This window comes from Eubalaena glacialis, chromosome 4, assembly GCF_028564815.1.
Source record: "Eubalaena glacialis isolate mEubGla1 chromosome 4, mEubGla1.1.hap2.+ XY, whole genome shotgun sequence".
Lineage (NCBI taxonomy): Eukaryota > Metazoa > Chordata > Mammalia > Artiodactyla > Balaenidae > Eubalaena > Eubalaena glacialis.
In genome coordinates this window covers 78,662,624-78,723,571 of record NC_083719.1, presented here as the reverse complement: position 1 = coordinate 78,723,571, position 60,948 = coordinate 78,662,624, and the positions used below count along the sequence as shown (strand labels likewise).

The 60,948-nt window shown below is 38.1% G+C and overlaps 1 protein-coding gene across 2 annotated transcripts; it reads right to left on the bottom strand.

Annotated features, from left to right (window-relative positions):
- Positions 1-2,762: 2,762 nt before the first annotated feature.
- ERAP2 (endoplasmic reticulum aminopeptidase 2) lies at positions 2,763-41,046 on the bottom strand. Of its 2 annotated transcripts, XM_061189476.1 has the most exons (19): positions 41,008-41,046; positions 38,347-39,039; positions 34,713-34,851; positions 31,097-31,231; positions 29,168-29,288; positions 26,894-27,048; positions 23,920-24,033; positions 22,445-22,576; positions 22,079-22,210; positions 19,676-19,744; positions 18,486-18,661; positions 16,321-16,400; positions 15,142-15,325; positions 10,833-10,989; positions 9,980-10,164; positions 7,292-7,453; positions 6,610-6,750; positions 4,455-4,536; positions 2,763-3,759 (listed from the first exon to the last, which is right to left on the bottom strand). In XM_061189476.1, exons 2-19 carry the CDS (start codon positions 38,895-38,897, stop codon positions 3,616-3,618), a joined length of 2,859 nt encoding a protein of 952 aa, XP_061045459.1. In that variant the 5' UTR covers positions 38,898-39,039; positions 41,008-41,046; the 3' UTR covers positions 2,763-3,615. The 2 variants fall into 2 exon arrangements, with proteins under 2 accessions (XP_061045459.1, XP_061045460.1); XM_061189477.1 differs by lacking the exons at positions 4,455-4,536; positions 41,008-41,046 and having other exon boundaries at positions 3,674-3,759.
- Between the last annotated feature and the right edge of the window lie 19,902 nt (positions 41,047-60,948).

Here is a 60,948-nt window from a genome sequence, read left to right as displayed (position 1 = left end):
CTGGTCCAGGAAGATTCCATACGCTGCGGAGCAACTAAGCCCATGCCCACAACTACTGAGCCTGTGCCCTAGAGCCCACGAGCCGCAACTACTGAGCCTGCGTGCCACAACTACTGAAGCCCGCGCACCTAGAGCCCGAGCTCCGCAGCAAAAGAAGCCACTGTAATGAGAAGCCAGCGCACCGCAAAGAAGAGTAGCCCCCGCTCGGGGCCACTACAGAAAGCCCGCGCGCAGCAACGAAGACCCAATGTGGCCAAATATAAATAAATAAACAAATAAATAAAATTTTTTTAAAAACTTAAAAACAATAAAAATAAAAGAAAGAAAATGAAATTACCTATCAGCAGCCTTATACCATGGAGACAACTGTTTCTCTTTTAGAAAAAGTTCCCCCACCCCCTTCCCCACCTCTTTCCATATTTAAGTTTTTAGAATGTTCTATTTATCCTTATTCCAACTCCAACTCAAAATATTAGAAATGAGTTCGGATTTCCAAACTTACTAGTTTATTAGAAAACAGTTTTTAAAGGAGAGTACAGTTCTAAAACTTAGAAATAATGTCCTTTGTATCTTTTAAGTCTTTTCACAGACAATTTGCTCTGCCTACTTTAAAATGAGGTTTGTAATTATAACAGAGGTATTGTTTGGATGACTAGAGGAACATGCCAGGTGGTATTAACATGGGAACTCCTTACAGAGGCATGAACCTGAAATATTGTATTGAAAGAAAGAAATATGGTATAATTCAACAGCGGAAGGCATGAACTTTGAAGTGTGGGAAATCGTGTGTAAATACCTAAAGATGAGAATTAATGAGTCATAGGCTGAGAATAGAAAACTGTTTACCGGACCTTATCTGGGAGTATGGTAGAAGATGAGGACTTTGGGGGAAAGGAGAATAAATTAGCAAAAGATCTTGAAGTTATGGTTGAAGTTAAGTTTGAAGAAGTGATTGAGACATAGAAAGGTTTTTCTATCTTGTTAGGTCTGCATTTCTCGGACTTTCTAACCATTTCTCTTTATGAATATTGGAAAAATTTTCCTGATTTAAATCCTGAACAAATGGTCTGTTTATACTGCTAACTTCTTAAGTATGATACAGTATTAGGCACCCACAACTTTATTTCTGAGAAATCAATACTGCACAGTCAATACCACCAACCAGTTTCCATACTAAGGAGCCTCTATGTAAAAGTGTTCAGCATTTGCATATTGGAAAATAAATTATTATGGTTTCTGGAAATATGCTAGAGTAGGTACCCTGACTAACCTTCTTGCTAAAAATAACTGAAAATGTAGAATGAAATATATTTTTTAATTATTTTAATGCATTCGTGACCTGAAAAGTTAGTAAGGAATAGTCATGCATAAAAAACTAAGTGAAAGCAGGAAACCTGAGGGGTCAGCAGAAGGCTGAAGTCAATGTTCTCCTTGAGGGCATCTGAAGTTTCAGTTTTTAAGCCTTTGAGAGCGTAGGGGACAGAGGACAAAGCCTGGGCCTGCCTGAGGTGGGGAACATAATAGAAAACAAAATTCAGGTATAGTCTGTTTATAAACGACTCATATGAAACTAAAGGATACAGAAAAATTCAAAGTAACAGGGTACAAAAAGATGTATCAAGCAAATACCGAATCAAAAGAAAGCAGTGGCATAACTTTGTAAGTATCTGGAGAAACTGTACCTTACTATGAAAAAGGATTACTAGCTACAAGAGATTAATATTTGATACTGACAAGTAAGAATATAGGGGTAAGAAGAAAGTGAATTAACACCCCTTTTCAGAAAAATAATCTGGCACTAACTATTAAAATATTAGATTATGTAAAATACACATACGCTTCAACCCAGCAAACCCACTTCTTTCATAATCCTTTTCACCCTTTCTTCCTTATGATTTGGAAACATGACTTTGATGAGATTAAGGTTTTAGGAAGCAGACAATATAATAAATGGTTGATTTAAAGTCTGTAAATATAATTATGTGTTGAATGAAAAATAGTGACATAGTTAAATGGAAATAAGGTCATAATGAATTTAGGTAAAGAGGTATTTGTTGCAGAGTAAAAATGTGGCCATTATAAACAACCTGTGTTTGGTAGACATTAATGTTTAAGTAGAAAACTAGATCCCGTGACTATTTAGAGGCCTTCCTTGCCATCTGGAATGGAATAAACCCCTCCTCCTCCCAAAAAAATTCCCAAAAAAAACCCCCAAAAAACCCTAGGAACTTCCCTCAGAAAATTAGGATCTCTCCTAGTAGTTCCTTGCCAGGCTTGCTTCTCTGGAACCTCAAATAGACCCAGTGACATAGCAAAGAATGAAATGCAGAAGTATGAACGTGAAGTAGGACAAGAAATTCCTGTCACCGTAGTAAGTTGGACTCTTGAGGGCTGAAGGGCCTATTCTCCCTAACACAAACCCTAAAAGGGCACAAGTCATTGCTCTGGGCTCCCCTGATCTGGAAGATTTCTCATTCTGAGTGGGCTCTGGAAACCACAATATTTTCCCTGTGCCTCTGTGGGGAATCAGGGAAGCATGGAGAAGTTGTACCTGCTCACTCCATCATTATTCATGATATTGTATATAACCTTTTTACAACTTGTTTATTCATTCAAGGTAAAAGAAAGTAAAACTAACTTTAGCCAAACCCTAGTTTGTTTTGGGGGTCTGGCATCCACTATAAGGGTTTTGAAATGCCACACTAAAAAGTACAATACATTTCTTTTTAAAAAACTCTTTATTCGTTAAAACGTTATTGGCACAGTACTTCTCATGTTCATTCTCATCAAATAATAAAATTTCCACTTTCTGTACTCAATTCTTAAGAATCTGAGAGGTTAAAAATGTACTTAAATAAAGAACTAAAAGGAAGAGAATTAAAAACTTGGAAATTTATGGTAGATAAATTACTACACAAGAGAAAGTACTTTTCTTATTCATGGAAATGTTAATGGCACAATTCTACTGAAACTCATACATATTTTACTGCTTAATTTACATATTATCTTGGTGGAAAAATAGTATTCTTTACTCTTTCAGTTTCCTTATGCTATAGTACATATAATTCTAGAGTGATATCACTTAGGTGTTATACAAACCTTGGTAGGGCCATGAACAGGTCAAATCTAGAGTCAAAGGTGCTATTAAACTATTCAGGCTGAGTTGAGGGAGCTGGAGAGTAAGAAGATGGAAGGATGCAAAAGAAAGATTTTTTTGCAGATTGGCTGTGTTTCCTTGACGGTAACCTGGTTGGGCTAATTCCAGGATTCTATGCAAGGTTTAAAAAAAAATCAAAGAAGCAAAGTAGTAGTCGCATAATGTCGGGCATTGTAGACAGTCTGTGTTGCAGCTAAACTATTACAGCTATATTTATCAATACATCTCCACATATCTCCATTATTCACAAAGTTTACTTTAAAATAGGCTACTGAACTGGCCTTCCCTCACCCCAGCATCATACGTCTGCCAGCTAGAGATGATAGCTGAGCACAGGTAGCTGTGCTGGCTGATTTCTTGAGGCTTCTTACTGGTTAAACCATCTGGGACTTTGACTTGAGCTTTGCCCACTTCATGTAGACACAGCCTGCATCTGATGTGCTGTTTCTATTGACCATTTAAATACTAATCAGTAGCCAATTCCTCAGGGTCGGAAGATTCTTCTCCAGCCACTTAATATTTTTGGATATGGTTTCCAGAACAATTTGAAAAATTTCCAGATGTGATCCTTGGGCCTTAAGAGATTCAAAGAACAGTTTCACCTGAAAAATAAGCAAGAAAAGGATAACTGACATGGTTCATAAAACACTTTCTCTTCCAGAGTGTTTCAAAACAGCTTATAAATTACACAAACACAGGCGCAAGCATTTCTTTGCCAATCTCTGAAAGGTTATTTTCTTCTTCTCTTTTTTGGGCATAATTATTATTTCACTTTACCTTCAAACAATAGATAAAATAAGACAGGAATGACAAATCTTACAAGTGAGCACACTGTGGGTAAAGAAGAGATTGAGCCAAGTCATAGAGTAAGCAGTGATCTGAGATTTAAGTACTAGAATTCTGAATTTGCTTGTAAAGTAAATAAATTTAAGATTTATTGTGGAAAGAAGATGTAAAACACTAGAATGCTTTTTTTAAAAAAAGTAGAATTACCAAAAAGAGTAACTTTGTTAAAAAGACCTTTATGAACTCTTCCAAACTTCAGTATAATCACTCGAGTGATGATTCAATATGAATGAAATAATACAAAAGGACTCATCCCTCAAGTATAATTTCCATTTTGAATGCTATGAACATTAGTCCTGTCCCTTCCATTTACTTGCTATGTGACATTGGACAAACAGCTTATTTTCTTTTAATAAAATAACAACTTCAAACCAGATTGCATCTAAGTTTACTTTCAGTTCTACAGCTTGAACATTTATTTTTAAATTGTTAGCAATAGAGAGTCACAAACCTCTTGCAACTCATCCTTGGAAGAAAAGTGAGATGTTGTGCCAGAGATGATCATTCTTATGGGAAATGAGCCCAACTCAAATCTGAAAATAAAAGGAACCTCATAGATTTAAGTAATAGAAATAATGACCTTATGTTTATAACATGCTATATATTTAAAATATATAACATTAATAACTATATGATAAATTTGTGCCTTGCAATGGATACTATTAATTACCACAGAATAACTCATATTCATCCAGTAAAATCTGAAAGCTATGAAATTTATCAAATTTGACCATAAGATTAAAATGTAAATAAAGTTTTTTTTAAGAAATATGACCAATGTTTTTGTTTAAATTTAAGTTTATATTTAAAGCAGCATTCTCTACATTTATTTTTTTTTAATTAATAGCTACTTTATTTATTTATTTATTTTTAGCTGTGTTGGGTCTTCGTTTCGTGCGAGGGCTTTCTCTAGTTGCGGCAAGCGGGGGCCACTCTTCATCGCGGTGCGCGGGCCTCTCACTATCGCGGCCCCTCCCGTTGCGGGGCACAGGCTCCAGATGCGCAGGCTCAGCAGTTGTGGCTCACGGGCCCAGTTGCTGCGCGGCATGTGGGATCTTCCCAGACCAGGGCTCGAACCCGTGTCCCCTGCATTAGCAGGCAGATTCTCAACCACTGCGCCACCAGGGAAGCCCTACATTTTTGATTATACACCCATCGATAAATATTTTTTGACCAAGAATTTCCCAATATACATATTTTTATTTATGAATTATATGCATGTACTATGTTAAAGGTAAAAAAGAAAATTTAAGAGCATAAGATAAGAAATAATACATGTAGTATTATTTTCTTCTTGCACTGTGAGGCATTGTCTTACATACTTCCCCATCTCATTTTGGACAACACTGTGTTTATACATTATGTTTATTAGGGCATTGTTCGTTGAACTCTCATTTGAAGCCACAGATGGCATCCTTCACCCCAGTGTCTTATATAGAGAATCTGTACCACAGGTCAAAGGGATTCATGCTATAAAGCAGAGCATAGATACATCTCAGAAATGGTCCCAAGTCTGGACTGTGCACCATGGTTGGGCAGGAGGATAATTTCCAGTTACGAAATAAATCTACAGCATTGCAGAAAAGTCTGACCATTTCAGGAGGGAACAGACAGTCATGCAAACAACCAAACCAATGATTCCAGTAAGGTCTTTAAGGAAAGACATTTTTAAAAAAGCAGTTTTTTAACTATTCAGTCTCATGTGGATGTCAACCCCTTGAAGGTCCTGGAGTGGGGTAGAAATGTGCTCTGTACTGACAAAAAGCTATCCGTGAGGACTCTGAGACCTTTATGGCTAAGAAATGAGAGGGAAGAGGAACTGAGGATGACTGACATCAGAGATGCTAACTGACACAAAGATAAACAGAGCAAACTGCACAGCTCTTTCATTCAGGGTATTTTCCATATAGTTAATAAGTGACGTTTTGGATTTGGATGAGGAATGGCTGAGCACTTAGCAGGAGGTTTGTTGTGAGAGAAAGCAATGCCATCCTGTACATTCCAATGAAATCTAATCATTGTTGGTTTTTCTGGGACTATTTTAGGTTCAGGAGCATACTGAGTGAGCTCTAGTTTTCCCCAAAGTTGAAACCCTGGAAAAGACTCATAACCTATCCAGTTTTGGAGGGGAGCTCCCAAAACATTTCTGATTGAATTTCTTTTAGCTACTCCAAGCTCTCCACGGTGCCACCTCCCCAGGGGAACTGGAAATAGGGATTAGTTCTCTTCAGAATTCCTGAAGTTTTTTTCCCCCAGTGTTTGATGTACTATATATGGCTTCAATGTATTCTTCAGGGCTGGGGAGAGAGCCAGAAGGGAATGGGGGGATGGGGCTGATGACTGGATTTAACTCAGCTCTTACTTGTTCCCAGCAATTCTTCATTGCCTGGGCTGAGTAAGAGAAATCTGTTTCCCATTCCCTTTATTTCATTCCTCTCACTTATACCTGGACAGGGCAATTTGGGCTAGTGAGTTTTAAAATTGACAGACTTCATCAAACTATTTGAGTAAAAATGGTGTCATTGGGATCATTTGGTTATACATGGTTTTAGGCAACTGAGATATCTGGGTAGAAGAACACACACTGGATGTAAACAAATACTAACTTTTTAAGGAGATGGATCCAATTTTCTTTTACAAAATTCCAGGCTAATTGCTGCCCCTTTGGATTTCTGGTAATTGCATGAAGAAGAGCTGCCAAGTCCTGTGTCTTGATAACCTTTCCTTCCATTCCTAGTTCAATTAACCTGAAGAAATAAAAATCACTTAATTTTTCATGGTTTGTGTTTTATAATGTGTTTTATTAACTCAGGCTATCAGTATATTAGAAGAATCAGAGAGAAAGAGGCATGACAAAAGTGTGATGTACCAAAAACAGTAATAAAGTCTCTACTGGCTAACATTTTTACTATTCCAGTTAAACTTTTACTTTTTTCTAGAAGTAATTTTATACACTTATTATTTCAAAGAACTTTGATCAGCATCTTATATACATCTTATATTAGCATCTTAAAATACAAGATGATTAGCATCTTGTATTTGTACAATAATTTTCCGCCAAGGTTCTGAAAGTAAAACATAGCTATTTGTTTAGTATCAATCACATGTTAATAACTAAGGAATATCTGTTTTGCATTTTGTCAATATATATTTTTGGAAGTAAAGTCAAAGCGGTTCAAATTCTGATTCAATTATTATTTTATGCCTTTGAAATTGGTGGCTGAAATTTTAGTATCTTCCCTGAATATGTGTAAGTTTACTTTTAACAATTTAGCTAAATTCACTTACTTCATTAACTTTTCCTGATGCTTGCTGGTTGACAATGCATACAGAATTTTGTTTTTTTCAGCACCTGACAATGACAGTTCGTATTGCTCTAAAAGGTAATTCCATCCTGCTGTTGTTTGAGCACCCACGGAGTACACAATCTTTAAAACATCTGTTGGGATACTGTAATATTAAGCACAAAAGTGAAAAAAAAATTCTATGAAAGAAAAAATTCTTTTTTTCTTATTATGATTTTAAATTGCTATAACAGAATCACCCCTGAGTTATTTCCAGTACCTAGCATATTAAACCTTTTTTTCTGGCAAATTTATATAAAAATATTTTATGTAATTCTACTTTGCAAATTATTTGTGGTTTTTTTCCTCCTGATGATAAAATGTTAACAAGGATAATAATCATAAAAATGTAAACTACTTGGAGAGGAAAACAGAAAGTTGATGGAATGAATAAATTAAAAAAGGTGATTTCTGAAATATAAATGCACTCGTTTATATAGAATTATATCATTAAATAGCATATATTTGTGCTATATGATTTTTTTAAAAAGATTATTACTTGCTGTTTTAATGTCTCATTGGGAGTATTTTCTAGCAGGCCTGTCTGAGGGTTATCTGACTCTCTAGGTGTAGAGAATTATATTTTAGCACAGCTGTTTAGAGTTCAGTCATTTTATAATTCTGTAAAACTGATAAGATGCAATATTATTAGTTTCTGTGCACCTAAAGAAGATACCATGGTTTTGGGGTTTTATTGTCCTATAGGATACTAACTTGTTTTGATTTTAATTTGGTTATTATTTTTAATCCCAAATATCATTAGATCAATAATAAATGATATTCATATTGATGGCTTGGAATAACCAAAACACAGAGAAGTAGGGATGGGACAGGCAATTTGTATTTATCATGCAGGGACCATAAGGTTGTACTAGTCTCTATACAACTTATTTAACTGTCAAAGCTACCCAGTGAGATAGAAAAATTATGCTAATTTTTAAAAAGTGGAAATAAAGCTTGGAAAGGTTAAGTAACTTGCACCAAGGTGACATACTAGCCTTTTTGGAGATGGGATTTAGACCTATGGTTCTAATCCTGTGCTATTTCCACTGTACTATATGCATTTAAATATCCCAAGAGACTTTGAATCATAAAACAAAAAGTAATTAAATTACATTCCACATTATTTTGTTTTAGTGTGTTTTACTGTACAAATTTATAAAAATTGGTAACAAATAAATTGTAAGTTCCTTGAAGATAGAACACATAGTTGTTTTGTTCACTAGTTTATTCTTAGCACCAAATGCAGTGCCTGGCACATAGGCAACAGGCAAAGCATTATATTTTGAATTCATGAATGAAGTAATCAATTAATCAATAAAAGGAAATTCCCCTTTAGGATTAATACTAGTGCTCTTGAAGTTTAGAAAAAAGAAACCTACAATATATGATTATGTGTTCTTGATTACAAGCTTAAATGAGATTTACCCAGAATTTTTTCATAGGCATAGCATCCTATTCAACAAGTTGAACCATTGTATCTACTGGACTTGAGTTACTGCAGGTAAGATCATCCCTCTTACAACTAGCATAAAAACAGAATAATACCCTGTTGTGTTATAGGGCAACAGATGTTTATATTTTAGCCTCACTCATACAGTTCATTCAAACATGAACAAAAAGAAGAGAAAAATATAGCTAAAAGATATTTTTGTTCTGAAACCGATTTTAAGCCTAAATCCCAAAGAGTGAAAAAGTCCAAAAAGAAGAAAACGAATTACTTTTTTTTTAAAGAAGAATTCAAGAAAAGATTTCAAAAAGCTCACTGAGATTTAGTTATGTGGAGATAAATTATAATAGCATTTCATAACAATTTGGCAGAGGGAAAATTGACACCATTGCTTTACATGGTACTAAAGTTGTGAATTATTTTTTCTATTTTAAAAAGGAATTTTCCTTAATTCATATACAGATTTGATTTCTCAAAACATCCAACTGGAGAGTCAGAGTTTTAATAGCAACAATATAAAGTCATGTGTTGGACAGAAATCAAGGCTTACATTGAAAAGATCGTGGCATCTTTCAGTACCTGTGGGTTGCAGCTGCTAAACTAAACTGCAACATAATCCTTTTGATCACCGGGCATCTACTTGATTACAACCACCACTGGAATCAATTTTGCCACCATACACATCCTTTAGATGGCCCAAATCATCAGTTTCCTATCAAAGCTGAAACTTGGGGCTAAGGCTGTGGTGTGGTATTGGTTAATTGGTTAATGAAGAAGTAAACACATTTAAAAAAGGCACCGCCCCCCCCCCTTTTTTTTTTTTAGTTTCATCAACTGATCACTGGTATTTGGATTGCATGAACATTTCACATTGCTTTTTACCTTTAAAAGGCATTACTCTTGGAGATTGGGCAGCCGCCCTGCCAGCCTCCACCCTCTGGCCATCTTTCTGGTACCATGCTAATGTTTATTAGCTCTCCCCTACAGGGACTTAAACTTCACTTCCCACAAAATCTATCCAGCACTTGCTATGTGGGAGCATGAAACAAAGGTATGTAATTCCCAGCATGGTTTTTTTTTTTCTATCCTCACTAAAAGGTTTTAGATCTAATGTCTTGCATGATCAAAGACTTTTACATCAAAGTGAAAGGAACAAAGAATAGGACAGAAGTCCAGATCTACTTTAATTTTCCACTGGATTCCATCCACTGAGAGAAGAGTTCAGTTGCCTTCTGGATGCAAGGAGCATGGTTCAGGTAACAGGCCAGCTTCAAGAGAGCCGAACGAAGCCTTCTGTCCCAGACCGAGCCCTCGTCGTGCCAGCTTTGCGTGTCAATCGCTGGCTTAAAATACTGGAGAAGGTAATGCTGCAGAAAGCATAGGATGGTTTACAGAAAGGCTAAGTTTAGTTCTTAACCCAGCTCTCACTCACCCATCCAAAGGGCTCAACTCTAAACTGTCTGCATGAACCTTTCCCAAAGCGTAGAACTACTTATCTCTATATTTTGCTTCGCTTTTTCTGGCCTCCACCTACCAGAGTTAGTTTCTCCATTAGAAGTACAATTTAAGCTTGGTGCTTTGTGATCACGTAGAGGGGTGGGATAGGGAGGGTGGGAGGGAGGGAGATGCAAGAGGGAAGAGATATGGGGATATATGTATATCTGATTCACTTTGTTATAAAGCAGAAACTAACGCACCATTGTAAAGCAATTATACTCCAATAAAGATGTTAAAAAAAAAAAAAGAAGTCCAATTTAATTTCCTATCTGAGGGGGGAATACCAAGTGATATAAGATAAAATCACCTTAGGAGGGATGTTTTGCTTATGATCCTGGCACCTAGCTCTTAGGATGGCGATGACAAGGAACGAGGGACATCTAACTATTACGTGCTTAAGTGTTGACTGTGCTATCAGCCAGTTTCCTCAGATTCTTCAAGATTTAACCCCAAGAGTTCACACAAAAGAGAACAAGTCTCACTGATCCTCCAGGCACTGTGTATTTTACTTAATGAATTTTCTGAAAGAAACACAAACCTTGAGATTTTCAGTGACATCTGAAACATTCCTTCTTTCCAAGATGTGGTAAAACAATTCTAGGTATTCCAGGCCTTTGAGAAGTGCAGGGATGCTTGTTTCATGTTGGAGATAGCGAGTCAGGTCAAGGGCTTTGTCTAGAGTCAACCTTCCTGCACTGAGGTATAAAACAAATGTCAGTGGTTCGTGCATATCTTACAGTTCTTAATATTTTAAATATTAAAACAAATATGATATAGAGAGCAATAACAGAAGCAGTTCATTATATTCAGACCATTTGGTTTAAATCCTAGTTCTGCCACTGACTTGGGCAAATTAACCTCTCTGGGCTTCAGCTGCCTCCCCAATACAATGGAGATAATAAGAGTATCTACTTTAGTCCTCTGTTGTAAGGATTAAATGAGTTAATATAGGTAAAGTGCTTAGACTAATGTCTAACATAAATAAGAGCTTTGTAAATGAAAATGAAATAAATATTACCTAATATTAATGTTTAGTACCAAATAATATCAAATTTTCATATATTTGTCATTCTCTAATTGCCTAGTTTGTGGGTCTGAATTGTTCCTCCAAGCATATTTGGAACTTTGAGGACAGGTGCCATGTCTTTTGTTTCTTTGATGTCCCTCCTAGAGCCTAACAGAGAAGCAGCACTTATTCTGAGTGGGTCCAAACAAGGATTTTCATTTTTTTAAAGAATCTATTTAGATTCTAAAGTGATATGCCTTCTCTACATTTTCCTTTAATGAGAAGAACAAACAACAAAACTATTATTCTGAATATCAGAACATTAGGATCTCTTCTGTAGAGGAAATAAACCATTATACTGTCACTTTTGTAAAGTGGTTTTCACATGTGTTTCTGAGAAGACCTGTGTCCCTGAAGCATCTATAAACCATTCTTGCCAGCAACCAACTCCCAGATTAAGCATAATAGTTTAATATGGAAACAGATTCCAGAACAAAGATATCTGTTTTGAATTTTTCATTAATATAATGCCCTATCATCCTATGGGTTTTTTAAATTTTAAATTCTCATCTAAAATGAGGGAACTGAAACTAGAAAGAAGTGACATTAAAAGCAAGCAATTTTTGTTGTGACTATACTCTTCTCAGCCACAATGACATACTGTTTTAAAACAGACTTAACAGTAAATTTTCCAAACATTCATCTGAAGACAGAGGGCTGGGCCATATGCTCTATGATTTTATGGTCTGCTATAGTTTTTAAAAAACAAATCCACAAAATGTCACTATTCCTGCCCACATGTGTAAGTGTCATAATATATGATGCAGTAGATAAGTACAAATATAGTCACAACCTTTAAAATTTTAAATGTTAAATCTAGTGCACAATCCATTCATTACTTTGCTCACATTGGGGAAATCAATATGAAACTGGTAGAGAAATTAAGGAAGAATTGGCTGCTTATGTTTATTCTTCTTTAGACTTTCCTGGAAAGACAAAGTGTTTTCTTTCCTTTTTCCCATTTATCATCAACAGAATAATATGTAGAATAAATCAGGTCACAAGGTCTCCAACAGAAAAAATATTAAGGATCAGGTGGAGTATTATGCATTGTAAGCTTTTCCTATTCTAAGAATTTCTGTAATGTACTCACTTTATTCAGTGTGACATATTATTTCCTATCAGGTGCTATAAAGTATACTAAGAGGATCAGCAACAGGAAGAAACTAGGTATTATATTCTAGGGTTAAAATTTTAAAAAGAATGTTTAACACACAAAACTCACTTTATATTAATCTTGTTTTTCTTTTTAGCCCAGTCTAATTTATTTTTTACTTAGACAAATGCCATTATTTACTCGTATATTTACCTACTTTAAAACACTTTAATCTTAATATTCATTTAAGAGGGACTCCTTTTCTTTTTATAAAGTTATTATTTAATAAAAATCCAGCCCCTCATTACCTGCCCTCTGCTTCAATCAATGCACAAAACGTTATCTGAATGTCTGTTTAGCTTAAAAACTAAACCCAGATATAAGCATATACTTCAGCCCAACAGGAAAAAGTCTATCTATTTATTTATATAAAGTTTCAGCTAAATGGTACCTTTGTGAAATAAACTGTATTCCTGAGGAAACAATTTGGGGCTTCTTTTTATCGTGTTGGACTTAAAGAAATAAATAGTTTACCTGTAAGGACATTATGGTTGTCATTTTAATTCCACCCAACTCAGAGGAGATCCAAGTCTTAAATTATATTTAATAATAAGTATGAAAACCCAATTGAAATGAATATGCATTCCTGGGTCAAATTCTGTCTCTAAACTAAATGTGATCACAGATTACATCCTTTAACTCTTAAATAGATATTTCACAAAGCAGGGAAGGAAGAGATATATATCATCAAAGCAGAGTAGCAAGTAAAAATATTTAGATCTATTATGAGATGTTTAAATTGTTTTCTTATATAATTACTTTTATTATAAAAGTAATATAAACAAACTACAAAACAATTGGAAATTAAGGGGAAAAAACTCATAATTTCATTACCTTACATATTTACTAATAGCACTTTGGAATATTTCTTTCTGTTTTTGTTTCTCTTACCTTTAGCTTATTTTTTTTTTCATGTAACTGCAAACATAATAATACCTAAGCTTACATTCTGCTTTTTTTCCAATTTCACATTATTTGAAATGCATTTTTCTATGTTGTCACTTCACCTTCCCATTCAACGCATGATCTTTTAAACAATTTATATTAGATAATACTAATAATGCTAACAGCTACCATTTATTGAGCATTTATTACTGTACTTAGTGCTTTATCTACATTATCTTAAGCAATCCTCAAAACAACCCTGCATGATAGACATTATTATTATTGGAGTTTTAAAGACTAGAAAAGTTTTAAAGACTAGAAAATTTAGGCTTAAAAAGGTTAAATAGCTTGTCAAAGGTCAAACAATAAGTGAAGAGGTAGTACTTAGTTGATTTGTTTTAAACCAAAATTTGTACTCGGAACTTTATTAACCAGTCTACCTACTAAAGAAATGATTGCTTTTCCACTGATGCAACAGTAACTATAGAGTTCCTTCTGCTAAATTTACACTACACATAAATTTATAGGATAGAAACAGCAAAAAAGACTTTGCAACTACTTGAAAGATTGGCTTTCATTTGCTGAGTTGTCAATATTTTTCCTTCTGCCTGGTCTTAAATTTGTAATCTACCTTCTTTGCAATCTGCTCAGAGTTCCTCCTTTAAGTAGACAAACCTCCCTCAACTAATGATAATCCACTTCTCAGCTAGTCTATCAAGCATCCACTCAGATGTAGGATAGCTATGCTACCATGATGCTCCTGAGACCTATGGGACTGAGGATTGAGCTCTCAATCCTCTCACTTTTCTAACTAGGGAATTCTATTGTACAGAGAAGCTGTGCCTGAGAGATGTCTTGCTGGTTACGTTTACTTAATTTGACCTAAATAAGGATCGGAAAGGAAATAATATGTCACACTGAATAAAGTGAGTACATTACAGTAATTCTCAGAATAGGAAAAGCTTACATAATGCAAAATACGCCACCTGATCCCCAATTTTTTTTCCATTGGTGACCTTGTGATTTATTCTACATATTATTCCGTTGATGATAAATGGGAAAAAGGAAAGAAAACGCTTTGCCTTTTCAGGAAAGTAAAAAGAGGAATAAACATAAGCAGCCAATTCCTCCTTCATTTTTCTACCAATTTCATATTGACTTCCCCAATGTGAGCAAAGTAATGAATGGATTGTGCACTAGATTTTAAAATTATAAAGGTTATAACCATTACCTTTTGTCCAACAGATTACATTGGTATTTGGTGAAACAGCAAGCTACCAGCATAAACAAATTTAAAATCTGAGGTCAAAAGCTTAAATGCCTGGAGGGTCCACCATAAGTGAGTGAAGCAGGCCCCTCATGTGTACCATTTAGGACTTTGGTACATAGGAGAATGTAGGCCTGGCCCAAAGGAAGATCTGCCCACTCTACCCTCCTCTACGGTTGCCCTGTGGGAATGAAGGCCCACAGTTGCCAAATTTTCTCATTATTTAAGAGATTCCAGAAGTCAAGATTTCTACATAAACTTCTCCATATTTTAAAATGTTGGATTAAATTTTTAAACGCTGGGTGGGTCAAAATACTTTATCAGTGGGTAGGCTGTGGCCTAATGGCCTGTATTTGACCTCCATTCATATCCATATCATGTGAATGATTAACACTGAACATTTGATTTGAAATCTAATGTATCTGGTGATAAAGCAGTTATTTCCTATGAAATCAGATGAAGTTTTGCGTTACCTTACTAGCTGAAATGCATCATGAATCAGACTTATTCTGTCCTTAGGTCTGAGAAGTGTGTGGTTCTGATTCAGCAGTGTAATGAATTGGTCCCATCCATGCCCCTCATAGTGGACAATGTAGTAGCCATTTGAGTCCACATTGAATTTTACCCAACTGGTCTTCTCAGGTAAATCCAGAGTATCTAGGAGGAGAAAATTGGTATAGGTATTTCCTTATCGACGTGCACACCAGGAACATCTCCAAAAGTGTTAGTCTCCATACTATTACTAATAAATCAAGGAGAAGACAAAGTTTTGGAAGACTCACAATGATCCTTATTTTCATAGTCTGCTGGATGGCTTATTTTGGGGATGATGACCCTATTAAATTAATAAATAAACTAATTCCTAGGAAAAGGACTGATGACTTTGTTCTCAAAAGCAGTCTATGCAGGTTTAAGAGGCATGCAAGGGCCCAGTGAGCCAGATGATGAACATGACTGGAATTTGGCTTGATTTATTGGTGGCCTTGTCTCAAGGTTTAGTTACTGCTCATTGAAATATGTATATGTAAATAAGTGATCCATTTGTCCAGTCCTTATTTTGGGCAAAATAAGGACTGTAGGCTGAACACGACATTATGATGGGAACATTCTCAAATTTCAGTGATGTGTTTAAAGGGGAAATTAAAATTGTATTATTTTTAATATGACAGACATTATACTAGGTGGTAAAATAACATTACCATATTCTCTCAAAAGCTCTGTGAGGTTTAATCCCCATTCAAAATAAGATGAGAAAACTGAAACTCAGAAGAAGTTAAAAAATTTTCTTAAGGGCACACATCTAATATGTGACAGAATGAGGATTTGAATCCAGAGCCAATCAATTCCAGAGTGTATGCCTTTATCCACTGAACTAGTAGGTATTAAAAGACATAAGAGAGGATGCCATCATTTCTTAATATAAATATAAACCTATCTCTAAGTGCTAGAAGCACAAGAGAACTTTCCACTGAATAAAAAATTCAGACTTTCTAGCTAAAGGGTTCTTTTAGTAACACATATATGGATAAATGAGAACGTCCTCAAACATATATCATTCATTATCAGATTGACTTACAGTATCTTTCCTCCAAATAGCTCAGAACATGTTTAATTTCAGAATTAAAACAGCTATTGGCTAGTTAGTTCATTACCTGTCTTTGATTTCAGAATGTGTCTGTGAATTGCATTAGAGGAACCTGTGGAATAGGTCACTGGGATACGCCAAAGGTACCTATGTTAGAAAGTAAAGACTGTTACAGACTAAATTAATGGCCATTTCAATTTCCACATCATCAGACTTGGATAGGCTGTAAAAGACACCTAATCACTCATCCTTCACTCCATCATAAATTTTTTAGGCTAAGACTAGCAGATCCTTGGGTGTGCAAAAGTTCTTCCAGAATGATTATGAAGGAGTAGCAATGTATACTTAGTTGAACTCTGTCACAATTACCTGTGCCATTTGCTGTCCAAATATCATACCACAATTTCTGCTGATTGTTTTCCTCTAAGTAAGAGAAAAAAAATCAATCTTCCTTTCATATTTCCAAAAATTATGACAGCCTGATATTAATTCAAATAACTGAACCAAAGCTGTAGGAAAAGCCCTCCAAGGTAACGATCTTACTGCAGTATGATTTTCCACTTATCCTTTTGTTCAACAAAGCTGCCCACATTCAACCCCCCAACTGCTAAGTGCCTGCAGCAGTGTGTCAGTATCTGCACATCAGCCAAGTCCAGAGAACAGAGAAGCAGAATGGATTGGAGGAAAAGGCCTCAGTTACTTTTCAATGGCCCTACTATGGTAAATAACTGAAATTGGCTATTTTTTTCTGACTAACTTTCTAGCAGCTTCTAGAACTCATTTTGTCTATCACAGCAAGCCATATTAGCTATAGTAATCCTGTAAAATCACATGCTTGAAAATACCAATAGGTATAAAACAGAAAGAATAGTAACTGAGGATGTGCCCAGTAGTCTTCAGAAAAATATAAAATAGTGAAAGAAATAGCAGACACAGACTCAATCTAATAAAGGGTCAGAAGGGATAATCTACCTGCTAATCCAGAGAGTACAGATAATTAACAAAGCAACTGAAATATTTACACAAATTGGTAAAAATAGACACATAGATATCACCAAGACTTAATGGATCGAGATTCCTGGATGGATCTTGACTACAGAAAGAGATTTTTCCAGATAAACATATCTGGGAGTAAAGAGGGGAAGAGCAGCATTTCATGAGTTTGGATAAGCATGGATCAGAGGATAATAATTTTATAATAGTAATCTAAATACTGCTTCAGGTAGAGGAAAAATACAGATCATTGCAGTAAATATTTGTTATTCTGGGCCAACCACACTATTGAACTCTCTCTGGTTACATTTTGATAAGTTACAGAATTATGAGTCCTGCTTTCCCAATAGTAAATCAAACATTAAATTTTCCAGCCTGTGTTGCCAAGCTTCAAGTTGTTTAAGCTCTCTGAAGTTCAGACTTCAGAAGGACATACACAGAAATGGAAGATAAATGGCATAAGAGTTGCTGTTGGATGGAAATAGACATCTGATGAAACAAAAAGGGAAAACAGTATATCCTATGTGTTAAAGGCTTTGAATTTGCTTCTGATTCTCAGAAAAATTCTAGAACTGTTATTAGACAGCTAGATCCTTGGGAAAAAATAATAATCAAAAGAGCCAGCACGGATTCACTTGGATTATTTCATTTCAATTTAACCTCATTCATCTTATTGATAGGGCTAATAGATCAGAGGAAGGTGCACAGTGTTGTATATCTTGATTTTAGTAAAGCCTTTAACAAGTTTTCTCAAGACAGATGACAGTGTGGGTAATTGGATTTGCTTTTATTATTACCAAGAACATCATGTTTTAAGACATTACATTTATAGTCTCTTACTGAAAAACAAAAGAGAGTGGAAGGTCTTAGCATCTAATTTATCAAATAGGGAATGTCTTTTCTGATAAGGTGTATAGCTGTCATAACACTTCCTAGGTATGGGCCAGTCACACAATTTATTAGGGCCCAGAAGTCTAGTGTACAGTCAGGGTATATTATATTGGAAATATTACCGATGACCTTCTGCATCAGAACTGAGGTTCTAAAGGTGGCCCCAGGATTACTAAGAATGTGCCGCTCAACAACGCAGTCTGGGCTGATATCAAGGCTAGTTTAGGCCTTCGAGTCCTGTGTAGAAATAGCACCCCATAAAATTGCCAGAGAAGCTGAAAGAAAGCGAATGCGATCACGAGCAAACTGAGATGAGGTAAACTAGACCGACAGAAGGAAAGCAGTCACCTTTCCTGCAGGGCTCCCCACCCAGGGTCCTCTTTGAACACCCCGTTCAGGAAGCGCTCCTGCTGCAGTCTGAGTGAACGCCCTTCTCGGTTAACCACCACGAGGGGGATTCCTTTCTGCAGAGTCCATGTAGCCATCATCTGCTTCACCTCCACATTTTCCCGCAGAAAGGCCAGCTGAAATGACAAGTGACTTTGGTAACTCAAGACAGAGGAGAGAAGCCAGAGAGAGATGAGAAACTTCGACCTCCTTGGACGCTGGAAACATGGGTTGGACAGGAAGAGGGGACTCTGGCTGCAATCTCCCAGGGGAGCGATGTGGAAACTAGACCAGGGGCTGCCCCTCCCCACCCCGCCCAGGGCTGCTCTGCAAATTACCTGAAGTAGGGACGGGTGTGGGAGCTTGAGGGTTAACACAGGGCAGGAAAGATCAAGAGGAAGGGCTTGAGACTGAAGCCTCTCTCCTGCTCCCTTTCAAAACAGAAAAAAACCCCAAAAAAACAAAAAAACACTCTCCATTTTATTAACGACAGAATCCAGAGAAGTGGCTTAAGAAGAAATGTCTCTCTTTAGGGAAGCTTTTTAAAAATTCCAATAGAACAATATTATATCAATAGAGGTATATGGAATGGAGAACAAAACCTCTAGCTTTTTAGCTTCTAGTATGTATTGCTGATCACTGAGTGATGCTGAATCTCCCTTTAGAAACTATAATGGATGGGATCACCATAATGCTTTTTAAAAAGTTTGCCTTTTCTTTTTTCCATGATGACTTTCTTTTCTCTCTCCTCAAATGCTCCAATAACTTCCCAGAAGTAAACAAAAAGACAGGGCCTCAAGAAAGCCATTCACTCTATTTCCAAACCTAACAGATTTGGTTTGGCATTTTTCAGAGCCTAGAGGATGCCAGTGCAGCAGTAACCACTCAGAAGAATTTTGAGCTGAGATATTTTTAGCTAGCAGCGGGGTTGTGGGAAAGCCGAATTATAACAACAAAAATATAGTAGTAACAGCGTCACCCCCCTAAATGGCCTGAGCATTGCTTCTTCAGGCAGCTTTGTTTCAAGGAAAACTGTGGAGTCTCTGTTTCTCTCCAGTTATTTAAAGGGACCGTTGGGCGACTTTACGCACTCACTTTGGGCCAGGTGGTGAGCCAAATCTCTTCTACTCTACAAGTCTCCTTCTACTTACTGTGCTGCTTGTTGTCTTGGAATCGGAATAACAAAATCCACCAGATGTAGAATCACTTTCTAAACAATCCTATAAAACAAGAGTAAAAGAGCACTGCCATTTTGGGCACTGATAGTTGGCTGAATATTCATATTAGACATGAACGTAGACATTTATTAGCATAGATCTATGAAAATTTAATTCATCTAAACATGGTAATAAGCATAGCAATTCATTAAAGAATACATAAAATTTACTCTTTTTGTTTTATATGTATAACTGATGTTATGTGACACGATGCTGAGTTAGGTATTCCCAGGAATTTATCATTTTCCTACCACAGTCTCTTTTTTTTTTTTTGGCTGTGTTGGGTCTTTTTTGCCATGCACAGGCTTTCTCTAGTTGCAGCGAGTGGGGGCTACTCTGGGCTTCAGTAGTTGTGGCTCACGGGCTCTAGAGCGCAGGCTCAGTAGTTGTGGCGCACGGGCTTAGTTGCTCCGTGGCACGTGGGATCTTCCCAGACTAGGGCTGTAACCCGTGTCCCCTGCACTGGCAGGCGGATTCTTAACCACTGAGCCACCAGGTAAGTCCCCCACAGTTTCATTTGGCATCAGAAGGGGGTCAACTAGAATTTAGGACCTTTAGGGGAAGTTTGGATGGGAGACTTCCCTGATAACTAGGAAGAAGTTGTGATGTAATTGAAAGAATGAATACTGGACTTAGAGTCAGAAGACAGATTTTAAGTAATGACTCCATCATTCACTTGGTATATGATCTTGAGCAAATCTCTCCCTTAGCATTAGTTTTCCCATCTGTAAAAATGGGGTAAGAATGCCTACCTTACCTTCTGGAGATGGTTATAAGCATGAAGTGACAAAAATTAACATAAGAGTGCTCACAGTTAACCTAAAAGAATCCTGTAATTATTGCCCCAATATCTCCTTTAATCCCCTTTACACCCGCTACCCACACCAAAGACAGATTCTTCCTTGCTGAAAAAAGGCTTGGTTGATGTCTACACACAGAGACACATACACAAGTACACATCATAGCAAAGGAGAGGGAGAAGGAGAGGGGAGAGAAAAGCAATGTAAGGCTTGCTGTTGACAACCTGAGGGAGAATTGTGGAGAAACAGCATCTGGATCAGCTGCAAGAGGTGATGAAAATGGATAAGGAGCATCTTTATAAGTATTACAAAGGATGGTGTAATTTGATCCCCTTTAGGGTTTTCAAGAAATGGGGGTAAAAGATTTGAGCTACTTTGAAAAAAATTTTAATTACTCGCATTTGTCTCTTTGACCACAAACTCACACATAAGTTAAACCTTGAGGGTCCAGACTTAATAAGGACACAGAAAAATCAAATGAGATAATGCACATGAAGTTTCTTTTTAAACTGTGAAGTGCTATACAAATATTGAACAATATTATTATTGTCCCTGGGACATACGTGCTTATAAAGGAGAGAGGACCTCTTCTGTGTACAATGACTTAGGGTTCTTCTACCTGCAGGCACAAGCTCTGCCAGTTCATTACTTCTATAACAAAGTATTGTCCTTGTATTTGAAAATCTAAGAATATTTTAACAATGATTAGAATCATCTGAGTTGACTGTATGTTTTCTCTGTCTTACCTACTATACTACATGAATCCCAATGACAGAGAGACCATATGTTCTTTAATCAAGCATTAACTGATTATAGGGTCAATAGAATGCTAAGGGCCTGACATGATTCTTTCTCTTAAGCAAATTTTGTTTATTATTATCATTGTTATTATTGAACCAATGGAAACCAATAAAAGAGAATGTCACTGGATGGAACAGATTCATAAGTGCACTTCTAGGCATTCAGCCGAAAGGCAAACCAATGAGGGCTGGAGCTGTCTATAAGGAGGAGGTGAAATCTCAGCTAGATCTCAAAAGATGGACAGCACCTGAATTGTTGGAAAGAAGAGAGAGCACTTCAGGTAGCAAGAGCACTAGAAACAGAGGCATGATGACAGGGATTGAACAGGATTTCTTCCTATGAGGGAGGAGGTGTGTCTCACTCAACAGAGAATACAGGTTGGGAAATACATTTGAGCAAGTAGAGGTCAACCTTAAATTTGGGAAGAGAAGATCAGGTGTTACATGAAGGAATTACAAAGTCATGAAAGATTTGGGAAAAAAGACAAAAGTGTAGGCTCAACCATAAAAGGGAAACCAATGGTCAAATATTGAACCCTTGGGGCTAAACTAGTGTGGCATCTTGGTCTAGTAAGGTGCCAGAGGAAAAAAAGAGGTGCTGCCTGCTTACCCTTGGCAGTGTGGCAAGTGAAATAAACATTTGTTGCCTGACAATATAACTATTTATAAACCTTCATAATTAGCTTGTCACTTTTTAGGCTTAACAGCAGTCTACTGTAACTTAACAGAGGACTCACATTTGACAAACTGCTCCACAAATCATCATTCTTAGCATTTCTATAGCTGAACTTCTTTAAGTAGTGAATAATTCCTTTCTTGAATTTCTCCTCACTCAGAAAATCCTTGAGCATATTCAAAATACAAGCTCCCTAAAATACAAACAAAAGCAAAGAAAAAGAAGATAAAGGAAAAGGTAGCATATGTTTTTAAAGGAAGCTTACATTTTATGGAACACGTGTAACGTCTGATAAATGAACAGCAAATAAAATAAAAAGTGAAACAGGTAGCAATAACCTGGCACAAACAACTTAAACTGTTGATGTACTGGCCTCATTATATTTCTCCCCAAAGCAAAGCTTCCACTAATCCACAGCATTTACTACCTTTTTATAGGAAACAGCATCAAACATTTCCTTTATTTGAGTAGAAGTTTCTGCTTGATTGGAGATAGGACGGGATGAATTTAATGAATCTCTTTTAATTACTTCAAAACACGTGTTCAGAAAATCGTCATCCTAAACAGGAGAGAAATTTTTTTCAATTTCCATTTGACATTCTCAAAGCAATAGGAAACACGATAGGTTTTATAAGATATTCTCAGAAGTAGAAGCACCTTACAAGGTGTTTTTTTCCCCTTATATAGTCCCCTTTCACCAATTCTCTATTTTGTAAAGGTATAAATTCGACATTCCCTCAGATACTGCCTGAATGTTTACCATGAGCCAAGCCCTTCGATACAAAAATAAAACTAAGTTTCCCATTTAGTGAACACGTGCCATGTGCCAGGATCTTACAACCATCATCTGCAATCCTTTCAACACCCTGCAAGGGAGATGCATTATATACATTTTACAAGTGAGAATGTATGAAGCTTTGGGATTAAACCACAGATTCAGCACATAGCAAATAAGAAGACACTGACTTTGAATCCATGTCTGTCTGTAATTGTACTGGACCAAATGTCTACCTCAAAGAGCTAATTATCCATTACTAACTACCTTGATATGTGCTGTTCGGACCCTCTGGTGTCTATTAAAAAAGACATGTTTGAAGAAATCTTTTCACACATTTTGGGGAAATTAACTAACCCTTTGGAAATTCTGGAGGAGTGTGCCCCCAGTCATGCTCAATTCAGGTTACATGCCAAGAACTCTGCACAGGATCTATAGCCATGGGCATTGTCTTGTCCTATATCATTGTATACGGACAGTGATACTTTCCTCTCATCCCACATACACAGCTGTATATTTGTGCTATTTTCATTCTCTATCCACAAACTTTAGGGTGAGGGATTTATGTTGACTGTTCTCTAAAACCTCCAGTGTCTCATCCAGTTCTATCATCTGTGTTATGTGCCTCCCACCCCATTCATATGCTGAGGTCTTAGCCCCCAGATTGTATTTGGAGATAGTGCCTTAAAAAAGAGGGGACTGAATTAAAATGAGGCCATTAGGGTGGGCCCTAATCCACTCTGACTGGTGTAAGAAGAGGAAATTTAAAATCTCAGACACCAGAGATGTGCGAGCACGAGAAAAGACCATGTGAGGACACAGTGAGAAGGTGGTCATCTGTAAGCCAAGGAGAGAGGCTTCAGAAGAAACCAAACCTGCAGACACCTTGATCTCAGAGTTCTAGCCTCCAGAACCGTGAGAAAATAAATTTCTGTTGTTTAAGCCACCCAGTCTGTGGAATTTTGTCATGGCAGCCCTAGCAAACTAATACAACCTGTTTACACAAAACAAAACACCATAGATTCAAAGACTCAATGCTATGTTCTCTTTGGCATTCTCTAAAAATTTTAGCAGTAAATTAATGATTCCTTAGGGCATACAGTATGACATACAAAATTGTGACTTACAAATTGTAGCTCTGGATATGTGACGTTAACAGAGATAAGTTCCATGTATGTTGCAAAACCCTCATTGAGCCAAATATCATTCCACCATTCCATTGTAACCAGGTTGCCAAACCACTAGGAGGAAAAAACTCAATGTTATTAGAAGGTAAACAAATCTAAAAAATTATTAACTATAGCAAAAAATATAATGGGCGGTAACTTCTTTCTTTTAGTAGCTGAGGTCTCTTCTCTATCTTTGCTACCCTTTTCTCTCCGCACAGCCTCCTTCTACTGATTTCCCTGCCTTCGCCTCTCTCCACATTTTTGCTTCCTTCACTTCTCTTTCTTTTGTGTTCATATTGTCCCCAACTCCCCAGCTTCCATTATATCCTCACTATACTTCCTAGATATTAGATTTAATATTAAGGAAGAAAATGAGACATTTTGTAGGGTACATTTTGCACAATAAGTATAATCTCACCTTGTCACTGACTTATGGTGATGGTCTAAGGGGAAATATAAGCCAAAATATTTTTGGTGAAGTCACCTTTTTATATTAAGTAGCAGGTACTTAAAAGGATAAGAATTCATTTAGGACTTTCAGATTGTTACACAATATTAGTGATGACCAAATTTACTTGTTGTCCTCTACCCCAATTTACTTCTAGGGATTAACTTGGCCACTAAGGTGAATAGAAATCTGAGATTTTAAATATATATAAATAAAATTAAAAGGATGCAAAAAGATAATCTAAATAGAAATTTACCCTTGACCTATATTTAATCTGTAACACATTTTAAATATTATTATTTTTATGTATTATTATATTTTATCTATTTGGCCTTTGTCATATTAGTGTCTGTCCGGTTTATCTATTTTAGGATTGCAGTCTCCAGAAAGACTGGAAGCTTAAACAATAAGATTCTAAGATTCAGAAGAGCCTTGTTACAGTTACAGAACACAAATCACTAGATCTGTAGCTTCTAGAAACAGTTCAAGCTCTATACCTTTTCTTACAGCCCTCAGATCATATTGCAAGTGGGCTCCAATCTTCTGAGGGGGTTCTGTGAGAAGGGACAGCGGGTGTTTCCTCAGTTTGAGAAGTGATGAACACAAGAAGTACAAGCTGGTTATGGTCATTTCACCAGTCAGTAAAAGTAGTTTATTCATTCATTCAATAAATATCTATTGAGAATCTACTATGTTCCTGGCTCTATACCATATGTTAGAAATACAAAGATGTAAGTAAGATAGCCACTGCCTCAATACAAATGGTGGAGGTCAACTGGTAGACATATGCATGCAATAAAGCATTATTGGCACTATGATCTGTGTCTGTACAAGGGACAGAGGAGATTCCAGAAGGAAAAAATCAGTTTTGCTGGGAGAGTGTGTAGAATAACTGGGAAATGATTCATTTCCTTAGTCTTGCAAGTGGTCCTCAGGAATATTGGAAGTGGGGTGTGCGCTAAGCAGATCAGGTAGCAGGAGCAAAAGCATAGAGGAATGATACAACCTCGCCTGTTCAGGTAATGGCAGGTAGTCTGGGATGGCTAAAGCTAAAGGTGTCGTTCAGAGATGAGGCTGGAGAGGTGGAGGCGAGCCGGGTCCTGGGGGCCTTGTTTGCCACGCTATGGATCCTTGACTCACCCAGGCATTGAGAGTCTTTGCCAGGGTTTTACACAGAGGAGTGACATAGTCATATGGAGATTAATGGGGAAACAAAATAGTCAAGGCCAGGGGGCGTGCTGCTTCAGCCCTGAACACTGCGTCCCCATAAAAGAGAAACTATTAAAGGAAGGCCTTAAGGGAGGATGGAGCCTCAAAAGTAGAGCTCTCTGATTATTTCCCTATGAACATTGGGTAGAAAATTAGGAATACCCAGACTCAGTTAAGTGCTTTAGAGCTTCCAGAGACTAATGATCAAAACCCCTAAGATGGGCCAGAGGGGAGATGCTAAACCAGAGAAAGCTGTTCATATGTTCTCAAAATACAGCGCTGAGCATGGCTCCTATGTAACTGGGTTCTTAGTTTGCTGCTTAAAAAAAAACAAACAAAAATAAACAACCCCCGCCCCTTATTATTATTATGGTCATGATAAAGGATAAAGTTAAACATTTAAAAATAAGAGATTTTACCAGCTTCTACAATGGAATGATATTTGCCTACATGGTAAAAGAGAATTTCCAGTGCCTTTAATAATTCACTGCATAATGGGGAATTTTCAGAAATGAAATAGAGTGGAAAAAGTCTCTGATATCTGTAGAGCTAGTTTTACTGTTTCATATTTGTATGTAATACAGTGTTGATAGATGGGCCTTGGAAATCTTATTCTGCAAGAAATGGTAGCAGTGGTGGTCATTGTCACCATCATTAATAACTAACACTTACTGAGTACCTACTACATGACAGACATAGACACTTATCTGTAATCCTCACAACGGTTTCAAGAAGCAGGAGCTATTATGAACTTAATTTTATAGACGAGGACACTGAAGTTTAGAGAGTTAGGTAATGTGTCCAGGGTCAGCAGCCCATGAGTACATGGACTTGAAAATACTTCATTATGGCTGAATAATCACAGATTCCAACTGAAAGGAGATTGATTTTGCCCGAGATTGGAATGCCACCGTATTAGAGGGTATAAAGGGAAATATTTTTAATAGAAATCTCTATTTGTAGGGTTTCTAATTCTGTGCTTTATGTATCTGCATGGTCTTCACTTTTCTTTGCTAAAAGACATTTGGAGGCTTTGCCTTGAAGGGTTTTAGAGGATATAGTGGCCACTTCTCTTGTGATAAAATTCCTGTATGAGACCCATTGTCTAGAGATTGAACATTCTTCTACTTGACGTATTATGTTTGGCTTGATAATCCCTAAGGTCCCCTCTAGAAGTAAAATGACATGATTTTACGTTGTTTCAGGGATATTGGTGGTGGTCTGCATAATGCTCTTTTGAACGGATGCTAAGAGAATGTCACGAGTGCCAGGTACCTGGTGTGCTAGTTCATGAGCTATGACTTTGGTGACCCACAGTTTATCAGAAGTAGAAGAGGTCTTGGGATCAAAGAGCAGTGACGTCTCTCTACATGTGACAAGGCCCCAATTTTCCATGGCTCCACTTTCAAAGTCAGGAATGGCAACTAGATCTAAGAAATAAGAACAACCACACTTGATCATTATGGCTTCCACACCAGAAGTGGGATTTGCTTCCTCCTCAAATATGTTATGATCCTTTCAGTATACATAAGCAGATTTTCTGAAAACATCAAGAGTGTCTTAACATTGATATGGTGTCTTGTAGTTGCTGAAAATAATCAGTAACCATTATCAAGCAGAATAAAGTCTATCAGTAAAGTTTTGGTTGTAGGTGAAGTAACCTATTGACATTTAACCACTTTTTCCTAAAACTAAACTATGAAAATACCTTGAGTGCATTACTGTTGAGAAAAAAATTCATTTTAAAACTCTCCTATTGTATTTTATATTAATACTACAGAAAAACTTTGAAAATATGAGGTATCAAATAATTTCTAATATGTCTGGAATTCAACAAAACATATAATGAACTCACTTCTACAAATAAGAAAAAAAGGGGATTTTAATTTCAGGGGAACACCTTTTAGGAGCATCTCTATAGTCAATATTTCAATCAATATTTCTAGTGCATACAGCCTCTAAGTGTCCTTCTAAGGCAGTAGAGGAAAAAAGCTGTAGGTATCACTTCTTTCTGACCTCAATTTCCTTTTCAACATTGATATTTCCTCTACTTCTTGACAAAGCCTTAGGGAAAAAAAGTGAAATTTAATCATGTTTAAGCAACTCAGATATAACGTAATTTATATCATATCTGTGTGTGAGTGTATATATATATATATATATATATATATATATATATACCCTCTGCCAATGACTTCATGTAGATTAGAAAACTTCTGGCTAATATTTAATCTTGGACTTCTTTCTGTTTATTCTGCCAGGCCGTATTGGAAAAAAATACTGCTCTTTGGCTGAAAAGAAAGGTTAATTTTTTAAAAGTTTGAAATAAATCAAGTCACTTGGCTTGCAATTACAATGTCTGGAATTAGTATTGGTTAATTCTAGTGGATAAAATCAAATATTTATAATGCAATCAAAAAGTAAACTAGCACTAGTAAAGATTAGTATTCATTAGCACTTCAAATGTGGGAATGACTCCTTTTCTAAATTGCATTGATGATTTTATATTAGTTATATTATTTCCCAAACCCATTAGAAATGCTTATATCTGCTCTATTTTTTCCTAAGCTGCATGTTTCCTTTCAGTTAGTTTTATTTTAAATACATTCACTTCATATGATCTTCAAGGTTGCATTTTTCAAGAGCAACTTAAGATTGTTGATAGCTGTTATTTGATCTTTCCTTGATTTTTGACAGAGGACAGCAGTGGACTGTGGGTAAACTGATTTAGTATATCCGTACTAAAAGGTGTATAGAACCTGTGCTATAGTAATACAGTGAGACTCAGGAACTGTAGAGACAACCCCCTGGAGATGTCTTCTGATGGCCCCTTTTAACTCTCTAAAACTGTATGGAGGTTGGGCAGGAAAGTGGAGGAAGGACATGATAAGGTGTGTGTTCTAAAGTCCCAAAGAAAAACAATGTTTTGTCATTGTCAGAAACTCTAAAAATTAATCTATATAAGTTATAAAATTTAAGTCATGGTTTTTATATATTCTGCAACATAAAAATCACAATTTTTATTTTTTAAGATAGAAAATTAAAACCAACCAAGGTAGACTGTGTGTATTTTCTCATATAAAGATCTATGACTACTACATTCAAATTATCTATTTCCTCCAAATCTTTTTTTTTTTAAGTCTGTGCCACAGTCTTATCTTCTAGCCTCAGACACACGGTAGATAACAGATGGAGGGACAATTTTCAGCTATTTACATAAACCTTCAGCAACTTTTATAAAAGATTGTTAGTCTTGTACAAATATGGTATAGAAGAAAATATATGCTCTAGAAAATTCATCCATTTAAATCTAATATAAAATGCAGATATTTTGATATTAAACCTTATAAAAGAATAGAGAAATGAACCACAGTACTTGGGCTTCTCATAATACTTTATTTTCTACACTCTAGGACCATCTCTGAGGTACAAATTATTGCTTTCTGGGCTAACTGAACATCATCAGTGATCACTGAAATCACATACTAAGAGGGACGAAATCAAAGTATGTTCTAAAAATAAAGATGATGATGTGGAATTTGAACCTACCCAGTTTTGCGAGTGGATAGTGGATATCAAAGTAATTTTCGTAGAAGTCCAGCAGCTTCAATGATGCTTCCAAAGCATAATGTGTTTGACTCCATTTGTCTGGGGCTGCATGGATGGACACCTGGGAAATGTTGGTGGGAAGAAGTGGTCTTTGAAGAACAGCTCCTTTGCACAACTCCATTCCTAACAGCCCTCACCCAAACAAAGGCAGACTGCATTTTTCAAGAAATTATTGAGATACCGTTAAACATGTTGTCCACAGGGGATAAGATGTTCTGTAAAGTATTAAAGCAAGAATCACTCTTGAAAATTATAAACAACCCTGTATTTTCTGTTACAGTACATTCCCTAGGTGCTAATCTCTACATTTTAAGCTATATAAATCCATCACCTCATGAGAGCCCACTTCAGTTCATCACCATCATGTACTCTAGCACTTGAGAATAAACCTTCCAAAATTATGACCACCAATACAATTCAAATGAAACATAATTCTATGAGGTGGAAAGCCTTCATGAACTTATTGGAACCACCCTCTGTCGTGTTTTCTTTTCTTTTCTTTTTTTTTTTTTTTTTTGATTATTGGGGTTTTTAAAAATTAAATTAAATTAATTTATTTTTATACAGCAGGTTCTTATTAGTTATCTATTTTATGCATATTAGTGTATATATGTCAATCCCAATCTCCCAATTCATCTCACCATGCCGTGTTTTCTTTAAACTCAAAAATGCCCAAATATGTTCATTGACTCCCTGCAAACTATTAGCTATTAAGTGGAAGAAATAAAGTTAGATTCCAATCTTCTTGGGTTTCAAGTACAGTGTTGCTCTCATTTCATAATCTGCTTTCATGCTCTGAGTTAACTGAAGTTCCTCAGAAATTTTATAAGAAGGATATATTAGTGACCACAGTGGCGTACCAGGCACTGTGCTAAATGCACACATGTAAAATCTAATTTAATCCTCTCAATCACCTCATGAAATAGGTGTTATTGTCTTCATTTTACAGATGAAGCAATGGAAACACATGGAGATTAAGTAACTTGCTTCAAGCCCCCCGTGTAGAAAATTGTAGAGCTGGGATGTGAATACAAGGAAGCTGACAGGACTCTGTCCTCTGAAGTAAAGTGCCATCTGACCTCTCACACATCTATATCTCTGCACATATATATATGTGCAGAGATGTATGTAGACACATTGCTGATAACATGTATCTACATATCCAAAGGTATAATATGTATGGAAATTGTAATAGCCATTTTATTGCTATTTATCATAAGCATTATTTTATGTTTCTTTGAATATGTTTTTATGTCTATAACTTGGTTCCTCAGGGTAAGGAGTTCTTTTTTATTTTTCATATCTTCACTGATAGTCACGAAACTTTATAATTATTGGGTACTGTAAATTTTTGTAAACAATGAACGCTCTAAAAATTATGAAGACCTCCTTTCATTGAGGAAATAAAGTTATAGAAAACAATTGGAAACAATGTAAGTGTCCTAGAATAAGATGCTGATTAAAAAATCCTTATGGTACCTCTATGTAGTAGAGTACAATACTATTAATTATTAATATTATAGAAATATTTAATGGCATTTAATTTTTATGGCATATTATGGTGAGCTAAAACAATCATATATTATTTTGTAAAAAGTATATATAGTTATATACAGTATATACTGTTACTATATACACTCATATACTGACAGACTGATAAAAAATACTTGGAAGGCTGACACAAATATTACCAGTAATTATATCTTGGTGATGGGATTGTAGGTAACTTATTTTATTTTTTATCTATCTCTATTTTTGTAAATAAGCATGATACTTTGATAATAAGGAAAATAACCTTAAAATAAAGAAAAGCTCATTGCCTTCAGGACATTATTCTGCACTGTGTATGAAATGAGAACCCAAACTCACCTTGACCCCTGACGAGGCTGTGCCACTCACAGAGTTGAAATCACAAACTATGTAGGCTACAAGGTACGTACTCATTTTTACAGTAGTTTCAAAATGATCTTCCAAGAGGCCTCCTTCAAGTTCAATTGTCTTAACCTACAGGAAGGGAAAGAATCAGTATTTGAAAACTGGAGTATTTTACAAGAATGCCTACGACGTAGGCTACGTAAGCTAGAGGAAAGCTTGATGTTCCGAAGGACATGTGATGCCCTTATAGGAGATCAGTGGACCCTTCACAACATTCTGTGGCTTCACCTCCCTCTATTTCTATTATCTCTAGACTTCCTCGAAGACACAATGTACTACTTTTGGGATCTCAAAATGATATCTATTTTGTTGCTTGAAAGCATAAAAATATCTTAGATGCTTCTGCTTTCTTGAGATGCAATAATCTCCAATACTGGCATCAGTTCAAGATTTGTACTTCTAAGCAAAAATGCCAGAGAAGAGTCCCTTTCCCTTTGTTATATAATAAATAAATCTCTGTTGCAGAAGGAAATGGGAAGCAAAACTGTGCTAGATGTTTTGCATTATCTTTTAATCCTCCTATTATTTGTGTATGAGGTAGGTGTTATTTCACAGGTGAGGAAACAGACTCAGAAATGTTAACTGAATTGCCCAAGATCACACGGCTAGTTCCACAGCAGGACCAAGATGTGGATGTGACGGTGTGACTCTAAAGCCATTGCTCATTCTTTCACTCTCTGTGTGACAGCTTGAGTCATAGTCTTATTTTATCTTCGCTCCATTGATTCAGCAATGAAAGCGGTCAGGCCAAGGAGATCATTAGTGATTTGAGCTTCTGCCTATCTACTGAGGAAGTAAAGAGTTTTAAGCCTATAGACTGGTCAGCCGCATCCATCAAATTCACTGAGTAATTACTGAATTCTATCTTTATTTGCCCTGGATAGCTTGTCCCAGAGATGGTCTTCACCACGGTATGATGCCCCTAAATTCTGAATGGACACAGATCCAGTCATCTGAAAATACTACTTTCTTCAAATTGAAAACAATTCTTAGACTGGCTTGTGCTAACCACGGACTATTGAGCATATTTTATGTGTTTGTATAAGATTGCAGTTTGCTTTGGCGAGAAAAAATAGCTTGAAGTATTATCATAAACTGCCTTGCCTACGTCAATGACAAATGTGTGTGCTATTAAATTCTACAGAATTTGATTTTACAGAGTTCTATCAAAAACTCAATTCCTAAGTTTCAATAAAGCAGGAAACACTGACCAAATACTCTAGGAAAGGTGGCAGCATGCATAGGGCTGTAAGTTTTACCTCTGTCCAGCAAGTTAATTTTGTCTAACAATAATCTTTTTTAGGGGTCTGATTCAACCAGAGTTCTATGGGTACATACTCCTAGCAGATGAGAGGGTTATGGTAGGAGCTGGAGAGGGGACGTTATGACTGTGGTCCTCTGACCAAACTCAGCAGCAAGACCCTTTAGTCAAGTGTGTAGATGGGTGAGAGGAGGAAGGGGAAAGGTTGTGGGACTGTGGGGAAACGAGTCTGTGACACTGGATAGCTGGTGGCAGAGACAGGAGACAGGTGGGCATTCCCTCTGATTTCTCCCCTCCCCCCCAGATGAAGACGTTGTCCACGGAGGCTGAGTTTTGTTCAGGAACCTGGAGTGACCCATGTTGATCAACATTGCCTTAAATGGAAGTATTTGGGCTGTTAGTGTAAGTCCTTCCAGGATGGTGATGTAAGCTCTAAGTATAAAACACTTGTTGCTCGAGAAGGATTTAGCTGTCTTCTCAATTTTGGCAGGATTCTACTTGCACAGCAAGTGTCACCAGCAGGTGTGTGTTCCCTTAAGGAATGAAGGGGACAAAGACATGCCCAGAATATATGCTGCCTCTACTAGTGCCTGGCTGACCACCTCACTTCCTAGTGTTCTTAACTTGTATTCCTACATTCTTAACTAAACAAATTGAGAACTTAGTATGTGTTGCTTCTTCTCACCAGTCCACAACCCATCTTAAGCGCTGCAGCTATTATCCAAAGAGTATGATTGTAGCATTACTTCCGTTCTCCTTTTTTTGGATCACCATGAAAACCTGGGTTGGGCATGTCAATGAGAAGCAGAAACTTAAGGCAATATTTGCTGAAAAAGGTATGATCCAGAGAACTGGCCCAGTTAACTGAGGCAATACAAAGTTCAAGGATTATATGAAATATTTTCAAAGTTTTCACTTATTTTTCCTAAATATGAGAAGTTACTGAAGGTTTCTAAAGATAGAAAACTGAGATTCTAATATAACGAACTGACAATTTATGTTTGCATCACATCTTAATTAAAAGGCATTACTAACTGTATTTTTACTTTATCCTCCATGATTATTCATGTGAAAAATTCTGTTAATAAAAAGCTGCCAGGAAAGAGACTGAACTACCCTTAAATGAACATTCGGTTCATAGAAAGAAGACTTGGAGCTAAGTAGCAAATCCTTTTTACCTGAAATTGAGTAGGCAAATTAAATTGCTGTCTGTATGATCATGGAAAAGCTGTGGGATATATGTCATGTGGAGTTGTCACTTTTCCCCTTGATCTGCTCTGCAAGTATTTCAAAGCAAACACTTTTCTAGCATGAAACAGAAATCTGGGGGAAATTCAGCTTCTAGCTTATGGGCTCATTTCCCCCCTTCATCCATAGAGGACAGTCACCGTGGAGGGCAGAGAGGAAAATAGGGTGGAGTCACTGGCTGGGTTATGATGATCTGGCTGCTTTCTGAGCTCATCCTGCTGAAGCACTGCCAGGAGAGCCTCTATTTTTATCCTACTTTCTAAGTAGCAATGGGGAAATATTTTACATTTCGTTCAACAGCTCAAAAGGCAAGCATATCATTAGTGAGGAAATATCAAATGAGGCTCAGTGTCTACTGTGTCATTCAGAGTCTCTGCATTTTGAGTATAAATATGACTCAAATAAAAGTGTTCAGAGGTCTCTCTCAATTAAAAAGTTTATAACTATGATATATAATTTTCATAAATAATTTTAAGCACTACTCGTGGAACTTAAAAAAAAAATTTCTACATTATATCACAGACTACTAGATCAGAATTTCCAGGATGGGGCCCAGGCAAGCTTCTCTAGATCTTTACCACTCCAAATGTGGTCTCTGGACCAGCAGCAGTGGTATCACTTGGGAACTTGTTAGAAAGTCAGAATTTTGAGCTTTACCTCAAGAACAACTGAATCAGAATCTGAATTTTAACAAGATCCTCAGACAACTCATCTGAAAATTAAAGTTTGAGAAGTGCTGTTCTGGGTGATTCTGAATTTCATCGCTAGCCAAGTAACACTGATTTAAAAGAACTCTGCTTCCATATAAACACAAGTAAAATATAAATCACTTTATTTAAAAAATAAAGCTTCTTGTGAAACAATGCCCAAACAGAATGATGTTAAAATCTAGATGGATTGGGGTAATGTAATGTGTAGATGGATCAAAAATAAATTAATGGCTTAAGTCCTGAAAACAAAAAAAATATTAAAACACAACAAAACAAAGACCAAAGTTCATTTTGAGAGCAATTCCCCAAAGTTTCTAAAATTGGCAAATACCTTTGGCATGTTGGATAGGGCAATGTGTCTGCTCTCTCTTCTTATCTTGATTGAAAAGTTGGCTTTGAACAGTGGTTCATCAAAGCAAGGGAAAGCCATTCGTGCCTGAGTTGGCTCAAAATCCGTTACTGCAATTGTTCTGTGAAAAGAAGTACATTACAGAAAGAATACACAAATGAAATTTTAAAAAAAATGAATTTGTACCTTCAGAACACAGCTTATCAGTCCTGGAGGTGATATGTTTGATTTCTCAAACTATAACCTTAGAGAATCCAGAATCTATTTTTGAAGAAAATGAGGGTAAAATTTTGTTTAGTAGCTGCCAATCATGAATAATGCATGGTGCTGGGCACTCTATTTACACAATCACCTTCATACTCATAGCAGAGAAGGATATTGAGGCTCAGAGAATTTGAGTGACCTTACCAGGACCCTTAGCTAGTAAATTTGTTGAGATAGTCATGCCCAATTTGACTTCAAAATTGACTAGGAAATTAGTAGTTTAGTGTCATCACTAAACCTGAGTGGGCCTCAATCAGACATTTGAATACCTGTGAGATGAGTGATGCCTTAGGTTGTGTTCCCAGGAAGCAGATCCTGATTTATAAGAACATGCTGCCAAGAGAAACAGGTAAAGGAGGGAGGGAAGCAGGACAGGGAAGAGGAAGAAGTCAGGCCAGGTGCCAGCTTCAGCTTCATCCCTGGGGATCTCTGGAGTGGAAACTACACCTTCAAGTTTTCCCCTACTGGAGGCAAGGAGCTGGGCTTTCATATTCTGTATCGTCATTGGCTAAGGGTCTTCCTGGGGGACCCAAGCTTCCCCCAAGACACGTCTAGCTCTCTCTGCTTGCCGGTAAAGCAGGTCCAGCCTTCAGACTATAACAGGTAGATAGATACTCTGACAAATCTCTATACCCCATCACCTTGATAATGCTTGAAATGATATAATTACAGATTTATTCTTTGGGCTTTAAAGCTTTAATTAAGCAGCAACTCTGGAGAGCATATTTTGATTGAAGAAGGAGAGCAGAATAGAAAAGCTCAAGGGACAGATAAAGGGTGAGAAGGGCCAGGAGGAGGAAAAAGAGGGCCTGTCACGATAATTTTGCCTCAGTCTACTGTATTTCTATAATACAGACTGGAAAAGTGAGACTGGGGAGCTAAATGATTTGTTTGGGGCCTCGGTGTTACTTGGATTCAGTAACAGGTCCTACAAAAGTAAAGGAATCCCAAGTACCTGGAATAATTTTTACTAATGTGAAATTTTGATTATAGTAAGTCTTACAATGGAAAAGCCAAAACTTTAAGATCTTTTTTGCTATTTACACAATTTCAGTGCTGCATGCAAAGTAGTGACTTACTGCTTCTCAAAGAATTATTGTTGACTGAATTATTTTTGTATTTTAAGTTAAGTTGTATGTGTATGCATGTGGGTGTGTATTGTGTGTGTGTGTGTATGAAAAAAAGAGAGAGAGGTAATAAAATGCTGTTGACACTGTCCTGCAAATCATCCTACATGCTAAGACCTACTAGGTGACTGAGTATGAAGAGAGCTGACTAATTAATCATAAGAAGAGTCAGAAATAGCCTGCAGTTAATTATGGGAGGCATGTTAATTTCCAAGCTTCTACTCTAAAAAAATCCCCCCTGTGGTCTCCCTCATCTCCCCAAATTATATCCTTAAAATGTATTTCTTTTAGGTGGAGGTTTTGTCTCTTGAAAAAAATGAAATAAACCATCACTGGTCACATGGTACCTCAGTGAGAAGTTGAGGTTCCTCAGGTGCTGGACCTGAGAACAGGCCTCTGAGAACTGAGGCTGCAACGAGGGGAAGCGTCCCCAGGGGAAGGGGAGGTGGGCCTGGGGAAGGGCTGTCCTCAGTGGACTGCTGGGGGCTGTGGGGTGGGCATGTGAGCTGCAGAGGGCAGTGAGCACCTGAAGTGGGGAAGGGGAGGTAGGCAGCAGACACTGCGGGGGCTAAAGTCGCCTACCAATATCCACTCTCCTTCTTCAGTTCCAGTAGAATCCTGATTTTGTCCAGGAAAGCAATCTGTCTGATGAAAAAGTCACTTCTCTAGATTCTTTTGCAACTTGGTGGGCATATGACTCGTTCTGGCCTAGTTGAAGTCATTGGGTGAGAAAGCTCGGTAAAAGGAGTCAGACTCAGCTGGAATGTTTCTTTTTGCATTTTTCCCTCCCCCATTTCCCCCTTTTCCTGCCTGTAATGTGGACTTGATGCCTAGAAGTGCAGAAATCATTTTGTATTAGGAGGAAAGTCATATGCCAAGGATGGCTGAGCAGAAAGATACAAGGAGCCTGGGTCTTGGATAATATTGGTAAACACTGTAGCAAACCTGGGATGCCCTACTTCTGGATTTCTTGCTGCATGAGAAAAACAAGTGTGTGGCAAAGCCATTGTATTTGGGGTTTCTCAAACTGGCAATTGAATGCAACTGATAAAATGTAAGAGAGCACTGAAACCAGACTCCTCTCCCCTCTGAGATGGACCCTGGCCCTGGACAGCCAAATCATCCCTTCTATGAAGCATCCTTGGTTCCTCTCTTTCTCTTGCCTTACATAGTCAATGTCAGCAAATTCTGTCTGTTTTACACTTGAAAACAAATGCCAAGTTCAATCACTTCACTCCATAAGCAGCACCACTAGCCTGGCCCAAGCCAATATCCTTTCTGGCCTGAACAATTGCAATGACCTCCTAAAAGACTAATCTGCTTCTACTTTTTCCTCTCTATGATGTACCATCAACATATAGTTGATCTTTATAAAGCATACATCACATCAGAACTTTCCAATGACTTCCCATGGCCCCTGAGTAAAAGCCTAAAACAAGAGGCTCTAAGCCTCTCTCTACATGATCTGACCCCTCTCTACTCTACTTCTCTTCTTCTCTCATTGTCCTTCGTCTCTCAATCACTCCCGCCTTACAGACTTTGCACTTGCTGATGCCTTTGCTGGGAACACTGTGCCCTTAGATGTCCTCATGAAAGTTCAGGTCTCAGTTTAAATGCACTTCCTCCTCACCAAGAACTTCCCTGACCACTCAGCTAAATTATTCCCAATCCCTAGTCTATATCTCACCACTATACATTCAGTGCCTAGAACGGTGCCTGGCACATAGCATGGGCTCAATAAACATGAGCTGATCAAATAGACCATATTTCTCAGTTCTCCAAACTGACTTGTTTCTGCCTTCTGGATTTGTCATGCTGTTTCCTGGGCAACGTACATGCTCTCATTTCCTCTCTCCCAACCCAAATTTTACGTACATTTCCTTTTGGTCTCAGATCAAGTCTAACCTCCTTTGAGAAGCCTTCCGTATTTCAGCTCTCTCTGCACTGACCATCCTTTCCCTTGGAGATAAACATGTCAGTCTTGTCATAGTCATATATTGGCCTTTCCTCCTGGTTATTCTCTCTCTAGCCACTTATGCCTCTGCATCCTGTGTTCCCATCTTTATTGTGATTTCCTTTAGGAATGGCAGAGCTTCTCCTTCTGAGTTTCCCCACAGTTTTTTGGGCTTTTCATAAATGACTACTGAAGCATGCTCCTGGCAAAGAGACATAACCCATAAGGAAAGTATCACAAAAGACTGTAAACAACTGGAGCTACATCTTACCTTGTTTCACCACCAAGAGTTCTGTATGTGCTTTTATAAAAGCCTTCAAAACCATCAGCTAGCTTGGCCTGGAAGTCAATAGCCACAGAATATCTCAGGTCAGCCATAAGTTTCTCTGGAACCAGAAGTGCAATTTGTTCATGAGCAGGATAACTCAAAACAGTTAGCTTTTCCCCTGGTTTCCTGTATCTCAAATCTTCCTCTGACTGAAGAGTAGCATTCATGATTTCAAGATCTTTGCTGTGCAAGATGATGAATTGGGTGGCATCTCGAACCAAGACTTCGATCTTCTCAGATGCAACAAAGTCCAGGGAGGTGAGATTTGGGTGGACAAAAAGGTCATAGTGGAGGGGAATGACCATGGTGGGGAGCCTTAGCTCACGCCAAGGAAATATTTCCCCATTGGTGGCTACTGGGAAAGCCCCACGGTCCTTGTTGAACTGATCAATAGATGAACTTGTGAACTGAGAACAAATACTTATTTGGATGACTGCTGAGCAGTAAAATCCTATGTAAATATTAAATATTAGTTTTCTGCGTGAATTAGCCATTACAGCAGCACGGAATACTAAATCTATTATCTAGAAGACAAGTTAATATCCAGGCTAAATCTCATAGTTCTCCATAGCACCGTGTTGGCTCCAGTTATGTCACTCAGGATCTGAACAATATGTTTCAATAAATGGACTTAACCTAGAAAGAAAAAAAAAACAAACATTTATAGCATGAAGAAAAAGATTTCAATTTATAAATATAACTTGAAAAATAGATGGGCATATGTGAATTGGACCAAATATCCACAAAATAAAGTAGAAATTGTTATCATCTGGGTATTATAAATAAAATTTTTTTAGAGCTCCATTGAAGGGACTCTGCCTTAAAATTACATCTATGGAATCCCCTCTGCATTCTGTGCAATGGGCAGAAGGTAGGTGTGTAAATTCATTGCATGTTGAGCATTCTTAACATTTGGTTACATCATTTTAAGAGTGTGTCTGGATACCTGGACGTAAACTGCACAGGTGTCTCTATTTTGTCTTAATAAGTCATGAAGAATGCTCAATATTCTTTGGATACCAGATATTACTATTATCAATGGCCTTGAACATCACCTATTTCAATAAATAACATTAGCTGAATGGCCCAATTCTATGGTTGCTGGTATAAAGGATGCTGGTCTAGCTAAGTGTTTACCCTCAGTTTATTTCCAATATATCAAAAGCCATGGAAATAAAATTTCATTTATAATATTCAAACAGAGTATTTTTTAAAGTTGCTTTGGTCTTCTTCATCTCAGGCTACCTTTGAAAACACAAATCAAACTGAACTCACTGCCTCTGTAAATAAAACTAAGACAATCTCTTCTCGTTAGAAGGGTAGCAATACAAAACATAAAATAAAGACAAACAATATATGTGGTTAATTTAGGTATTCAGTTCTGACACCCACCCTGTCACCTGTCTCTATTTACCTTCTCCCTGCTTCAACTTAAACCCATGAATGGTTTCCTTTCCTTTTCTTTTTTATCATTAACACATTCTTTTGAATTAATTGTCTAAACAGTTACTTCAATTTTCCAATTTGCAATATTAATGCAGATCAACAAATATTGTTAAAGAAACAAAGAAAAAGAAGAAAATAATGGTTAAATAACAACACTCCTCCCCTCTTTTTAGACAAGCATTAAATTATTGCTACCAAATCCCAATGTTCCAAGGGCCTCTGATACATCAAACCATAATTGGTCTATTAGTTTGAATTTCTGATGGTTTGAAAAATGAAATTCCTTATTTGTTAGGTCCTGGGCTTGGTAATCAGAGTGCCTGTGCCCCAACTCTAGCTCCATTGTACTTACCTGAATGATCTTGGGCAAATTTTCTGATTTTTTGAGCATCAGTTTCCTTGCCTATAAGATAGGGTAATGGTTGACACTAACATTGAGAAGATTAAGTGTAATAATTCATGTGAAGAATATGGCACAGCACAGCAACTAGCATGCAGGAAGCATGTAATGAATGTTGAACATTAAATTTTTATTGTGGTTACTATAACTCACATTCTCTGGCCTAAATTATGGCGCTTTGCCCCCCAACGTGTAGCAGACACACCCAAAGGAAGTTATATTTTTTTGGTAAGAGAGGAGAAAAAGGCCTTGATATTTACTCATGTAGTCTTTAACTTTAGAACTGATAAGAACTTTAAAGGCCAGCTAGTACAAGTCCTGAGTGTCCAGATAAAGAAACCGAGGGTGAGTGACTCTCCCAAAATCACATAGGAAGTTTGAAGGAGAATCGGGACTAAAATAGCAGTTCTTTGACCCTGTGTCTAATGGGTTTTCCATTATACTGTGCTTTAGCACTTTGAACAAAACATCCGGAGATTGAAGATATAAGAACTGCAACAAACATTTGGGGAAAGCTAAGAGAATCTCCAAAAGAGAGTGAGTCAGTTAAACAGATTCTTAAATAAAATCCTATCCTTAACTGCACTGCACGAACTTTCCAATACAGTAGTGCCAGATTCACCCACCTTCCCCAGATCCCCACCTTAGGCTGCAAGAGCTCCTCAAGACAGAAGTTTTATACCTTCAGTTCAGGTCATTATTCTCACTGAAAAAATAATGATTTTAAGACAAAGTCAAGAGAAATGTTGATGTGTTACCTTAATCAGGCTGTTGCAGATTTGAAGAGAGGGGAATTTCTTTTTGCTTTCACTTTCTATTAGGGTAAGATTCAGAAATTTGCATAACTGAAATTAACAAGCAGCTTCAGAGTAAAAGTCACACCATGGCAAGGCCAGGTAAGACTCCAGCGATCCCAGTGACTGCTGCTTCTGCTGTTTTATCCTCCCCACCCCCATGTCCCCAGGTGAAGCCTTCAGAACCTAGTTTTTTTGTGTTGTTTTGTTTTTTAATGCTGAGTTATTTTAAGACACGATCTTGAATTCCTCACTGTGCTGTGTCCATATTACCGTGAAATATGACCTCTGTCCATCCACCTGGAAAAGGTAACTCCCAGCCAGCTTCTATGGCCTTTAACAGAGAGGATATATACCCCTTTCCTATGTCTATAACCTCCTGCCTCCTGGGCATAAAGGAGCTATTGCCCACCTTGATGTCTCTCCATCTTTCTTGGGCCTCCTTTTCCTCACCATCCTGGATACGGGCCTTCCACAAAGATAAAACCTCTGTTCTCTGCTCTTTTCCCACTTTACTCTTTCCCTCGGAGAATATGTTCAAGCGCAGAGATTTCTTATTTTCCCTCACCCATCCCACATTTCCCTCTCCTGATCTCTCCTTCCAGGTTTCTGCTGCTGCAGTTCCAACAGGCTGATGGTCTGTCTTCATGTGGATGTTCTGCTAACAGCTCAAGCAATGTCTTCGTCCCCAGATCAGAGCCTTTTGCTTTAACTTCATCTGCTTCGAGCCTTCCTCCATTGTCTATGATTCGACCATATCGCTATTTTGATTCTGCTCCACTCCAGTTTGTTACCAAGTTCTCTTGATTCTTCCTTTTTAATCTCTTTTTATCCAGCTTAAAAAATTTTTTTGCCCACAGTCATTAAAACAGTCCAGGTCCTCATCACTCCTCACATCAGCCTTCAAACAAGTTTTGCTGCTTCTCAAGATGTATCCTTGCAGTCCTCTTGTACGATGCCCTCCAGCAGATTAATTATTTCAGCCACTGCTTGATCATGCCACCCCCTGCTCCATACCTTTCCATGGTTTCCCCCTGTTTAGACAGAGAGGCAGTTCCCCATGTGGAGACCGTGCGAGGCCCACTGACAGCCTAAAGTCCACATGACCTCTTTCAAGGCCTGTCTGATGTTTTGTTTAGATCCTAGTGCATTAAAGGGCCACGCTGGCACACAAGTGTTGTTCTCGAGTGAAGCATAACGAGCTTGGTTCCTATCGTCTTTAGGCCTCCTTCACACACTGGTTTTTGTGCCTTGTCCTGCTGTGCATCTCTGTTTGCAACCTGTGTTTGGTTCAACATTCAAATGCTGCCGTGATTAGATCCTAGTTAGCTCTTGAGCCTCCATTTCTTTTCTCTTGTTATATTTTATCATTTCAACCTGGATGAAAAACTTAATGAAGTAGAAGGAGCAAAACCAAGGAGGTAGCCTATACCTAGGGCCAGAGGCACAGGCCTGTATAGAGTCCCTCGGAGTGGCATTTCCTATAGTTAAAGGGGTACAATGGGTGGGATGGACGGAAACAGGTGACTGGGGAAAAGGGGACAAAAAAGAGGAGGCACCATGGGCCAGTTCTTGGAAATCGAATTCTGCAGCGGGGGAGGGGAGGGGTGAAGGAGGTATAGGAAGCTGGGGGTAGTTCTGTGACACTGTCACAAGCCCCAGCCCAGTTGTGTGTGTCTGTGTGTGCTCAGAACTCTTCCCCACCCATGAGAACAGAAGTGATGACAGAGAATGAAGAAAGGGGGCCATCAGACTGAGCTACTGAGTCCCAGAAGAGGAAGCTGAGTAGGGTTTAGGTGACTTCATAGTTCATTGTTTAAAACTATCTCTCGCCAAAAGGGGTTTCTAACCTTTTTGTTTCCTGTTAAGAGAATAAGCTTTGGGATGCTTGTTGCTTCGGGAATTCACACGTCACTTCACCTGGTCTTCTGATCTGTCTCTTGCTCAGAGACTCTCCTTATTGACTCTATCTAAAAGGAGTGGCACTCCCCCCTCAATCCACCCCTGCCGTCACCCAGTGTCTATACCCTTAGCCTGCTTTTTTTTCTTAGCTTTTATCAATTCCTGAGAGTAAACTATGTATTGATTTATTTGTTTGTTTTATGTCTCCCCATTAGAACATAAGTTCCTTGCAGGCAGGGAGTTTGTCTGCTTTGCTTGCCTCTTTTTTTCTTTTTTTAGAAATTTATTTTATTTATTTATTTATTTTTGGCTGCGTTGGGTCTTTGTTGTCGCGCGTGGGCTTTCTCTAGTTGCAGAGAGTGGAGGCTACTCTTCGTTGCGGTGTGCGGGCTTCTCCTTGCGGTGGCTTCTCTTGTTGCGGAGCACAGGCTCTAGGCACACAGGCTGCAGTAGTTGTGGCATGCGGGCTCAGTAGTTATAGCTCATGGGCTCCAGAGCACAGGCTCAGTAGTTGTGGAGCACGGGCTTAGTTGCTCCACGGCATGTGGGATCTTCCCGGACCAGGGCTTGAACCCGTGTCCCCTGCATTGGCAGGCAGATTCTCAGCCACTGCGCCACCAGGGAAGCCTGCTTTGCTTGCCTCCTAACACCCAGAGCCTAGAGCAGAGGCTGGTATATGAGACCCTCAATAAATATCTGCTGAACAAGTGAATGCATTTTCAATATTTTTTGTTTTTTCTTTTTTTTTTCTTTTCAGATTGCCCTTCGCTTGCTACATGCTTCAGGCAAAGCAGGGAGCTTTCCATTTCTGGATGAGCCCAGGGTTCCCTCACCTTTACTGAGGCTGCCACTCTGTGTGCCATACATCTCTCTCAGTGCCCCCTGTGTAAACTTCTTATTGCAAGGCAAATGCCTCCTCTAGGAAGCCCCCTTGGAAGTGACACATGCTTCCTTTCCAGTCCTAACTGCAGGCACTTGTTTAGTCAGTTCTATTGGCCCTTACCTTACACTAACATACTTGTTCTTCACATCCTTCCTTAAATTATCGACGCCCAAAGGCTAGGGACCAAACACTACGCCTGGACCTCTCTCCAGCACCTCCTAGAGCATTGCACACCTCGTAGGCCCTCAACAAACAGATGAGAATGAATGAGAGTGAATTTTCCAAAGACCTGAAACAATTTTCAGAATGTTCAAAGATTTTTTTTTACTAATTTTAATGGAAATCTTTCTTATGTATATTACAACTATTTCCATCCCGTTAGGGTGCACTCAACAGATTTAAATTGTAGTGACCCAAGTTTTTAATTACAAACTGGACCTAGAATCAAGAGAATTGGACTCAAAGCCATCTTCTGAAAATAAGTCACTTCATTTCCTAATTAGAGACAGTAACACTTTCCTAATTATTACATAGGATTATTGTCTATCTCAGTATCAATTTGAGATAACATGTGAAAACAGTTTATAAATCTTTTATAAAATAAACTTTAAAATTTTCAACATGCAACAGTTACCTTAATAACAATAATCAGTGACTATGCTGGGTTGTAATAAAGTGCTGCCCTTGAGGGGAATGAAATCTAGTAAATACCCCCATGTTGCTATATCTTCTTGAATTCTTACGGGTACTATGCAAAGTTTATTCCAGTTCCTCCATTATCCTCAAATTTTTATTTACTTTTTGTTGTTACCTTCAGCCATCCTCAGCTTCCACCCTAGACCTGTTTCTAGACTGTGGCTTCTAAAGCAGTGCAAGCTGAAAAATTAGCAAATGAAACTAGTTGGACACTATCTCAGGCACTCAGATGCCTCAAAAATTATTTCCTAGTGCTGCTGCCTGTGCTGCAGGTGGGGAGAGTTCAGGAAAAATGAAATGATAAATGGCCTCCTTACAAATGAAATGTTCCTGAATCTCCTCCTCTCTTTCTGCAGTTGAATTTCCTGTCCTGAACACAGGCACAGCTTGGCCTTTGTCCGGGCTCGATGCTATCACTCTGAACACCAGCCAACTTAACAGTCTTAAAAACCACTTCCTCTCACTTCTTTTCAAAAGGATCTCTAAAACTCTGTTGAAAGTACTTCACAGAATTATTGCTATGTCTCTGTACAATTTCAAATAAAATGGAGGCAAAATCTATAACATGGTTTAAAATTTTTTTAATTAAAGGAAAGGTTTCTGATAGTACAAAGACCCAGGGCCTATGCAAAATATGAGGGGGCTGGGGGCTGGAATTCACCTAGTGAATGCATTCGATAGCTTTTTAAAAATTCATTCAGTTTCAGCAGAAAATTAAAAGAGCATAATGTCAGAATTTTAAGTCAAGAACTGACAGAAAGATGGTCTTTCAAAACTTGAGAGCTTTAGTAAGCCTTCCACGATATTTACTAAAAATAAAAACAGAAGACTGCAACAATAAAAAAATCTTACATTGTTGAAGTAGAACACAAATTAAGCAAACCTGACTTTGGATAACGAATGATCTGCAGGTGGGTGAACGCGCGGATGCAAAGCCTGCAGGTACTGAGGGCCGACTGTGGTCATCGTACAACGCCATTTCATAGAAGGGACTTGAGCACCCGAGGATTTTGGTGTTTGGGGGGCTTCTGGAACTAATGCCCCAGGCATGCTGAGGGATAAGTGTACCCACATTTAAAATTTTTATTTAATAGCCAAATGAAAATTTCTGGTGCTTCTGTCATTTTCCAATTAAAGATTACCTAAATAACTGATGACATTGTCAAACAGCATGGTTGCAAAATAAACAAGAGTGATTCTGAGCTTGTTAAATACTTTATTTTGAAAGGAAAAAGTTATGCTTCCAACTGCTAAAACCAACTGATAAGTAAATCAGTATTTCTTGGCTTCCTACAATTTAAAGACTTAAAGGTATATAAGAACTTCCACTCTGGCCAAGATAGAATAGGGACTGGAATTTATCCTGTCACTTCAAACAATGCCCCCTCACCCCCAAAACGTATAAAAGACAGTTTGCAAGACGAAGACTATCGGGCAAGTGAAAGTAGTGATCCCCGAAGAGATGGAAACAAAGGAGGTTAGGGCTGCGACTAGCCCAGCTGAGTGCCTGGAGAGAGATTCCTCGCAGCTGTGCAGCGGGGAGACCCGAGGCGGAGCCTAGCGGACCTTTTGAGTTGAGGAGGCGCAGCTGAGTCTGGGCGGGTACGAAAGTAGCATTCACAAGACGAATACCAGAGAGGACAGACCTGCAGAGAGAGAGAGAGAGAGATGGAGACAGCAAGAGAGAGAGAAGAGAGAGAGACAGAGAAGATAGAGAGAGGAAGGGGGAGAGAGAGGCAGAGAGAGAGAAGAAGAGAGAAGAGAACGAGGGGGGGGGGCGGAGAGAAGAGAGAAAGCGGGGAGAGAGAGAGAAAGGACACGTTGGAGCTCTGCTGAGGGCTCCGTTTGAGTATTCAGCTGGTCACTGAGCAGCACATGCATGTGCAGAAAATACCGGAGCCAGAGACTGAACCACTGGAAAAGATTAGAGGTCTTGGCGAACAGCGCGCACACAGAGCTCGTGGAAGTAGAAGGACCTGCGTCCGCTGGTCAGCTTGGAGAACCTCAAGATGCCCACAGGTCGAGTACTCAGAGGTGTCTTGCCTCAGTAGTGGAGAGCAAGTAGCCCTAGATAAAGTACTGCTTCAGTCCCACTGAACAAATCTTAAGGCAAGATCCAAAAGGATCAAATTGTTTCCAGGTAACTGTGTCCCAGCACAAAGCTCAAGAATATTAGAGTAATAAAAATAATCCCCCGCCCAGCTAGGTAAAAATATGATTAGTGGTTTTTTAATAAGTTGGTTTTTTTTTTTTTTTTTCCCACTCATTGCAGCAAAGGATAATGTACATGGTGGGGAACCATGGGGCCCCTCAGAAGGTGTTAGGAGCGACTTACGGGATGTGGGAGGGCTGTCGAAACAGGGCTTTGTTTTGGTTTAGATGTTCTCAGGAAGGGGGGTAATTCTATGATTAAGCGTCTTAATAAGGAGAGAAGAGCAGACCAAGCCTAAGGCTGTAACTGGTAAAGAAACAGCTGTCACTCATATCAGTCAGGATATGAAGGTGTTTTGTCACTTTTGTGGCTATGACAGTGTTCATGTTTTGCCTGTGTTCAAACCTGATTGTGGAGTCAGCTTGTTTTTGTCTTCATCCATCATAGTCTCAGGAGTGGTCTCGGCTGAGGGTGATGTTCCGTGAAATGTTTATGTTTGACAGGAGAACACCCAGGCTGCCGTGAGCGCCAGTTCATCTCTCGGATGTCAGGGACTGCTTTTCTCTTTCTCTTTATGTTCAGCATGTCTTGGACTCAGATTTTGTCTCCCTTGGTTCTGTGAGGCTATCAAAAGCTTAGCTCAGCTCCTCGGTTTCTTTTTCCAAACTTGCATGCACCCCGGGTGCAAAAAACATCCTTAAATACCTCTTGGATTTCCGTTCTCCCTTGAGTCTTAGCTTGGTAATTCTTTGTCTTTGATGCTTTAAAGAAGATGTTTTCATATTTTGTCAGTGTTTATTGTTGTCTTGAGTACAGGGAGGTTGGTCCAGTTACATAGCGAGCCATTATTGCAAGTGGAAACACCTTCCCCCTGCCCTGGCCCCTCCCCATAGACTTCCCTAAGCCTCAGAAAGGGTCTTACTAGAACTTTTGCCAGGTCACCATCCTCATTTACCAAAACTGTTTCAGCCTCGCTAGATGTCTGATCACTATGCAGTAGCTCCACAAAATTAATGGTCAGAAGACTAAGTAGTTTTCCTCCCACTCACGTCTAGTCTTTCCTAACTCAACACTCGTCGCCTCCTTCAGCTCTCTCCCTGAACTATCCAGAGAATCATCTAACCATGTTCTTTATATGCAATTTTAACTACAAACACCCTGCCCCCTGGTCCTTCTTCCAGCTGGGTTGCTGCTCCTGCAACCTTCTTTTATGGAAATTCTTTTTTTTTAAACATCTTTATTGGAGTATAATTGCTTTACAATGTTGTGTTAGTTTCTGCTATATAACAAAGTGAATCAGCTATATCTATACATGTATCCCCATATCCCCTCCCTCTTGTGTCTCCCTCCCACCCTCCCTATCCCACCCTCCCTATCCCACCCCTCTAAGTGGTCACAAAGCACCAAGCTGATCTCCCTGTGCGATGCAGCTGCTTCCCACTAGCTAGCTATTTTACATTTGGTAGTGTATATATGTCAATGCAACTCTCACTTCGTCCAGGCTTTCCCTTCCCCCTCCCTATATCCTCAAGTCCATTCTCTACGACTGCGCCTTTACTCCTGTCCTGCCCCTAAGTTCTTCAGAACCTTTTTTTTTTTTTTCTTAGATTCCATATATATGTGTTAGCATACGGTATTTGTTTTTCTCTTTCTGACTTACTTCACTCTGTATGACAGACTCTAGGTTCATCCACCTCACTACAAATAACTCAGTTTCATTTCCTTTTATGGCTGAGTAACATTCCATTGTATATACGTGCCACATCTTCTTTATCCATTCATCTGTCGATGGACACTTAGGTTGCTTCCATGTCCTGGCTATTGTAAATAGGTCTGCAATGAACATTGTGGTACATAACTCTTTTTGAATTATGGTTTTCTCAGGGTATATGCCCAGTAGTGGGATTGCTGGGTCATATGGTAGTTATATTTTTAGTTTTTTAAGGAACCTCCATACTGTTCTCCATAGTGGCTGTATCAATTTACATTCCCACCAACAGTGCAAGAGGGTTCCCTTTTCTCCACACCCTCTCCAGCATTTATTGTTTGTAGATTTTTGGATGATGGCCATTTTGAATGGTGTGAGGTGATACCTCATTGTAGTTTTGATTTGCATTTCTCTAATGATTACTGATGTTGAGCATCCTTTCATGTGTTTGTTGGCAATCTGTATATCTTCTTTGGAGAAATGTCTATTTAGGTCTTCTGCCCATTTTTGGATTGGGTTGTTTGTTTTTTTGATGTTGAGCTGCATGAGCTACTTGTAAATTTTGGAGATTAATCCTTTGTCAGTTGCTTCATTTGCAAGTATTTTCTCCCATTCTGAGGGTTGTCTTTTCATCTTGTTTATGATTTCCCTTGCTGTACAAAAGCTTTTAAGTTTCATTAGGTCCCATTTGTTTATTTTTGTTTTTATTTCCATTTCTCTAGGAGGTGGGTCAAAAAGGATCTTGCTGTGATTTATGTCATAGAGTGGTCTGCCTATGTTTTCCTCTAAGAGTTTTATAGTGTCTGGCATTACATTTAGGTCTTCTATCCATTTTGAGTTTATTTTTGTGTACGGTGTTAGGGAGTATTCTAATTTTATTCTTTTACATGTAGCTGTCCAGTTTTCCAGCACCACTTACTGAAGACGCTGTCTTTTCTCCATTGTATATTTGTGCCTCCTTTATCAAAGATAAGGTGACCATATGTGCTTGGGTTTATCTCTGTGCTTTCTATCCTGTTACATTGATCTGTATTTCTGTTTTGGTGCCAGTACCATACTGTCTTGATTTCTGTAGGTTTGTAGTATTGTCTGAAGTCAGGGAGCCTGATTCCTCCAGCTCCGTTTTTCTCTCTCAAGATTGCTTTGGCTTTTCTGGCTCTTTTGTGTTTCTATACAAATTGTGAAATTTTTTGTTCTAGTTCTGTGAAAAATGCCATTGGTAGTTTGATAGGGATTGCATTGAATCTATAGATTGCTTTGGGTAGTATAGTCATTTTCGCAATGTTCATCCTTCCAATCCAAGGACATGGTATATCTCTCCATCTGTTTGTATCATCTTTAATTTCTTTCATCAGTGTCTTATAGTTTTCTGCATACAGGTTTGCTCTCTCCTTAGGTAGGTTTATTTCTAGGTATTTTATTCTTTTTGTTGCAATGGTAAATGGGAGTGTTTCCTCAATTTCTCTTTCAGATTTTTCATCATTAGTGTATAGGAATGCAAGAGATTTCTGTACATTAATTTTGTATACTGCTACTTTACCAGATTCATTGATTAGCTCTAGTAGTTTTCCGGTAGCACCTTTAGGATTCTGAATAGTATCATGTCATCTGCAAACAGTGACAGTTTTACTTCTTCTTTTCCGATTTGGATTCTTTTATTTCTTTTTCTTCTCTGATTCCTGTGGCTAAAACTTCCAAAACTGTGTTGAATAATAGTGGTGAGAGTGGGCAACCTTGTCTTGTTCCTGATCTTAGAGGAAGTGGTTTCAGTTTTTCAGCATTGAGAACGATGTTGGCTGTGGGTTTGTCATATATGGCCTTTATTATGTTGAAGTAGGTTCCCTCTATGCCTACTTTCTGGAGAGTTTTTATCATAAATATGTGTTGAATTTTGTCAGAAGCTTTTTCTGCATCGATTGAGATGATCATATGGTTTTTCTCCTTCAATTTGTTAATATGGTGTATCACATTGATTGATTTGCATATATTGAAGAATCCTTGCACTCCTGGGATAAACCTCACTTGATCATGGTGTATGATCCTTTTAAAGTGCTGTTGGTTTCTGCTTGGTAGTATTTTGTTGAGGTTTTTTGCCTCTATGTTCATCAGTGATATTGGCCTGTAGTTTTCTTTCTTTGTGACATCTTTGTCTGGTTTTGGTATCAGGGTGATGGTGGTCTCATAGAATGAGTTTGGGACTGTTCCTCCCTCTGCTGTATTTTGGAAGAGTTTGAGAAGGACAGGTGTTAGCTCTTCTCTAAATGTTTGATAGAATTCGCCTGTGAAGCCATCTGGTGCTGGGCTTTTGTTTGTTGGGAGATTTTAAATCACAGTTTCAATGTCAGTGCTTGTGAATGGTCTGTTTATATTTTCTCTTTCTTCCTGGTTCAGTCTCGGAAGGTTGTGCTTTCCTAAGAATTTGTCCATTTCTTCCAGGTTGTCCATTTTATTGGCATATAGTCACTTGTAATAATCTCTCATGATCCTTTGTATTTCTGCAGTGTCAGTTGTTACTTCTCCTTTTTCATTTCTAATTCTGTTGATTTGAGTCTTCTCCCTTTTTTTCTTGATGAGTCTGGCTAATGGTTTATCAATTTTTTTTATCTTCTCAAAGAACCACCTTTTAGTTTTATTGATCTTTGCAATTTTTTCCTTCATTTCTTTTTCATGTATTTTTGATCTGATGTTTATGATTTCTTTCCTTCTGCTAACCTTGGGGTTTTTTTGTTCTTCTTTCTCTAATTGCTTTAAGTGTAAGGTTAAGTTGATTATTTGAGATGTTTCTTGTTTCTTGAGGATTGTATTGCTATAAACTTCCCTCTTAGAACTGCTTTTGCTGTATCCCATAGGTTTTGGGCCGTCGTGTTTTCATTGTCATTTGTTTCTTGGTATTTTTTGATTTCTTCAGTGATCTCTTGGTTATTTAGTAATGTATTGTTTAGCTTCCATGTGTTTGTATTTTTTACAGGTTTTTTCCTGTAATAGATATCTAGTCTCATAGTGTTGTGGTCGGAAAAGACACTTGATACGATTTCAATTTTCTTAAATTTACCAAGTCTTGATTTGTGACCCAAGATATGGTCTATCCTGGAGAACGTTCCATGAGCACTTGAGAAGAAAGTGTCTTCTGTTGTTTTTGGATGGAATGTCCTATAAATATCAATTAAGTCCATCTTGTTTAATGTATCATTTAAAGCTTGTGTTTCCTTATTTATTTTCATTTTGGATGATCTGTCCATTGGTGAAAGTGGGGTGTTAAAATCCCCTACTATTGTTGTGTTACTGTCGATTTCCCCTTTTATGGCTGTTAGCATTTGCCTTATGTATTGAGGTGCTCCTATGTTGGGTACATAAATATTTACAATTGTTATATCTTCTTCTTGGATTGATCCCTTGATCACTATGTAGTGCCCTTCTTTGTCTCCTGTAATAGTCTTTATTTTAAAGTCTATTTTGTCTGATATGAGAATTGCTACTCCAGCTTTCTTTTGATTTCCATTTGCATGGAATATCTTTTTCCATCCCCTCACTTTCAGTCTCTATGTGTCTCTAGGTCTGAAGTGGGTCTCTTGTAGACTGCATATATACGGGTCTTGTTTTTGTATCCATTCAGCCAGTCTATGTCTTTTGGTTGGAGGATTTAATCCAGTTACATTTAAGGGGATTATCGATATGTATGTTCCTATTACCATTTTCTTAATTGTTTTGGGTTTGTTATTGTAGGTCTTTTCCTTCTCTTGTGTTTCCTGCCTAGAGAAGTTCCCTTAGCATTTGTTGTAAAGGTGGTTTGGTGGTGCTGAATTCTCTTAACTTTTGCTTATCTGTAAAGGTTTTAATTTCTCCATCGAATCTGAATGATATCCTTGTTGGGTAGAGTAATCTTGGTTGTAGCTTTTTCCTTTTTATCACTTTAAATATGTCCTGCCACTCCCTTCTGGCTTGCAGAGCTTCTGCTGAAAGATCAGCTGTTAACCTTATGGGGATTCCCTTGTATGTTATTTGTTGTCTTCCCTTGCTGCTTTTAATATTTTTTCTTTGTATTTAATTTTTGATAGTTTGATTATTATGTGTCTTGGCATGTTTCTCCTTGGCTTTATCCTGTATGGGACTCTCTGCCCTTCCTGGACTTGATTGACTATTTCCTTTCCCATGTTAGGGAAGTTTTCAACTATAATCTCTTCATATATTTTCTCAGACCCTTTCTTTTTCTCTTCTTCTTCTGAGATGCCTGTAATTTGAATGTTGGTGCATTTAATGTTGTCCCAGAAGTCTCTGAGACTGTCCTCAATTCTTTTCATTCTTTTTTCTTTATTCTGCTCTGCAGTAGTTATTTCCCCTATTTTATCTTCCAGGTCATTTATCCGTTCTTCTGCCTCAGTTGTTTTGCTATTGATTCCTTCTAGAGAATTTTTAATTTCATTTAATGTGTTGGTCATCATTGTTTGTTTGCTCTTTCATTCTTCTAGGTCCTTTTATATGGTTTCTTATATTTTCTCCATTCTATTTCCAAGATTTTGGATCATCTTTACTATCATTACTCTGAATTCTTTTTCAGGTAGACTGCCTATTTCCTCTTCATTTGTTTGGTCTGGTGGATTTTTACCTTGCTCCTTCATCTGCTGCATATTTTTCTGTGTTCTCATTTTGTTTAACTTACTGTGTTTGGGGTCTCCTTTTCACAGGCTGCAGGTTCATAGTTCACGTTGTTTCTGGTTTCTGCCCCCAGTGGGTGAGGTTGGTTCAGTGGCTTGTGTAGGCTTCCTGGTGGAGGGGACTGGTGCCTGTGTTCAGGTTGGTGGGGCTGGATCTTGTCTTTCTGGTGGGCAGTGCCGCATCCGGTGATGTGTTCTGGGGTGTCTGTGAACTTAGTATGATTTTAGGCAGCCTCTCTGCTAATGGGTGGGGTTGTGTTCCTGTCTTGCTAGTTGTTTGGCATGAGGCGTCCAGCACTGGAGCTTGCTGGCTGTTGGGTGGAGCTTGGTCTTAGCGTTGAGACAGAGAACTCTTGGAGAGCTCTCACCAATTGATATTACGTGTGGCTGGGAGGTCTCTGGTGTGCCAGTGTCCTGAACTCAGGCCTGACACCAGGTTGGGGCACCAAGACCTTGTGAGCCACGCAGCTCAGAAGAAAAGGGAGAAAAAAAAGAAAGAAAAAACAGTTTTTTAATTAATAAATTTTAAAAATTATTAAAAATATAATAATAATAAAAAAGGAAGAGAGCAACCAAACCAATAAACAAATTAAGCAATGATAACAAGCACTAAAAACTAAACTAAGATAAACATAAAAATCAGAAACAAATCAGTTGCAGTCAGCAAACCCAAGTCTACAGTTGCTCCCAAAGTCCACCTCCTCAATTTTGGGATCTTTCATTGTCTATTCAGGTATTCCACAGATGCAGGGTACATCAAGTTGATTGTGGGGATTTAATCTGCTGCTCCTGAGGCTGCATGGAGAGATTTCCCGTCTTCTTCTTTGTTCGCACAGCTCCTGGGGTTCAGCTTTGTTTTTGGCCCCACCTCTGTGTGTAGGTTGCCCTCAGGCATCTGTTCCTGCCCAGACAGGACAGGGATAAAGCAATGGCTGATTAGGGGGCTCTTGCTCATTCAGGCCGGGGGGAGGGAGGGGTACGGTAGTCATAATCGGAATGCAGGGCGAGCCTGCAGCGGAACAGGCCGGCGTGTTGTTGCAACAGCCTGAGGCACACCGTGTGTTCTCCCCGGGGAACTTGTCCCTGGATCATGGTACCCTGGCAGTGGCATGCTGCACAGGCTCCCAGGGGCCTGTGGATAGTGACTGGTGCTTGCATACAGGGTTCTTGGTGGCTGCAGCAGCAGTGTTACTGTTTCATGCCCATCTCTGGTGTCCACGCTGATAGCCGCAGCTCACGCCCATCTCTGGGGCTCGTTTAGGTGGTGCTCTGAATCCCCTCTCCTCGCACATCCCAAGACAATTGTCTCTTGCCTCTTAGGCAAGTCCACACTTTTTCCCGGACTTCCTCCCGGCTAGCTGTGGAGCACTAGCCCCCTTCAGGCTGTGTTCACGCAGCCAACCCCAGTCCTCTCCCTTGGATCCGACCTCCGAAGCCCGAGCCTCAGCTCCCAGCCCCCGCCCACCCCGGCGGGTGAGCAGACAACCCTCTCAGGCTGGTCAGTGCTGGTCGGCACTGATCCTCTGTGTGGGAATCTCTCCCCTTTGCCCTCCGCACCCCTGTTGCTGTGCTCTCCTCCGTGGCTCCAAAGCTTCCCCCACACCCACCCCCCATCTCCGCCAGTGAAGGGGCTTCCTAGTGTATGGAAACTTTTCCTCCTTCACAGCTCCCTCCCAGAGATGCAGGTCCCATTCCTATTCTTCTGTCTCTCTTTTTTCTTTTTTCTTTTTTCTTTTTTCTTTTGCCCTACCCGAGTACGTGGGGAGTTTCTTGCCTTTTGGGAAGTCTGAGGTCTTCTGCCAGCGTTCAGTTGATGTTCTGTAGGAGTTGTTCCACATGTAAATGTATTTGTGGGGAGGAAGGTGATCTCCACATCTTACTCCTCTGCCATCTTGAAGGTCCCTCCTATGGAAATTCTTGATCTACCTATTACCCTCTAGTAAATCTGTAAACTATGTAAAAGTGGGAGGGCTCATGTTTATACTTTTGAAATTATGTTAAGTAAGTTAATTCTCAATTTTATCTAAGAGGAATTAGAGGCTTTCTCTTTCCACCGGTGTACCTTGTTTATACCTCCCTGAAGCCAATAATTGGTATAAAAGTAGTCAGTGTAGAGTAGAGATTGATGAGTCTATCTTTTAAAATAAAAAATTATCAACTAGAGAAGTCTTGGGTTACAGTGTTAAGGCCATTTATGTGCACTTTAATACTTAGCTCTCTGAACTTTATTGAACTTAGCAAAATAGACCTGTCACCTTACTCTCAGAGCAAAGCAGCTTTTGAGTAACCCTAAATTTAAATTCCACATCAATGTCATTTAGTAGCTAACCAACAAATTCTCTTGAGAGGAGAACAAAAGCAGTGGTAGCTTCATCTAGTGGTGACAAGTGTAACTGCAGAGAATCATTTTTCATAGTGCTTGCTAACGCCTCATGCAAACATACATACTGTGGTAAATCACACAATCCAAAAAGCAATTAGACACGTTTACCTAATGTACAACCTAGACGTAAGATAATCAGATTTACAGGCTTGGATTTCTGATATGTGAATTTGAGGACTAGGGATCAGAACTTATAGAAGTCTACCACTAAATATAATTTGGATACTCGAATAACTATGCTTTGGGAGTATAGTTTTCTTTATATCAGCGGGGACATTAGCAATGAAGGAATTGGACCTCCCTTCAGACCTGTCCTGGCTGGGTGCTTTAATCACATTTTTCAAATAGAAAATTTTTTACGAGATGCAGATCTTGAGTGATTGTCCTGTGTCTGCAAGAATATTCAGAGACCTTTTCCTTTATTTGGATAACAATTTCACTCCTTTTGAAGATATAAGGAGGATTGAAGAGGTCACATATCAGTTCAAGGCAAGAGAACCCAACATTATCTCAGGGACCACACCCTCGTCACACCAGTTGTACCTGTTAATTATTGGCTAAAAGACCATAGAAAGAGTTCTGGAAAGAGAGAGCACAAAAGGTGAAATACTAAAATAAAATGTTAGCTTTAATCCAGGATTTTTTTCTTCCAGAGGGAAATATTCTTTTTATTTTTAGCTCCAAATATGTTTTTTTGGTATTAAAAAAATTTGCTACAGAAAAAAATACTTACCTTTTTTTCCTCCTTTTTCTCCTTCTTGTGTTAATTAAAAAAAAAATTTTTTTTTAAATTGTGCAACCAGGTTGATTAAATGGACACAAGTCAATGGAAGTTGAGAGGGAACAGTTTCCTGCCCCTCCTTCCCCCATTGCCTTCAATAATGTTGTGTTCTTTCTCTTCATTTTTTTCACCTCCTGTTTTTCTCTGGATCTTTTCTAGGATCAATGGTAGAGGCAGGTGACTAGAAGGAAAGGGGAAAAATAATTTTGCTTGTCAGGATACTGCTTACCCAGCTCTCTCTTGGTCCTTGAAGCTCTCCATGTGTGAAATGCTTACATATGTTTTCTCTCATGTGGATTTCTTCTTAATGTTTTTAGTTCTCTGATCAGTTCCCAAATGTCTTTCAAATCACTTGGTTAGATTTCCATATATCTATCAATAAGATTATCAGTGAACACACACATAGTTCTATGAATTGGACCTCTGATAAGAAAATTTTTAAAGTTTTAACCTACACCTAAGTAAGTCACTTTGAAAAGAATAGTATTGTTCCCTTGCTCAATCTATTAAATCTTTCCAGTATTCTAAGGAAGTTACTACTGAACTTGCATCTTTAAGAGACTCAAATCTAAACAATCAGATATAATACAGTTGACTCAAAAGCAGAATTCCTTTTCAATGCATTGTATCCCTCCAAGGGTTTATATAAGTCTCTTTTATAATTAATTGACTTTTAACATTTTGTGAAAAATAACCTTAAACCCTGAAGTATGACTTCTGTTTATCATTTGATAGAACATTTCCATGCAATTTGTACCAACTTGATGCATACAAAAAGTAGCAAAGTAACCCGGAAACTTTACCACTATCATCTTTTTTGTACTGAGAAACGTCATTTTCAATGTACATTCATTTTCCTTGAAGTGCTGAGAACACTGAGTGTTACTTTGAGAGAAGAAGGAAACACTTGTTTGCTAATCTAAGGGAAAACACAAAGACGCATGGGTTGACATATTTGGCATAAGTTAAATAATGTTTAGCTTAGTTACCATATTAATAGGGCAATCATATTGCTTTGGAAGGTAACAGTGTCAAATAACCACCAAACCTTACTTAAATACAGGTGAGGACAGCAACATTATTTATTTAACAGACATTGCATATACGTTTTGGCAAAGTGCCATATTAGGTACAGCCAGAGAGTGAAACAGTTCTTGTCCCTGTTTGAAGCGTCTGTGTACGTGTGAATGTGCATATGTGTATGTGTATGAATGCTTTCACCTTTTAAAAAATCCCAACAATATGTGCACATGATAAGAAATCAAGTAGCAGAAAAGTCACAATGAAAAGCAGCAGAAGCTTTCTCTACTCCTTCCTCCTTCAAGTCACACTTCCCAGCAGCGACCAGTTGTAAGCTTTTCTGTTTTGTTTTCTGATGGTTTTTACCCTAATTCTAAATAGTATTTTGGACCACTGTATCTTAAAATGGTGTCTATTGCCTCCCTGGTTTGAAATATGAAGATTTAGTTCATTTCTACTTTCCTCAATTTCCCCTCCTACTCCAAGTTTTTTTTTACTACTTCTATTTTAGTTCTTCTGTTACCTTTATATCTTTATGCAATACATGTAAACCTTGTTTTCTGATTCCATCAACTTTAGATAGTATTTTTTTGTGCTTGAATATGTAAGATAATAATGACTGAAATTTATTGGGTATTTACTATGTGCCAGACACTGTTCTAAGCATTTTACATGGATTGTCTTATTTACTTCTTATAGCAACTCTATCAGGTATCATTCCTAAATTACAATGAGAAAAGTAAGAGATGACTTGCCCCAGGTCACAAGGGTAGTAAGGTGGCAGAGGGACCAGGCAGGCTGAATCCAGACCCACAAAGCTCCACTGTTTCCCACATGAGGGTATTATCTTTCCCCCTTCTCTTCTCCCCACTTCCACTCCCATCTTCTACCAACCAGATCTTCACTTTTACAGTGTTAAGATAATATTTATAACCTGTCATATAATCATATTTAAATATTCAGCTTTTTTCCTTATAGGTCAGCTCTAAAGGTTGAAAATCAGTAAGTACAATTATATATTGTGATTATGTAAATACTCCCAGCAGAACCAAGAAGTGTGCCAGGATTACATTTTCTTCTGAATCTCTTGAAATATTTGAAGTCCTTCCTTCATTCATTTCTTCCTTTATATGCTGAAGAAACATTTTTGAAAGCTTACTAAGTTTTGGGATTTGGAGAAAGGAGGTAGAGATGAATACAGTAAGAAATACAGTGTTGTCCAGCCCCGTGCCTCTGCCCTTAGGGATTTATGTATAGAATTTATAGTATACCTGGGGTCAAAGAAGGCTTTGAGGAGAAGAGGGAATATAAACTGGACCTTAAAGGATGATGAGAATTTGAAAAGGGGAATGATACAAAATGAGCAAAGTGATAGGAAAAAAAAATGCCATCTCTAGGAGATGAGATTGCTAAGTTGTCTTCTTCGTATAAGTGGTTTGCACTAGACGAGTGTGTCGACAAAAATTCAATTAACAATCAAGCTAAGAAGAAGAAAAAGAAAATTTTATTCAAGACAAATTGAGGATTATAACCTGGGAGACAAACTCTCATAAGCTCTGAGAACGCTTCGACTGGTCAGAAGGTAGAGATGCAATTTTATACATTTTTGGGACAAAGAATTATGAATTATAGTGACAGGTTAACATTATACATAAAGTTCATCAGAGATGTTTTGGTCAGGTATGCACATACAGAGTGAGCCTTTAGGTCAATGCGACCCCTGTATGGGATGAAAAAGTAATATTAATCTTAAAAATAACAACTCTGGCATCAGGAAATAGGGACCATTTTTCTCCAAGGTTGATTATATCTTCCTACCTTGAGGAGGTCTGGTTAATATATAGTGCGGATGCACATAGCGTGTTGAAAAAGGCCCATCACAAATGGGGGCATGTGTGTTTCAATTCTGACTTAGTTTGATTGTCCTGCCATAGAGAAATTTATGATTTTTCCTCATTATTTCCCCCCTTTGGAGCATAAATCTTTCAATAGAAAGCGTTACATGACCAAACGTTTGGTCCCTTGTTGCCAGGGTGGTTTCTTACCTGCCCTGAATCCATGATGTTCCTCTAAGCTGCGACTTAACAGCCCAGTTTTTCTTTCTTTTTCTGGGGGTTATACTAGTAGAATGCTTGGCAAGGACTGGATTGTCAATTCTAGGATGTCCAGTAGGACTTATGCCAATTTTATCCTATATGTGCATTGTGTGTGTCCATTATCTTAAATAGAACTATAGATATTATCAATAGTTTCAAATCGTTTAAGCATTATTATTTTAGTTGGAGTTTTGAACATACATTGAAAAGCACAGGGATTATTACTCTATAAATAATGTAGAACACAATCAATATAGCCAACAACAACAATAATAAAGTCATGAACAGAGATTAAACCATAAATGCCAGCACTGAATTATTTACCTGAGATTTCATTTAGATTAGGAAGGGGATCCTTCAATACAGAGATTTGATTTTTCATGTGTCATTAGATGAGCCATATTAGAGGGCTCATCTGATACGAAAATGCAACATTCAGTTTGGATTAGAGCATAAATTCCCCCTTGTAAAGCTGCTTTAAAATTAAGAGCCATTCAGTTTTGTAATATTGTTTCCCTCATCATAGAACTTTAGAATTGAGTAAAATTAATCAAATATAGTAAACAAGCATAGAAGGATATGTTGATGGGGAAACATTTTGTAGATTATGCACTTGATCAATCATCTCAGTCTGCTGTACAATCATTGTACACCAATGCTTTTGGTAGTAGACTTGAAGCAAGCGGTGATACATGCCATGTGTAACTTGATAGCTAGGAAAAGAATAATGATACCTATTATGAAAATAATAATCATTTCTAAAGCAGAGCAGAAAAAGTTGCCTAGTCCTGAAGGGAGCCAGATAAACAGATCATTTAAAGGGTCAGTCTTTCTTACATCTTGTAACCATTTTGCGTTTTGGAAAAGTTTTTCTAGGAGCATCTCAACTTCTCCAGAGGTGTTGATATAAGTGCAACAAACAGTGTGAGCAATAGTACAAACACCCCCTTTTTTGGCCATTAGAAAACCTAAGGCAATTTTATTACCTAATGCTACTTGGGCTCAGGAATTTAGGGATGTCTGTTGTGCTGCAATGCTTTTTGCAGTCTCTTCAGCCATTTGACCAATGGTGGCTGGTAGATTTCTGCGCCTATCCCTGTTTACATATACTCCTGCACTAGGAACCAATATTCCCCAAAGATTTTGCCACCAGGTACCTTGGTATCCTGCTAGTATGGATGGAGCTCTTGACTTTATTGAGAAGATAATGGGGGTCCATCTGTCTCTTTGTATATAGACAATGGGGTAACATAACATCCCAGTAAGCATAAACTTTCTACCTGCTAGCCGTTAAGATATTTATATGCCCATCCTTGGGAAGGTGGGTCAATTCCAATATCACATATGGAGACAAAACGTGGGGGAGCACAAATGATTCCTCTCAGAGTGCTCTCATTGATAGCTTCATCAACTGGAAGTTTTGTTAACACAGATTAAATCATGGGTCACTTTTTTTGCAAGCTTTCCGAAATCTGTCTGTAGGATATTGGATGTGGGAGAGTTGCTGGCATAAGTGACTTGTATTTTTCTCTTTAAGATGTTTGTTAATCAAGTAAGGGACAGAGTGGTCCTAGGGTAAGTTGTGTCCAGTCTCTAAGGACTTAGGATAGTGTCAAAGAAAGGATGGACATA

Excerpts from the sequence above, each read along its gene's own strand:
- ERAP2 (XM_061189476.1), bottom strand. The coding sequence starts at position 38,897 with ATGGCTAATTCACGCAGAAAACTAATATTTAATATTTACATAGGATTT. Across the intron at positions 10,165-10,832 it reads ATGTCACTGAAAATCTCAAG|CATTACCTTCTCCAGTATTT; the intron begins GTTTGTGTTTCT and ends TGCTTTCTGCAG. Across the intron at positions 3,760-4,454 it reads CCAAGGATGAGTTGCAAGAG|GTGAAACTGTTCTTTGAATC; the intron begins GTTTGTGACTCT and ends CTTATTTTTCAG.